The 71700-nt window shown below is 38.9% G+C and overlaps 4 protein-coding genes and 2 long non-coding RNA genes across 7 annotated transcripts in view; 3 read left to right on the top strand and 3 right to left on the bottom strand.

Moving 5' to 3' along the window:
* LOC133720346 (ammonium transporter 1 member 2-like) overlaps nucleotides 1–7087 on the top strand; it is an 8811-nt gene extending 1724 nt beyond the window's left edge. The window contains exons 6-10 of the mRNA XM_062146608.1: nucleotides 57–155; nucleotides 289–359; nucleotides 457–547; nucleotides 625–719; nucleotides 5336–7087. Coding sequence (XP_062002592.1) covers nucleotides 57–155; nucleotides 289–359; nucleotides 457–547; nucleotides 625–719; nucleotides 5336–6851 — 1872 coding nt within the window. The 3' untranslated portion in view covers nucleotides 6852–7087. The remainder of the gene's footprint in view (nucleotides 1–56; nucleotides 156–288; nucleotides 360–456; nucleotides 548–624; nucleotides 720–5335) is intronic.
* A 4846-nt stretch (nucleotides 7088–11933) lies between these two features.
* Nucleotides 11934–16152, bottom strand: LOC133722082 (protein neprosin). Its single transcript, XM_062148901.1, has 7 exons — nucleotides 15415–16152; nucleotides 15233–15319; nucleotides 14719–15015; nucleotides 13815–13985; nucleotides 13386–13439; nucleotides 12753–12899; nucleotides 11934–12554 (listed from the first exon to the last, which is right to left on the bottom strand). Exons 1-7 carry the CDS (start codon nucleotides 15610–15612, stop codon nucleotides 12177–12179), a joined length of 1332 nt encoding a protein of 443 aa, XP_062004885.1. The 5' UTR covers nucleotides 15613–16152; the 3' UTR covers nucleotides 11934–12176.
* Nucleotides 16153–21411: 5259 nt separating this feature from the next.
* On the bottom strand, nucleotides 21412–43062 carry LOC133723464 (protein ILITYHIA). Its single transcript, XM_062150287.1, has 59 exons — nucleotides 42831–43062; nucleotides 41442–41818; nucleotides 41195–41335; nucleotides 40687–41068; nucleotides 39993–40139; nucleotides 39718–39902; nucleotides 39479–39605; nucleotides 39278–39351; nucleotides 39088–39164; nucleotides 38935–38971; nucleotides 38682–38848; nucleotides 38079–38262; nucleotides 37436–37513; nucleotides 36631–36750; nucleotides 36473–36532; nucleotides 36238–36363; nucleotides 36072–36144; nucleotides 35801–35970; nucleotides 35360–35662; nucleotides 35159–35275; nucleotides 34948–35049; nucleotides 34721–34870; nucleotides 34191–34355; nucleotides 33923–34099; nucleotides 33664–33786; nucleotides 33450–33530; nucleotides 33239–33355; nucleotides 32593–32765; nucleotides 31642–31719; nucleotides 31401–31548; nucleotides 30822–30944; nucleotides 30664–30720; nucleotides 30459–30569; nucleotides 30170–30361; nucleotides 29919–30092; nucleotides 29061–29171; nucleotides 28901–28970; nucleotides 28709–28787; nucleotides 28162–28264; nucleotides 27904–28074; nucleotides 27574–27810; nucleotides 27307–27413; nucleotides 27138–27189; nucleotides 26944–27050; nucleotides 26790–26849; nucleotides 26595–26709; nucleotides 26310–26420; nucleotides 25980–26117; nucleotides 25785–25907; nucleotides 25618–25689; nucleotides 24394–24506; nucleotides 23903–24061; nucleotides 23727–23823; nucleotides 23466–23648; nucleotides 22557–22751; nucleotides 22298–22477; nucleotides 22082–22214; nucleotides 21885–21963; nucleotides 21412–21742 (listed from the first exon to the last, which is right to left on the bottom strand). The coding sequence occupies exons 1-59, from the start codon at nucleotides 42943–42945 to the stop codon at nucleotides 21703–21705; spliced, it is 7866 nt and encodes a 2621-aa protein (XP_062006271.1). The 5' UTR covers nucleotides 42946–43062; the 3' UTR covers nucleotides 21412–21702.
* A 1714-nt stretch (nucleotides 43063–44776) lies between these two features.
* Nucleotides 44777–47760, bottom strand: LOC133721252 (uncharacterized). Of its 2 annotated transcripts, XR_009852123.1 has the most exons (3): nucleotides 47511–47760; nucleotides 46961–47417; nucleotides 44777–44967 (listed from the first exon to the last, which is right to left on the bottom strand). It is a non-coding gene; the product is annotated as an uncharacterized LOC133721252 (long non-coding RNA). The 2 variants fall into 2 exon arrangements; XR_009852122.1 differs by lacking the exon at nucleotides 47511–47760 and having other exon boundaries at nucleotides 46961–47504.
* Nucleotides 47761–48064: 304 nt separating this feature from the next.
* Nucleotides 48065–48713, top strand: LOC133720854 (dehydration-responsive element-binding protein 2D). Its single transcript, XM_062147331.1, has one exon. The coding sequence runs from the start codon at nucleotides 48135–48137 to the stop codon at nucleotides 48711–48713; it is 579 nt and encodes a 192-aa protein (XP_062003315.1). The 5' UTR covers nucleotides 48065–48134.
* An 8205-nt stretch (nucleotides 48714–56918) lies between these two features.
* LOC133719994 (uncharacterized) lies at nucleotides 56919–58154 on the top strand. The gene is made up of 2 exons (XR_009851618.1): nucleotides 56919–57486; nucleotides 57693–58154. It is a non-coding gene; the product is annotated as an uncharacterized LOC133719994 (long non-coding RNA).
* The last annotated feature ends 13546 nt before the right edge of the window (nucleotides 58155–71700 follow it).

The following is a 71700-nucleotide window of genomic DNA, read 5'->3' as shown; positions in this document are numbered from 1 at the left end:
AAAGTCTCACGAATCTTTAAAATAGCAGTACTTTTGACTCTGTTTAACCATTGTAGATTGCAAAAACACTGACTAGGGCCGGAAAGCTTCTATCTGCAAGTTCAACATCCACTGTGACTGATGCAGAACCAAAGAATGAAAGCAGGATGCTGAAGGTAGACAACAGCACTTCACTTATTGAAAACAAAGGATTTTTTTTATAGAAAAAAAAGTGCATCCCATGGCAATGGTACAGTTACACCACAGATGCAGTTGACATGAAGTAATATTGTCGTTTTCCAATTGCAGTTTGGAGAACTTCAGCTCGAGCTTACATCAGAAAAAGCTACCGTTGGGGCTATCATCAGCTTTGCCTTCGGGTATATTACCTATGATAAGTTTTGTGTTCTAGCTTTTATTGTAACAATGGGGTTCAAGTGTGACAGAAATTTCTGCTCTTTTTCTCTCTGAAATTAGGATTCTTTCATGGCAACTAGCTCAAGGCGTCCAAAACACCCCAGAGAGTTCATTGCAGTATGCAAACGACAATGCTTTGCTGCTGGCTAAGGTGCTTTAAAAGTACTTGTAGTCTTTTTTCCTATTTTAACATAGTACTGCATACTTAAGTTTGACATCTGAACGCAGTCTTTGAGGGGAGCTCTACTTGCAGCCTGCTATTCCTCAGCCATATTGTCTGCTTTTACTACCTTCGGACTTATCTTACTTGGAAGGCAACTAAAGTCACCAAAAGAAAAGTGAGCTTCTTGGTTTTGTTTGCCTTAGTTTTGCCTGTTTTCTATTTCCTGTATATGCAGAAGTCAGTCCATTAGTTGTACATCGAAAAATCAATGACAGAAAACATTGCTCAGTAGCGATCTCAAGGAGTGTATAAGGCTATAAGCTTGATGGCAGATTAACTCTGAATATTCATTCCTCTGAATACTGTTCCAACTTGGGACTTCTTCTGAATTAATACTGTACCAACTCGGGAAACTGTAATATATGAACCTAGTCAACCTACAGTATTGGTCTATACTCTGTACATGTAAAAGAACATCTTTTGTGCTAAAGCTAAGCAATTACATGCAAAACAATGTCATGTTCAATCCAAATTGGCAGTATTGTATTACCTGTTTCTTAGACTCGATAGGATACCAACTTGGATTCCACTTCCCTCTACCATTAACTAGGCACGAAGCTTTGACCTTGAGCTCATCTGTCCACAACTAGGGGTCATGCCTCTACTGGTGTGATGTTGCCTCAGGCCAGTTCCCTATATCAAGGGTTGTGACAAGGTTCTTCTGAGGTTTGTATTCAAAATTACTCTCAAATCAGGTTCAGTCAGTCCAGGGGCAACGCAGTAGACTCTGCTGCTTGTCTCCCCTGACTCCCACGTACAGATTTTACACAACAGAGAGGATACAAGCTTTCTTCAGAAGAGGTTTCATGGTGTTGGCTGAGAGTTTGTAAGAGCAGGACATAGCAAAGTTAGATACTTGGATATTCTACTCGAGTTCGAGGTACCTCTGTTTAAAGATGATTAACTCGGAGAAAAATACAGGCCAAACTAGAGGACGCAAAAGATGATTATGAACTGAACTTCTCTCTCTCATAAAAAAAAAAAAACTAAGCTTCTCTTTCTAATAGTTCAGGTTACGGTTGTCACTTCGCCATCGCAATGTAGATCAATATTTCTGGTAGGCAGCTCAATGTACATAAACGATGTAAGGTTTTAAAGTTAACTATTCTAATCCCACATCAGAAACATTATGAATGATACACTCGTTTATAAGGTTTAACATAAAACATTCTTATTGCCGAGCCATGTAGCGTGGGCTTGTAACTAAGCAGGGCATTAAAGTGATTGATTGTATGAGAGATGACGGGGCAAGAACGTAAGTTAAACCTATCCCAGGAGTCTCGATACATCCTTATTACCAACCTCAAGAAGAGAAAAGTTTTTCCTGTCCCTCAGAGTCAACTCCAGCTTCCCAGAAACCGCCCACCACCGAGCAACAGACCACTTTGTGGTCGACTCCAAGTCTTGGAACCTGAGTCGACAACGCCGTCCCCCACCGGCGTCGAGCCCCCACGCATCTGCACCGCAGCCCCGCTCCACCATTGAATCTGTCTAAGAGAAAGAGAAAACCAGATACTGCAACCATAAAACCCGACCACCATCTTCCGCCAACCAAACACCATCCCGTCCGGCCACACCCATCATACTCCGACGAGGCTGGAAACCGTCGTCAGTGAGAGGGCGCCGCCGGACAGGTACCGAAAACCCTTTTATTCCCAACCCTAATCTCCCCTGTTTTTGCGGAGCTCTTTGGATTAGAAGTTTTTTAGTAACGTAAGTTTATAACTGAATATAGCATTAAAGTGATTGATTGTAGGAGGCATGAGTTTTCCTTAATAAAGATATAGTTGTTTGATTTACATACACATTTGCAATATCTGTAGTTATTCTTCATTGCCCAAAGTAACACCTTACCAAGGTTGTTGAATGAGCTCACAAAAAAGATCAGCTTCATTGTTGCTAGATTGTGCCCTAAAAGTAAAAACTACCCTCAATTCTAAAAAGAGAGAGGACCAACACGCCAAGCTCGAAAAGTACCATCCTCCTATTTGCTAATAATAACTATAATCAGGGCGCTTCCAATAAGGGATCTCTTTTTTTGGTCTTTTATAGGGATAGACATTAGACAAACTTTTTGATTATATTTCAGCATCTCAACCGTTCATTTTTTAGGTCCCAATGTGTAGATCACTTATGCAAATTTTCATCCAAATCGGTGATCGTTAAGGCATCCAAAACTGCAATTTACACGAACGGACCGAATCTGTCAAACCGGAACCGTTCGTATTTATAATGGTAAATTGCAGTTTTGGATGACTTAACGATCATCAAATTGACTGAAAATTTGTAGAAGTGATCTATACATTAGGACCTAAAAACTGAACGGTTGAGATGTGAAAATATGATCGAAAAGTTGGTCTAATGCCCTATCCCTAGAAAAGACCAAAAAAATGGATCCCTCACTAGAAGGGCCCTGTAACTATAATTATGTGGAAGTGATCGATTTGATAAAATTATTTTAGTGCTAAAACAGTTGGGCAACGCTGATTATTTCTGAAAGTGATTCTCTATTAACTGGAATTAATCAGAAACTTTTGCGTAGAATAAGTCTACCCTGCAGCCTAGACAAAATATACAGAATAGAATCACATAAAGCATTAGGGTTTGACTTACAAACCATGTGCCATCAGCAAATGAAACTACAAGAAACCTCCATATATTGTTTTTGTCACCTGTACTAAATAATGACAAGACCAATTATTATAGCATAGAATACAGATAGGTAGGCAAGCTTATTGATTCTTGAATAGTTATAAAATGTTCAGAGGGCGATCAAAAGTATATAAAGCTTCCTATAAGGAAACAGCTTCTTTAGATTAATGTCAAATGAGAAGCAAAAACTGATTCTAATTGATTATGCAAAGCTTGTTGCTCTATAAGCTTAACTAAGGCTCACGATCTTTAGGACCACTCGTAGATTTACTATATATAGTTCAAGAATTTAAGCAAGAAACAAATTGAACTATTTCTACTGCATATATCAATTTGCCAGTTCATTTGATACAATTTAGGCTAGTGATTAGAATCTTCTTGTGATACTGGTGGTGATACATCAACTTGGTTGGTTTCAAATTGAATCCAGTTATAGATTCTTTGAGTTTAGACTGTTTAGCTTAACCTAGTTTGTTGCAATTTTATTTCAACTTGGCTTTTAAAAATAAATAAATAAATAAATATGTGAGTGATTGCTCTGACAAACTAATGACAGGTGATTTAGACTTTTTTTTAATAACTTAATTAACTATTACAAACTGCCGAGTGCCTGGTAAGAGTCAACTCTCATCGAGGATGTGAGGTGAGTGTTCTACCACTACAATTAGGGTACCCTTACAATTAATCTCTGAAAAATATCTTCTTCTTTTTTTTTTGATAAACTGAAAAATATCATTATCAATAAAAGGTTTTAAAAAGGAATAGGGACAGAACAAAAGTTTTGACAGATCTAGGCGCCACTTCTCATTTCTACATGCTTTAGGGTTCTTAATTAAGTCATTAGTTAATTAAAGTCATCCTTGTGGTTTGCCATTTATGTTATTTCTATGTTAAAAAACGAATCGAAAGGCTAGCTTTCCCAACCACATATATGACTCTGCAAGTTATGAATCCTAAAGTATGTAAGAGTTAAAGGCTCTGACAAAATTAATCATTTACGCGAGTCTTTTACATCAATTCGAAGAAAATGGTCTAACTCTCATTTTTTGTTAAACACATGATTAAGATTGTAAAATTCCAAATTAATATACCAAAATTATAATTTCTATTTTTGATTGAATCTTTCAACTATGTATTAGTGTTTATCATTACCAAATAATCACGTAAGGATTGAAGGACTTTTTATATAAAACAGGAAAACCAAAATGCGGAGACTTTTAAGACAACGGTAATAAATCATTCAAGTTGTCAATATCATGCATGATCGTCATGAAAATGACTACAATTTAGAAGTTAGATCTATTTGACAATAATCAATGAGTGACGCACCAAATTACCAAATTGAAACAACTGGGACCAGTAATATATTGATCGACGACGTACCAGATTACCAAACATTTCTCTCTATATCACATGCATGGGCAAAATTATCTCAAACATGCAAACATGCATGGTTGGCTAGCTTTCCTTCGATAGTTTGTTTAAAGTAGCGGACATCATCTCAATGAGGTCCAAAAAAAGTGCACACCCTTCTTTTGGCAATGTAAAGAGAAAGCAAATTGGAACATTCACAAATGATTCTCATGCACCTTGGATGATATAATCAGTAATGTGGTTCAATACATGTGCCGGCCTATTTTAAATTCTTCCTTTCACACTAATTATGAATCAGAAATCATGTTACAATATTAAGTTTATCTATTAAATCACATTAACATTTGAGTAGAACGATGACTGCAGTGTTGTATCAACCGTCTAAAAATGTTATCTTTACTAACACAACTCTATTATTATTCCAATAATGCATACTCCTATTTTCTGTTCTTTTTTATGTCCACTAGAATTTCTTTGATTTGTTTTCTCTCCTCAGTCATTTTCATTTCATCTGGACCACACTGTATTTTATGTTTTCTTCTCATAATTTCAGCTTGATTCCCCAATCATACACTTGCTTATATCACTGCATGTCCACTTACCACCACTCCCTTCCCCTCTATAAAAACAAACACAATCTGTATTTCCACTTCACACATAGCTAGCCACATTACACACAAATATGGCGAGCTCTCTCAGCTGCTCAGCCTCCGACCTAACCCCCCTCCTCGGCTCCGCCGCCACCAACCTCAACACCACCCTCCTCGCCGATTTTCTCTGCTCCCGCTTCACCACCATCTCCACCAGGTTCACCGAAACCACCTATGCCGTGGACAACACGTATCTCCTCTTCTCCGCCTACCTCGTCTTCGCCATGCAGCTCGGCTTCGCCATGCTCTGCGCCGGCTCCGTCCGCGCCAAGAACACCATGAACATCATGCTCACCAACGTCCTCGACGCCGCCGCCGGCGGCCTCTCCTACTACCTCTTCGGCTTTGCTTTCGCCTACGGCGCCCCCTCCAACGGCTTCATCGGCCGCCACTTCTTCGGCCTCAACGACTACCCCTCCCCAGCTTTCGCCGGAGACTACAGCTTCTTCCTCTACCAATGGGCCTTCGCCATCGCCGCCGCCGGAATCACCAGCGGCTCAATCGCCGAGAGAACCCAGTTTGTTGCGTACCTTATTTATTCTTCATTCTTAACCGGCTTTGTCTATCCGGTAGTTTCTCATTGGTTCTGGTCAGCCGACGGCTGGGCTAGTCCAACTCGGCCTGATGACTTACTCTTCGGCTCCGGCGCTATTGACTTTGCCGGATCCGGCGTCGTCCACATGGTCGGTGGGATCGCCGGTTTATGGGGTGCCCTAATTGAAGGACCGAGAATCGGCCGGTTCGACCGGGCCGGCCGGTCCGTGGCCTTACGTGGACACAACGCTTCTCTAGTTGTACTCGGCACATTCTTGCTTTGGTTCGGCTGGTACGGTTTCAACCCCGGCTCGTTTCTCACGATCGTTAAAGCTTACGGCGACGGTGGCAGTTACTACGGGCAGTGGAGCGCCATCGGGAGGACAGCTGTCACCACCACACTGGCCGGGTGCACGGCCGCTTTAACCACCTTGTTCGGGAAGCGGTTGTTAGTTGGACACTGGAATGTTCTAGACGTTTGCAACGGTTTGTTAGGGGGGTTTGCTGCGATCACCTCCGGGTGCTCGGTGGTGGAACCGTGGGCGGCAATGGTGTGTGGGTTTGTTGCGGCATGGGTATTGATTGGTTGCAACAAGCTCGCAGAGAAGGTGAAATACGACGACCCCTTAGAGGCGGCGCAGCTGCACGGTGGGTGTGGCGCGTGGGGGTTGATATTTACTGGTTTGTTTGCGACGGAGAGGTATGTGAACGAGGTGTACTCAGGCCGGCCGGGGAGGCCGTACGGGCTGTTCATGGGCGGTGGAGGGAAGCTGCTGGCGGCACAGGTGGTGCAGATACTGGTGGTGCTGGGGTGGGTGACGGTGACTATGGGACCGCTGTTTTATGGGCTTCATAAGCTGAAGCTGCTGAGGATCTCCGACGAGGATGAGACAGCGGGGATGGATTTGACCAGGCATGGAGGGTTTGCTTATGTGTACAACGATGAGGATGAGGCTTCTGGTAAGCCGGAGTTTATGATGAGGAGGGTGGGGCCCACAGATGATGCTAGTCCTTGCCCGTAGTACTGTTGGTATATATTTTTACTATTTTTGTGGTACGGTGCTTGTTATTTTCAGTTGGTTTTCTGGAATGGTAGGATCATCAATTAGGATATGTTTCTTGGAGTTTATGATCAGTTGATTTGGAAAGAAAAAAAAAAATGTGTCATCTACTTGGGTGCCTTGTATATTACTTGGAGCTGCCCAACATGTATTGCCAAATATGCCAGGTATAAAAGTCAAGTTTAGTCGATTAAAAATGCTTCTTTTTTTTTTGTTCCAATTTGAGAGGCTGGACATTTTGAGCTGCAGAACCCTTTGACTTTAAACTGATAATATATTAAAAAAAAAAAAAGGAAAAAAGAAAAACTCTAAGCAACGTTGGGGATTCCTAGCGAGGCCATAAAAAGTGGCTATTGCTACAATGAGTTCCATATTGGTTTAATGAAACGCCAGAGAATTTGGCTTTTCAAGGTCTTCTTGCAAGGAGACATGCAACATTTCACAACAAACTTCTGGATCGATTTGCTTGATTGATGAGAACTTATAGCATTCTTATTATGAACTAGCTTTTCTTTATTGGTAATTTCTTGTGTGTGGGAAAATTCAAGTGTAAAATATATGTATACTAGCTACGGTTATGGACGGTTCGTAGGATCAGATTCAATGTGACCAGTGACTATTCTACTGCTGCCCATGGTTGTTATTGAGCATGTATATGCATTATGTGCTTATCTCCTTAGAGGGATTGATTCCCATATTCTTGTTAGTGGGAGTTATGGTAAACAACTCTTTCCTGTAACGATTCCAACAATATGTCCAATTGGGAAATCTTATAGATCAATGTAACAATTTAAATTGGATCGAGCTTGATTACTATGACTTCACAGCAAGTTGGCATTGCTTTCTTGGAAGCCAAATTGGCATATTGGCAAGTTGGCATTGCCAATGGGTTGGAATGGGAAGCCCGTACCTTACTGGCTGTATAAGCTCCATGTCTTGGTCAAGAATTCAAGTGTGAGATATGTGGGAATCAGAGTTACTGGGGGCGTAGAGCTTTTGAGCGGCATTTACAGGAATGGCGCCATCAGCATGGAATGCGCGCGTTGCCTTGGCATACCAAACACCAAGAACCTCAATGAGATCACATCAATTGAGGAAGCACAAGAATTGTGGAAGAGGATACAAGCACAGTAAGGTATGAACAAGTGGCGCCCAGACCTTGAAGAAGAGTATGAAGACAGAGAGGGCAACATCTATACTAAGAAGACATATACTGATCTGCAGCGAGAGGGACTAATTTAAGTATATGGGACCCAAATCCTTAGTATATGGGACCTTGAAGAAGAGTATGAAGACAGAGAGGGCAACATCTATACTAAGAAGACATGCATATACTGATCTGCAGCGAGAGGGACAAAACATAAATTTCGGACCCAAATCCTTACAGTTTCCCATCCTCTTCTTTAATTTTGTCTAAAAAAATTAAAGGTCAAGTGTAAGAATTATATGGACTTATCCATGTTCACGTAATTAGACAATCTTTAATTATTCAAGTCTGTGACCTATTTATGTATAATCAGTACTAAATACGGTATATATTGTTTTTTTTTTTTTTTATCATCAAGCTTCTTTTTTTTTTTAATCAAATAAAGGATTAGGCGATATTAGTTCCTTGGAAGTAGACGATGTAGGGAGCAAGTCCCACCCTCAATCCCGAAGGAGAAGGGTCTGCCACACTCTGGGAACCCACCGCCCGTCTCCCTATTCTTATTTTATTAATAATAAAAAAAAAAAAAAATACAAAGATGAGGAGGGGGGGGGGGGACATAAACCTTACCCCGGAATACAAGAGAAACAAATAAAGTACAAATCCAATCAAGCATTACGCTGATAAGGAATGCCCATATCATCCCTAAGCAAGAAAGGAGATAGAGTAGATGGTGCGGTTGCGTACCAAACTAATGCAGTGGATGCCAAACCCATGTTTGTCAACCTATCAGCAACAGTATTCCCTTCGCGGACCACATGAGAGCAATGAAATGGGCCTAAACGGTATATATTGTTGATTACTTAATAATATAGTAATCCTAAATGTACATGAATTAGTTTGACAAAAGCCTACATCTTAGGACGAATGATCCTTTATGGGGTACCTAGTCCTTGATGCCTATAAAAATCTTAGATCCCTGCTTTGTCAATCACGACGCTATTCATAAACTTTGCCCCATAAAAATTTGCATACAGGATTGGATAGAGGAGAAGATCTATCATTACTAATTCAAGTTGGTATACGTACATGATTTATATATTGTTCATCTTAATGTTATGCTTATGTTAATCGTAATTATGTTTTGTGTTCTTAGATTGAGTCATGGAAAACCCTGCAGAAGTGTACAACATGATCGAACTCTTGCTGCAGCCTGCCCAAGTCAGATTGGTGATGCAGAAGCAGCTTTCTTTTTCCGACGTGACGACGAGTCTCAACCGTCTAGCAATAACAGAGAATCAAATGAAAGTTGAAAAGTTTCTTAATGAGCAAGAACTGGGGGTTATCAGTGCACAAGTAGGCGTCCCGGTGCACGTGATAGGACCATTATTTGAGTCGAATTTAGAGTTGAGGAAGTGGAATCTCATTACTGAAGACAATTCAGCCTTATTCTATGTGTTAGTAAACAGTTGGGCAGAATTTGTTCAAAGGAATCATCTATCCAATCCTGTATGCAAATTTGTTCAAGTTGGTATATGTACATGATTATATTTTTAAAAGTGTTGTCAGTATATAAAACAACTGCAGAGTGTGTTTTGATCCACAGCTTCTTCTAAAAGCAACATCTGGGCTGCTTCTAAAATCTGCTGTCAGTGACCTATAACTTTCAATTAAAGCTGCTTTTTATTTATTTACCAAACACAATAAAATCTAAAATTTTGAACAAAAGCTGATTTTTTTAAAAGCAAAGCAATCCCAAACGGGGCCTAAGGCGAAGTGATACAATTCAGCTGTGGTCGTTCCGTATTAACGGCGACCTATGCTTCGCAATTGTTAAACTTGATTGATTAAAGGGATCGTAGGCTCGTAGCCTTTGTTTTTTTTTTTTTTCCTCATGTACTTTCTTAGGATGCATGATGGATTGTTTGTGATTTATCAAGTTGGCTGTTAATTAAGGATTCACCCACATCTTCTATTGACAGAAGCATATGATAACATTTTGATTGCTCTGACTCGGTTGCTCATGCATGAACATAGAGTTTCAGGTTTTATGTGGTTTTAGTCGAAAAAAATTTAATGTCAAAATTCAACAATGAAACCCTTTAATGGATGAGCTATTTATTATGTAACATTTTCTATTTTTAATTGAGTGTCATTCTCTTAAAAAAAAAAAAAACAATAAAATTACTCAAATAATAATTTTTAAATACTTCTTGCTCAATTAACGGAAGTCAAAAATTATGAGTTTATGACTCAAACTAATCCATAAACGCACCTGGGAAACTAAAACCGTTCTTCTAAATTAAGGTAGAAGTGAACGACTACCTCTCCCTCAAAAAAAAAAAATTAATAAATAAATAAACAGAGTAAACCGGGAAATTGTGCACCCTCTTTTTCCTGTAAACAAGAGGGAAAAAAGGGAGAGAGATTCGTGTTTAATAGGAAATCCGTTTCCCATATGGTGTGGGTTTACCATTTACCTATGACTAAGAGGAATACTCCACCGCTTGGAAATTGGAAACACCCACCATCCTTTTTATGTTGGCTCCTATTAAATCCTCCATCAATCATATCATTCCTATTCTCTTGCTCGCTTAATTGCTATGGATCAAGAAGTCACTTCAGAGAACAATCGCTTCAAACATTCTGTTAATTTCGTCAAACCCACCAAACGTCGCCGGAGTCTACCTTCACCGGCTCAACTTCAGGTCCACTTCGTATGCCATACGCTCCACCAATACTTCAATAAATTGTCATGTAGTAGTGAAAATTCTACCCGCATCCACTATCTTGAGGAGACCTCGGAAGAAACTTGCCAATTTGATCTGCGCGCAGTATTGAACCTCGACGATTTGCTCTCGAATCTCTCTCCAATTCTGTCAGAATTTGGAATCACAGAAGATAGTGACGACCACAGACAGATAGTGAGTAACATTAGATTTTCGGGTCAGAGATTTGGCGGAGACGTAATTCACAAAGAGGAGAGTCGAGGGTTATTCACCTTGGAAGTTTCTATTTCAAGAGAACATAATATGTATCGTTGCGAGAGTTGTCTGCTCGACAGGGTTGCAAGGGAGTCGATAATAATGGCAGAGGAGTCAGAAAGAGTAACAGTGCCCGCAAGCCAGTCATCGATCAAGAAGCTACTGAAGAAGAGGGTTAGGGTTGAAGAGGGAGAATTTTGTAGTGTTTGCTTGGAGGAGTTTAGGGTTGGGACTTATGAGACGAGCATGGACTGTTCACATGTGTTTCATAGGGAGTGCATAGAGAGATGGCTGAGACAGAGTCACTATTGTCCTGTCTGCAGGTATGAGATGCCTACTGATGATGATAGAGGAGGATTTCACGAGGATGATGAATACTGATAATTTGTTCTACGTAGAAAGCACACTCTAAAGACTGTCTTTCAATCAAAGAGAAAAAAAATTTATAATGAAAACAAGCGACACACCGATCAATTACCTTTGCCATCAAGAAGTGAGTTTAATTATATCTAGCTAGGCTGACTACATGTCTTGAAAGTTTATTGTTGAAGTTCATTTCTTTGTCCTGAGAGCTTTTGCGCATTTTGATCATCTCAATTTATCACACATGTATATGCTCATCTGAGCATGTCATCTCTCCGTTATTCTTTGACGATGAACTCAATCAATAACACTACATATAATCTCACGATAAATTTAACTCTGAAAACTTAAGGAATTTGTTGGTCTCCTCTTACCTACTTCTGACTAGAAACTACATATCTCGGAGTCCCCTCACAAAAACTCATGCAGTATAAGTATTATTGATAGAGTTCAATTCTACTTAAGAAGTAGAAAATTGCTGGGGAATACATACATTACTGGAGTTTACGACATGCTAAAATAAAAAATACTCAAGCAACACAGCAATCATAGATGAAAACCCCATTAATCTAAAGGAACATTGCTATTTCCATGCCTGTTTGTGCAATTGTCTTGATTCATACACATTACTAGCTAGCTTGAGCTTGCTTGCAGAAACAAAAATTTGGAAACAGCAGAAACAAGAGTGGAAATAGCATATTTCTATAATTACATAATTAAAGAATTAGACATTAATATGTAGCAATAATTTTGAAGTGCACTTGGATATTGATCGATCAATAATGACGAATATCACGGGCATTTTGGATTTCTTCCTGGCCCTCCATAGTAGAAGTAAGTGCCCCAATCGTTGTTATAGAAACTCTTGATGTTGTAACAATTGGTGTTCTCGGCCAAGGTTGAGACTTCTCGCACAGAACTGAGGCTATTGTCTGAGTCTACAACCTCTAGGTTTCGGAAATAGCTTGCTTTCCCAAACCCGTCTTCTGCAAAATGACCCGAACCCATTTGGGTGGAGGTGTGCTCACCGGTGGACCTTGTATTCACCACCTCACCACCCCATTCCACCATTGTTGCTCTGTCTGCCAAGTGTGTGAATAGCTCTGCTGGCCAGTACCCTACTAGACTATTCTCTCCATATCCCATCCACCAATTTCCTAGCTTTGGATCCTACATATACAGAAGTTAACACTGAAATTAGTCACTCCAATACGTATGTATTTAGTTATCAATCAAGGAAAATGATCTCTTGCCAAATAGTCTGATCGAACAAGCATTTGGACCATGCATATATAAATATTATTCTTTATGTTATCAGACTGTTTAACAAGATGATCAAGTAATAAGTGATTGAAAATTTGTATGAACCTTCCATATGAGGATAGTAACGTCAAATTGGTCGCTTGCATACGATGAGACCGGGGAGATGGAAGCTCCAATGGCTATTCTACTGTTTGTTTGCACAAATCCAGAACACAGAAGGTTGTAGCACCCAGTTGCCTGATATGAATCAGTCTGTACATACATAAATGAATCAGTCTCTCATTGCCCATAATGCCCAATGAGAGCTATAATCTCTTTCATTGTTGACTAAAACCATGCCTATACATATAAAATCCGAAGCCCATGCTCTAAATGTAGCTTCTAGCCTCTAGAGTTATTGAAAGCAAGCAATTTCTTCATTTCCAAGGATGTCCTAAATAGAGACTTCTATTATCAGTACCATACTACCACTGCATGTACTCATCATGATATACATAGTTTTCTGTGTAGATCATCTACAATATATTGTGTAAGAAATCATTAAGCGTTGCAGACAAATAAACATAAACCAGGAACTGGGATTTAGTGAAAACCCTAAATATACTGTTTGATTTCAACTCATTAACTAATCCAATAAGCCTCAAGGAGAGAATCATGCATGGTACCTCAGTATATATGAATTCTACAAATATTTACACTAAAATAAGAAAAATTAAATGAGAGAATGAGAGATCTGACCGTCCAATAGGTGAACAATCTAGGCCTGCTGTCACCATAGAGCTCCGGACTGACCTGACTAGTGGAATAATCAAGGCTTCAGAACGAAAACAATATTTGAAGAAAATAACATCATTTTTCCAACTTAGTGCACAAACTTTAATTCATATTTTAATTTGTTAATATTTAATTGACTACTACTAATCACTTCCATTAATTTCCCACATGTTTCATCTCTCTCTACAACATATATTACTCAACCCATACTACGAAAGTAATTTAGATAATCGAGTCGACAAAATTGAGTTTGGGTACTAATTTGTAATACTACCAACATTCACTTGATAAAATTGAAGTAGAAAGTCTCAACCTCTCAATTGCTTAGTTTTTATTGCCCACGGGATAATTAGTTCACCCTAAATGCACGAGTTAATGATAAAGAAAATGTACCTGCCATCCAGCTTCTATGCTGTTGAGATCTGAACCATCGAATGATCCCGACAGAACCCAAATTTGCGAAAGACTAAACTCGTTCATTTGTTCGATTGCTGGGGTCCAAACATTGATCGTAGCTTTTGCACCGTATACTTCATTCGATGATCCGGTGTAAGCAATCGCATGCTACATATTTGCAAGAACAAAAATTCAAAGTTAAATGATCGTGCATTTGAAAAATTTGGAACCATTTCTTGCCATGATCTACTATTTGTTTAGGGTTAATAATTTAGCCACACGGTTGAAATATGTTTCTACCCTTTTTGTATCTTTAAGAGGTAACAGCCATAAAGTTGGTATAAATTACTGTAAATAATAACAATACAAGTACTCAAAAAAAAAAAAAAAAACTATTCAGTAAAATCTACTTGCATTGGCTTTTTCGGTACTTAAATTCTATGTCAGAGAAAAATTCTTTGGGCCGAAAAGCCGTAAAAGAGGGAAGTAAAGACTAATTACCATTAAACTACTTTCAGGTAATTTAGCTCAATATAGTTGAAACCAGCACTTCAATGTTTGGCACGTATACCAATCAATTTAACAACGAATTCATACATAAATTTTGTGAACCCAGTATTTTTCTTATATTATAGTAATTATACCTAATATATTTCTTGTTTAATTTGATTAATTCAGCAACTACATAAAATGTGAAAGGAACCTGTTTTGAAGGAAATCAAATCATTTAAATAATTCTCCTTCCACCTTCCAATGTCATAAAGTTGGGAGATTATGATGTACTAGGAAATAAGTGATGGTGATGAAGATATACATATATCTAGACTACACATACATACATAGCATGATGCATGCGTACATAAAGCGAAATATATGATGGTGATGATACATAATTACATACCTCATGGCCATTCCCACTGACCACATCGGGTGCATCAGCTTGCCTATTCGTATGAATACTGGTGCGTCGTTGACTTTTCTTGCCATAGTCAAACAAGGACTTGGCTCGGAGAACATCACTCATTGTGGTCCGCCGTATCGGAACAGTCCCTCTCGGACACCTCGTCCCATTTGTATGCCACATTTGGTGCCCCCATGCGATCCCACCGGTCTTCGCTTTCACTGTATCATTCTCACTTCGAGAAGATGATGATGGCTTCATCGTCTTCATCACTTTTGGCCTTTCTGGTGCCACTTTCTGTTTACGAAACGTACATAAATATTAACACAGACGCTCAAAGCCCTCATCACCCCCACCAAACTCACATTTAAGATGGAGTTCTAAATATACCAACTACTTGTTTCAGGAAAAGTTAGAAAAGATTGAAGCCAACAACATCTAATAAATGGTTTGAAAAAGAGAAGGAGAAGGAGAAAGAGAAAGGGTATCTTTTAAGTCAAGCGCTTTTAAGTACCTGGATCTTGTGGTTTTTTAACAGAGGGTGATCCAAAGCTGGCTGCTTTCTTTTATGAACACAATCAATCATATCTCCATCTGGGCTCTGCACAGATCAAACAGAAAATAGAACCCAAATTATGAATATTAATGAGGATTCAAATTTAATAAATATCAAACTCGATGGAAAGTAATGTATACCTGTATAGTCATGACAGGAGGCTTGTTGATCTTGTCCAAGTGCTTCTCAATTCTCTCAAGTCTCAAGGTGCTGACTTGCTTATTGTACCTTGTGGTGTTTTTCAGGTCCAAGGCCACCACTACTGGAAGCGAAAATCTTTGGAAAAAGAGGGTGAGAAGGAAGCCTAAAAGTAGAAGAAGAAGACTATCCATTTTCATTACATTCAGTGCCAGAGAGAAGCAAAATCAAGGAAAGAGAACTACCAGACCATGACTATTACAAAGAGCAGAAGCAAATCTGACTTTTTGCTTGGATATTACTTGCACCAAACAACCATACACAGACCCAGAAAAGAACAAGGAAAATGACTTATATTGCAAACAACAAAGAGAGGGGACCCTTGACCCAGTGACCTTAATTCTTCTGTCTCTCTCTCTCTACTCTCTCTCTATCTCTCTCCCTTTCTTAATGGTGAGGAAGATGAGGTGGGTGAAGGATAATTAAGCAGAAGAAGAGCAGAGGCCCTCTTAGTCTCTTAGACCCTTCAGCATCAAGATCATCATTGCTAGCTCTACATTGGTTTCATATATAAATCGGAAGCAATCACTGATATGCCTTTTTTTCTTTAAATATGTGTTTTAGGTTTTTGTAAATTGCACAAGTTGAGGCAAAGAAATTTAAGGAGGGGCGAGGAGGGCAGAGGCCAGGCTAGAAATGAATAAGGAAATAAAAAAATAAAAGGCCGGAAAATTAAAAAGCCAGACCTAATTATACCCCGGCCAACTGAAACAGCTTGCTCTTAGCTCTCCCTCTTTTATTGCTCCAATTCAATGTGTATCTGCCACCAGACACTTCGCCATTAATATTTTTCTTCTTGAAACCGCACACGACACCTTCTAACTTCTTCTACTTCTACTCTTTACCTTCCTATGCTTTGCTTTCCTTCCCAGTCTCGTCTCCATATCTATATTTTACTTTTTATGACCCTCCACTAGTATGCTAGCTTTCTCTTCCTTCTGACTGCCACATGGCATTGCATCTCTCATCCATTCATTTCCCACCTAAATTTTGGAGGTCTTTCAGAATGTGAATATGATATGTTACCGTCAACTTATATACGTTATAGTTCATCGGAAAAAGAAAAGTTTATACGTTATATACTTGCATTTTCCTCTTCATATATAAGATTGATTTTGTTTGGTTCCAGATTAGAGACTTGAGAATGAGTACGTCGAATTTTCTATGTTTTTTTTTTTTTTTTTTGAGGGGAATGGATTATATTCCAGTGATCGAAAAGATCATAACGATCGTACAAGGTCAAGCTAGGGGATCCGAAAATCACCCATTACATTCATTGCTCAAGTAGTGCACTGACTGCACATATAAAATGACTACTAGCTAGAGTCCCTAGACTACTACATCGTAATCAAATTGAAGCAACAAAATTCAACCAATAAACCAGTACATCCTCCTAAGATCATCTTGGTGTACATCAATACTGGCCACTGGGAATGAACACATTGTTACGATAAAAAGATCACGACATAAACAGGGCCAAGGCCCACTACAACCTCCAACAAAGAAGTGCTTTATTGACAAAACAAAATAAAACTAAACAAAAGACTAAAAAAAAGAGGCCCAACATTGACGTGGCCCAAGAATGACCCGGCCTCGGATACCATCAGCAGAAACTAGGGCGACACCTGCCGCCCAGGCCTGCCTCCAGCCACCAGATGCTAGCCACCAGTCAACGCCGTCCAAAGCCCGAGAGAACCGTCGAATGTTGTCACCAACGAAGGCCAGCACCCGATCCCCAAAACTGTACCGCAACCCAGACGCAAACCAGCAAGTGCCCCCATAACGGAGCACTTGATCGCTCCACCTACCCAAATCTGCAACGACGAACCCCTCCACCGAGAGCATAGCCTCGACCAATCCAATCAAGCCTCTCCAAACAGGAACAGAAGAGCTCCTGCAAAAGTCCCTCGTCCGGCGGCACACCAACACGCCCCACCCAAGCTAACCGGCCAGGCACAACACTGGGCTACCGGACGAGAGCGACAGAACGATGGAAGAAACCCTAGACGCCCGTGTGCAGCGCTGTTCTCCGTTAATATTTTTTCTTGTTGTTGAATTTTCTATGTTTTGTGGGTGTGACATTGAGAAAAATGAATACATTATAAGAAAGAGCTTAAGATCCTTCAACTAGCTATTTTAGAGTAATTTGTTTTTTCTTCTTAAACTTTTCGCATACTAATCAGGATCTAGGCTTGTGATATTTTGTTTATTCCCTGATTAAAGACTTTAGAATGAGTTTTGTGTGTTGACAATTGGATTCATGAAAAATCAATTTTGTAAAAGAAGGAAATTGATACTCTATCTTGTACCCTCTTTTGCAAACCAAATGGGATCTAAAATTGATTATTTTCCTCATTATGCATTCCTTACTATTATAAGACGGGAAGACTAGTAACTTTACAACGTGCGAGTTTGTGTTTCTTTCTCAAGGATATATATACTACAAGAAAACAAGCATCCTAGAGTAAGAAAATTGATACATTTCAAGTTTCAACAGGAATATAGGATGTAAAATTGATCACCTTCCTCATAGTAATGCTAATAAGGACATAGCTAGAATGTACTAATCACTTGACTTATATCTTTATCCAAGATATATATAATTGTTCAAATAGTGGTGAGTGCCTGGGGTTTGGACTTTGAGGGTGATGAAACCCAAGGAAGGAAGCAAATAGCTGTTGAAATTAATTTCAAACGTATGCTTTGCTTGGATTTTTCTTTATTTTTTCAACTGCAAAAGCATTGGGTCGCAAGCAAGTTCCTTGATCTGTGCTAGAACTGTACCCTTCTCCATGTGCTATACATTTTTGAAAAGAAAAAAAAAATGACACATTAATAAATGTTGAAGATAATAAAATAATGGGATGAAGAATATGAAATAATTAATGTGTTTGAACTAATAAATGGGTGTAAGCTTCTATTCTCGAATCTCGATCAAAATGCTTCTTTGCTAAGCTCAGAAAAATTTGGTTGTCAGCCTTCTCAGCTCAACCAGACTGGGATTTGACTCAACCTCTCAACTTATAATCACAGAAATACCCTCCACAACATCTCGTGGTATATTACCAAAATATCTCGTAAGTATATATATATATATATATATATATATATATACAGTCCGGCTACACTAAGAAAAACTAAGGACATCCTTACCTGGGAAAAATCCTATATCAGTCCGGCTACACTAAGGATGTCCTTAGTTTTTCTTAGGTACGAATTTCCAGTTTTCACCCACTTTCCGATCAAATTTTCACATCTTAACCGTTCAGTTTTTAGGTCCTAATGTATAGATCACCTCTGCAAAATTTCAGCCAAATTGGTGATCATTAAGGCATCCAAAACTGCAAATTACAACAATGTAAACGAACGGTTCCGGTTCGACAGATTCGGTTCGTTCGTGTAAATTGCAGTTTTGGACGCCTTAACGATCACCAAATTGGCTGAAATTTTGCAGAGGTGATCCATACATTAGGACCTAAAAATTGAACGGTTAAGATGTGAAAATGTGATCGGAAAGTGGGTGAAAACAGTAAATCCGTTCCATAAGAAAAACTAAGGACATCCTTACCTGAGAAAAATCCTATATATATATATATATATATATATATATATATATATATATATATATATATATATATATATATATATACAGATTTTATCCAGAGCGAGGTCTCGCTTTGAAATTTCAGAGCGAGGTTAGGGTTTAGGGTCACTTTTTGGTCACATATCCACATCTCGACCGTTCAGTTTTTAGGTACTAATGTATAGATCATCTATGCAAAATTTCAGCCAAATTGATGATCTTTAAGGTATTTAACTCACTTAAACCAGTGGACGAATTGAATCTGTCCAACCTAAACCGTACTAGCTTTAAGGCAGTTATCAATGCCTTAACGACCATCAATTTGGTTGAAATTTTGCAGAGATGATCTATACATTAGTAGCTAAAAACAGAACAGTCGAGATGTGGAAATGCGACCGAAAAGTGTCCCTAAACCCTAACCTCGCTCTGAAATTTCAGAGCGAGGCATCGCTCTGGATAGGATCTGTATATATATATATATATTTCTCATTTAATTTTGTTAATGATAGTACTACTGGCTCTGCCTTCTGGGGCTCAAAATGGGTGGTCCATTTCCGGTCCATTGAGTTTGAAATTCAATTGAATTTGCCTTGGGGCTTGGAGAAATCTGAGAAACGAATAGATCGAAGATAAGAGGACCCTAGTGGCCTAGTCTAGTATATATATGCTTGTAATAGAGTACGGAGTAGTAACTGATCGTGTCAATTTCAGTGTTAGGAATTAGGTTCGATACATACAAATATGCAAACCAGATATGAAATGATGAACAGCAGGTTAATTAATATGTACGTATAACACTGTTCTGAACCGTACCTAACATTTTCGGATCGATCTCACTATTATTATAATGTTATGCATGAAAGAAATCACTTTCCTAAGTGCTAATCGATATGTAGTGGCCGGTAAATATCTTTGAGTGATGGATTTTATAGGTAGCAAGTATGTCCTTAGCATAATTGTGAATCTCTGAATATTTGAAGCTATAATCCAGAACTTCCATTATAAAAATATGAACGCCTCGACGCCAATACGCCTCACGAAGACAATATATCGCAAAAGGTTTTGCCTCACGTCTTCACCTTTGAAAACATTGGCTTTGATTATCAATCATTTACCTATACAAGATCGTTGAAGGCCGATCTTATTTCATACACTGTTTTCATTTTAGAGCTTGATACCATACGAACATGTAAAACATGAATGCCCCATTGAAGACATGTTCCTGCTCAACTCTCAATCATGAGCACCGATAAATTCCCGAGTGTAAAACCATACTCATTTTTGTTAACACCAAAATGAATAAATAGGACAATGACCGCACAATGTTATGGAGGGTCCAATGTCCTAAATGATAAATACTGCTAGCTACCTCTAAATTAATAGCCTGTACATGCATTTGGTATCTGTCTACTCTACTGCGGTGGCTTGGCCACTCATATCAGAAACCAACTTACCCGATATATTCAGAACCCCGCCTCCGTCGAAGGGCATTATAGTCTTTGTTCATTGTTCTCGCTTCCAAGGCAAGAAGGCTTGAACGGATATAGTTTTCTATTGTTTGTGTCACCTAACTGTCCAACTGTCTGATGATTTTACCAAAATGACCCGTCTCTCTCTCACCGTCTGTTGTGGCTTGCAATCACTAGCTCATGAAATTTGACGGCTAAGGTAAGATAAAACATGAACCATGTAGGTGGCAATACCCTTTAGCTAAGCAACAGAACACCAATTATGGAATGAGAAGGACCTTTTGCTTCCTTTTTTCCTGAGTAGAAGTACCAACCCATACCAAAAAGATGAGAAGCCTAAAAAGAAGGAGACCCAAAAATAAAAGTTGGCAAGACAAACCGTTATCATCATAATCCTAACATGAAAACATAGGCCTTTTTGGGTTTCAGTATTCCGAATAAAGTGAGTGTTGGGCAATGTATGGAGCACTTTGGGCAAAACTGTCCTAAACGACCCGCGATAAACGACCAATATACTCCTGTCTCATGGTGTCCCATCGTCCTCTTCCTCCTCAACAATCTCACCCTGTACGTTCAGAGCAGCCAATGGCCACCACTGCAAAGCTCTGATCTATAAAATGTTGGGACCTCACATTGATCCCTCTCTGCCTTACCTCAAATAGCATCCTTATCCTTTGTAGACGTGTTCAGGCATCAGACGAAATGGGATGGGCTGATGGCGTAATGAAGCCGCCAAGCAAGAAGCTACAATTGGTATTTGTATCTTTGAATGTTAATAAAGATGTTCATAAAACAAATTAGCCTGGTGGTTCTAGACACAGTTTTAACTCCGAAGTTTAAAATAATATATTTCGGAAAAGATCACTCATGCAAAGATTTTTGCAAAATTCAAAAATGGAACCCTTAATGGAATTAAAATCAAAGCGATCATTACACTTTGAACATATATGAAAGGTAATGTAGATTACAAAAATAGGACTGGCGTCGCTGCGCCTTCATTCTATACATGATCCAAGATGTTATCCAACTGACAATTACATTGAATTTATAACACCCAGGTGAGAAAAACTGGGTATCCAGGACTATATTATCTCTGTATAACCGCATTTGTCTCCGTATTTTCTATACTTCCACTCTTGAGAAGGACAAAAATCATCGGTCACAAAGCAACTCACTTTTCAGCCAGTTGCCAAGTCATCCTCACCTTCACTATCATCACTGCATTTCAGATGCAACAAACAGGTGAAGCCAGTGAAAAACAAAAAAAAATCAAATGTCTAGTGGAATGCATAAAAGATATATATTAATTTGACTGTCAACAAAGGTAAGAGAAATATGTCCTCAGAGTACCAATATATACCTATGTTCTGAAAACTTTGATATTCGTCTAGCTTCCAAGCCTGTGATGAACTTTTGTGCAGCTTGAACATTTTCAGGACCTGCAAATCATGAAACAGAAGCACCGTCACATCTGCATCTCATTACTCCAAAAACTGGATCATTGGAAAAGTTTACAAGTCCTTTCAGTATACGATAAAAATCAAGCAGAAAAGGTACCCTTTGTCAATTGGAAGGCATGCAGAGCACATCTTTCTGCTGCAAGTCTCACGGGTGTACTTCCATCCTTCAAACATTCAGCCAGTGCAGGTCCAATAATATTGATATGGGCCGCAATAGGTGAAGAACTTTCCTGCAAGGCAAATTACCATCAATAAAATCCTAATAATATGGAGAATACAGAAGTCCATATTTTCCAAACTCAAAAGCAGGTACCTTCGAAACTGCCTTTAGAGCAGATAACGCCTTTCTTCTAACTTCGCTAGAATCATCATGCAATGCTGAGACTAAAGATGATATAATATCTAATTGTACTGAGATATTAGAAGGATCACTTCGGACTTTATAAACAAGAAGTCTCCCAAATGCCTTGGTTGAAGTTTCACGAAGAGGGAACTGTCTCAAGGAAAGTGTGTTACTAGTTTGCAAAGCATAATAAGAATAAATAAGAAAAAAAAATCCTTGATTAAACTACCTTCTCATCAGTCAAGGCAGCTTTAAGCTGGTCCAGGATAGACGGAAACACTGGAGAAGTACAGATGGTGGATGGGATGTGCCTGAGCATGGATGAAATTGTAAGTACAGAACCATGCCTAGCAGTCCAGCCGAGCGACGATGGAAGACTTGATAGTTCCTGAAGCAGCTCGGTCAGCTGGGTATCTTCAATGTACTGCAAATTATCAGTAGAAAGTTAATAAAAGGAAACAACACAGAACCACATTAGAATTGAGCAGATACTAATGAGGCAAAGCCAAAGAATCATTTGGATATTCATAGAATCAATTAACTGTAGGTGACAGATCTCATGATGGTTTTACTGGTCGACTGTATTTTATTTGAACCAAAGAATCTTTATCTCGTCAGCTTTCTATATTTACTAACCATTTTCATACTTGCCACAACTTCCTTTTCCTTTGCCAGATAAAAATAAGACACCACACTCATCTAAGGAGTATGTATGTATAGAAGCAGTAATACAGCGTAGGAAGAATACCCTTATTAACTTGTAATGAAAGCAAGTTCATGTGCCTATTATTCTGGTTAATTAGTATTCATGTAATTTCAGATACTCCACAAGTTACCACATGGCTACTGTTGAACTTGCACACTTATGGTGCCTCTAAAGATTTTATATGTATAAAACTTTCAAAATGTCCAAATTTTTATCTTTGTTAGCTACTATTTGAATATATCTCGAGTCAATATATACATTCTTTAGCTTCCAAGACAATCTACAGTTTAACAACATTGTTTAAAACCATGTGTTAACAATACACAATCACGAACATCATGTTTAAGCAAGAGTTAAATACATGTTGAAGGAGCAGAACTTAACAGAATAGGAAAGAAATATTGGACAGTTCCTCGGTTATCCACCGCATACCTGGGACATGATACCCAAAATGCTTGCAGCAGATGCTCGAACCTCATCATCATCATGATGAATCAAATCCTTAAGCTGCAAGTAGACACGAGTTCTAACAGCACTGCTCACGCTCTTTCCAGCATACTTTAGGACACCTTCTAAAGCAGACAAACTTGCCTCCCGAACCCCACTATCCAAAGCCTGAACAGTGAAATCATGATCAATACTACAGTCAGGTTCTGGAATTTAGGTCCATCAAAGATCCTAAGTAACAATCACCTGCAGACTGGACAGGAGGTCTCCAACTAGAGGGTCCACCCGGGTACTTAAAGCACTAAGCTTTCCGAGAGCAAGGGCAGCACTTGAGCGAACAATTCTGCAGTTGCAAAAGATCTAATAAGCCGGATGAGCCTAAAAGCATACATGCTAAAATGACTATATAACTCCAACCTAACCTGGTGTTATCCTGTAGACACTTGACAAATGTTGTTTGAAGCTGCGGAAGAAATGGTTTCAAGGCCATCCCACCTTTTCTGATTATGATTGTCAAGGTAGATAAAATAGCACTCTTCACCTGCCAAGGGAACCGGTCACCTATTATCCGGATAAGAGGCCTACAGTCATGTTTAAAAAATAGTCAGATAGTTGAATTTTATGCAGAAGCATGACTGCAGAAAAGAATATGAAAGACAAATAAAAGTTAAGTTATCTGGACAGTAATTGGATCTGCTAACTACTAGCTTGTAATGCAATAATCAAGAGTTTGGATCGCACATATTTCTCAGGTCTGACTCGAGTGTTATAATGATCTCACAAAAGCAGAAATACTATCATAACTCATAAGCAAATCACCTTCTTCACTTTACAATTTCTTTTATAAAGTCAAAATTAAATTCATCAAAATTTAGGGTACAAAAAATTCTATATGGTTAAAAATCAGACATACCCTGTAATTGGAATGACAAACTCTTTGAGTGCCTTTTCACTAGTCACTTCAATCAGTTCTCCAAGACCCAGTGCCGCTTGCTCTCTCAGTTCAGCAGATCCACTTATTAAACCCTAAAGGTAAAGATATAGACAAAAAATTAGTTCCCAAAAAACAAATAGGCAACGTAATAAATCATATCAACATGCTGAAAAAAGCAGGTACGAAATGCAATACAACTACTTAGGCCAACCTAGAAATCTAAAGTTACATCTTCAGCAATCCCAGGAAACATCCAAGTTATAAGACCGAAAAAACAAGTGATCATCTAAGCAAGAAAATCTTCCCCAGGTTTCCAGGATAAACAAATAAAGAGCACTACAAATGCCAGCCATTACAAGGTTGAACTTTGATATCTTTCACTAATTGCCAACAGTAACCAATAGGTTAATGGATTCTTTTCTATCCCAATATACGATTAAGGAACTGGTGAATTCGAAACAGACAGTAGTTAGCTATATGCTCTACTAAAGAAACCCCTGCCTAGGAACTCCTAAAGGTAATCGGAAAAACAGAGAAGGAAAGAAAAAAAGGAAAAAGTTATGTGAAATTATAACTGTGGTGTAAATGCTTTGAAGTCAGTCAGGTGCAAGAAGGGCTTTAGAGCATTTAACCCTACCTCCAAGGTCCCTAATTCGAATGTCACCTCCCCCAAACCATTTGATACGGTAAAAAAATGCTGTGAAGGTATAACCGCATGGCCTTTGTGTTCATGTAGAAAGCAAGCATGCAAATCGCCAAGGATTGATTGAGATAGGACAGATAGTTTAGGAAACTGGGATGTACTTGTAAGGCGAAGATGCCATGGCGCATAGAAGGATTTTTGATCTTATTCAAACTTTCAAAGAAAACAAACTGTTTGTGCATTATTTGAACTTAAATTTCATGTAGATTGGGTGGCTGCTGTTTCATTTCTTTTTTCTGAAGCAAGTGTTCCTTTTAGTTGAAAAAAAAAAATCAAATCTTTTAAGGCCTTTGCAAATTTCAAACCTTAACTTACAGCTTCACCTTTAAAACATTGAGCCTGACAACTCCTTTGTTTTTATCAAATACAAAAACATGTCACATCATGTATTCATGTAATATATAACTAGTAACTAGAGGAAACAATAAAAAGCAAAATAAAGACTGATATTGCTGCTTGTTTGAAATAACGTATCCGAGGAGAAAGTAAAGCTAGCATACCTGGAGAAATATTGGAAGCAACGGTTGAAGTGCTTTTGGTAAACAAAATCCAGGTATGACAATAGGTCCTCCCTGCAAAAACATACACCATCAGATGAACAGACTTTTCAATAAAAGCATCTAGAATACAACCCATATGTAAGATGAACTAAAAACTACTTGCCCACCTTCTTTTTCCTACGCTCCTTATCTCTGGAAGTCGACACAGCATCTCGTACTAATTTAATATATGAAGGAAGTACCTCCTTGGGGACTGAACTTACAACCCTTGACAATGCTTCCCAAGATACCTGTTCAACAGAATTTTATATATTATATTCTGTATATATAACAACAGAACCTGAAATATGAATAACACATACCGCCACAGTAGCCGAATCAGAATCACTGAGCAAGACAATCAAGGTAGATATCATGTTTGGAGCTTCATCAACCAAATATAATTTACTGTTTTTGAAGAAATAGCCTATAAGATACGTGGCACTTCTTCTAATTGAAGCCTGAAACCATGTAAAACAGCAACAAAGTGAGTAAGAGTGAGAGAGAGCAGCAAGCATAAGAAAGCTAGACATGAAGACACACAAAGAGATATATATATATATATATATATATATATATATATAGAGAGAGAGAGAGAGAGAGAGAGAGAGAGAGAGAGCCTACATTGAAATGACAATTTATCACATACATACCTGACTATCGCTGACAGCTCTAAGTAGCTCAGATGTAAGATATTCAACACCTTCCTCATCTATAACTAAGACCACAGTTTCAGCAGCCTCCTTTGCCAATGTTTGAACATCCTACCATTTCCAAACGGACAATTAGATCTTAGTAACATCTAGCCACTTATTGTGTATAGCCACTACGATGCATTTAATAACACACTAATCCAAACCTTCAAGAGATAAAATAAAATAAATTGTTTTCGTAAGTAAGCAAAGATTTTAGTTGAATTGGGCATCCAAATGGCATACCTTTGCATCAACACCCATTGAAGTAAGTAAAGCAGGAAGAACGGTACCAAGATGAGTGTTAAGACCAGGCCCAGCAACCTCAGCTACAGCTCCAAGAGCATGTGCATTAAATGCACTGAATATGTAATGTAGTCAGTAAACATAAGGGGATGAATAAGGCATTTAACACAGTAAGTTCGAGAAAAGAAAACATACGTTAGTGGAAGCTGGACAAGCTTGGGCAAAATGTGGGGTAAAACCGCAGTAATCCTGACACTACAACAGAAAATGGAGCAACTTAGAACTCAAGAGTACAGAAAGTACAAGGCTAAAACGAGCAAGAGACATGTAAATGTAATAGGGTTTTCACCTTAAGATTTGTTTGAGACCATCAAGTGCAGTATCAGAAGTTTGATCGTCCTCCAAAGCATGCAAAAGACTGGGAACAATTTCATCAATCGCTTGCATTCCAGCATTCTACATTGTGAAATAATAATATTAATAACTGTATCAATCAAGACATTTTAATATACTTCATATGAAACAACAAACAATAAGAAGCACCTTGTACAGAGTGCTGAATGCTATTCCAGCAGACTCACGAACTTCGGGCATGCTGTTAGCAAATAAAAATAATACTGTTAAGATTTACCAAAGGAACAAGATCAAGACAATTACAATTACTCGAAATTAAAAAAAAAAAAAAAAAACCAACAAACAAACAAACTGATACCTATCTGAAAGAGCAGTTCGAATGGTTGGAATCAGCTCATCCATGAAACTCAACAAATGACTTTTAGCTGCACATGCCATTACTTCACTCAGACCAATGCATACACCCTGTGACTCACAAGAATATTAGAAATCTGTTAACATAACTGTCAAACAGGTTAACTCTAACTTATCAAGGTGATAAAAATGTACTCTTAACTGTTTTTCCAAAACCAAGCGATGAAAGTATCTAAACTACAAAAAAGGAAAAACAGAATAGTTTTCTCACTTGTCGTCTACTGGTGTCAGCGTCCTTCAATCCTTGGGATAAAATTGGGATGATCAATGGCAGCACTCTTTCACCAAGCTTCCTGACAAGCTCACCCAGTGCACGTGCAGCGACCTGCCGCCTTTCAAAGGATGATGATGCAAGAGAGGTAATTAGAGTATTCATTAGAACTGGCATTATTTCCTTTAGAGTTTTTGGGGTATTTGCCACTATAGTTTTCCATACATGCAATGCAGCCTGAAATGAAACAGGAGAAAATGGATTTAGAAGTCCCATATGAACTCAAAATAAGACAAAAGAACGAATTATGAAACAAATTACTCTCACTACCTGACGCACTGATAGGCTGACATCAGTTCGAACCATATATAATGCAGCGAGAATTTCATCACGCTTATCCCTTCCAAGAACCTCAATGATAGCCCGCCCCTGTGCTTCAGTACTTGCACCTTCATCATCACTGCCACCCTCCAGTAAAGCTTTTCCAGAAGTACCCGCGACCTAGATAAATAACATGATGAATTACAGGCTATCACAGAGATCAAAACTCCAAGAAAGGGAAATTATAAGAGGCTGACATGAAATTACCTTAAATAAGAGATCCCCCAATAATTCCACAGAGCTTTGTCGAATTCGCCAACTATCATTAAAGATACCATCCTCAACAGCGGGTAGGAGCAAAGGTAACGACCTGAAAACAATACGCAACCTATCAGATGAAAACCGTTATGGTAACATTATTTAGGGCAGGCAACCATCCCAACTCATAAAAGGCTTCTCACTCAAATATGAGTAAGCCAAATCCCTACAACACTCATGACTCTAAGTATTCGCAAAATGCTTGGATTTTCAAAGCCTTCCAGATTCTGATACTGTAAACAACAATTACAAATCCACTTTTGATAGCCTTCAAAACAACGGATACAAAAATCTTTCTTTGGGTAGAGATTGAAATCCGCATTCACCCAGATTATGGGGCTTAGGGGATGGGAGAGGGCCAAGTCCTCTTGGATAGCTCATTAGCCAATGATCGACCAATATAGATAAGTTTCTGAACACTAGAATCACTGTCCACAACTCGTAGAAACAAACTCCAATAGAGTTCTCAACAGTGATCAACCAGAAGAGTGCTTACGTTATAGCATAATGCTCAACCAGAACATGTCCCGCACCTAATGCTGCTTCACGTACAGACTCATTTTCATCAGCAAGACCTATTGAGTATAACAGCACAATGAGTTTGAATGGAGCACCAAAATCATATTCTGATGCATACTACCATATATTTGACACCAGACCAGAAATCCACATTAGGAAGTGTACTAACCATCTATAATAGCAGGCAGCACCTGCTGTAAATAATTCTGGAATTGGACACCTAAGGACCTTGGTAAATACTACAAAGAGTTAAGGAAAATGTTAAACAGAGCCAGTGAATAAAACAGTGCAGAAAGTGATTAACATAGTTTACAACATATTGTCATCACCTTGAATAATGTCAAATGCCCATCACGCACAGATGCTTTTTGATGAGAACAATTTCGGATAACATCAGGAAGTACATGCTCAAAGTACTCAGTCCCAAGTGCAGCTAATACCTGGATTGGAATTGATTATATCTTAGCAAACCAAGACATTAAGAAAACCAGACTCCCAATGTATCTTTAATAGCACTGGATTGTGAAAAAAAAAAAACATAACAAAACAAAACCCTTTTCCTGAAATTTCAAGGGAAAAATTATAACAGGTATAATCAACATTTGAGTAAGTATATAGGATCAAAATACATGTGCAGGAGGAAGCAACATGGTTAAACATTCCATCAGTTTGACTAGTGGATTATTAAATCCATAATATAAAAGTATTATATCAATCTTTAAAAGGATATTTCCTCCAAAATAGTTATAAAGTTCCTATCAAAACTAAATGCCTACTAAAGCAAAAAGGTGAAAAATAATTACTTCTGAGCCATCAAAAAACGTCCTTATAATAAAAGGTGTCATCGAAGATAGTGGTTGCATTATACTTCATTGCCACCCATCAATTCACTTCTAGTTAAAACCAAAATTCCGCAATTCCATCACATCATTTACATGATGATAAGAAGGAATAAATTGACTATATCAACTATCACTGCAGACTATTCAATAAAGCTTTAGTTTACCATTGAATCCATCCCTTTTGCCCTCACCAAATAACAATTAATCTCAACACCCAACAAATGTGTGTTCATATTAGGACCAACTTAAACTTGTCTTATTCAGCAAGTTCCCAGTAAACGATACCAGTAGAAGTTTAAGCAAACAAAGAAAGGAGAACTTTTCCTTTTTAGAGGTAATACTTACCTCACTTAACCCTTGAGCAGCTCCAGATCGCTCAACATTACTATTATCTGATTTAAGTGTATCCAACAACCAGGGAACAAGATCTGGGAAATGATCTTCGCCCATTCCCCTTATGAGGGATCCAAGCGCCCTTGCAGCAACTGACCTAACTTCTGGAATTGGATCCACAAGAACCTGTTTTTGTTGGAAGAAATAATCAGCAAAATAGTTATATACCACAAGTCAAATCTAACATTCTTACAAAATGATACCTTTTTCACTTCAGGAAGAAGCAGCCCTATGTACGGAATCATATCATTTGGATCTGTAACTAACGAACACATATTGCCAACTATTTGGGCTGCTTTCTTTTTAGTCTCTGCACCCCTCTCCCTTAGCCCTCTATGTACTATCGGCACCAAGAGTGCAAGTGAAGGAGCATCAATTGAATTGATGAATGTTGTCTGAAAAATTCATTAGCATTCAAATCAAAAAAATATTTAACTAAATAAATAAAATACAAACTCCAGACCCAAAAAAGAAACAATTTGTAATCCTTACTCCCAAGAGAACATCCAGAGAATATTTTGTATAGTCATTTGGATCTGTAAGACCCAGAAGAAGAGTAGGGACCAATGAAGCTATCTCAGGATTCTTTATTACGCTCCCAACCTAGGAATTGCACACATACACAAAAAAAAAGGAATTGAGAACAATAATTATAAAAAAAAAACAGAGGTAACAAATCACGGCACAATCTAAACACCTGTTGAAGTGCTGTTTGTCCTGCTGACTGAACTTTAGGGTGGGTGTCTGTTAAAACCTGCAATTATAAAATGGTCAAGAAGGCAATAAGCATATACTATAGTCTCATTTCTTTCCAAGAGAAAGTAATACAGAGAGTCATGTTTAATAAAGACGAACCTCAGTCAGTTTTGGTACAATCTTAGGGAGACATTGAGACAGCTGCTTAGGAGCACAATAGGCCATAGCACCAAGCAGTTGAACACTACTTTGCTTTGTTCGCCAAGCTTTATCTTCAAGACCCTGTCCATATAAGGTATCCTTACAGAAAATTCATCACTAGAAACTGGGCAGGACTAAAGCATCAACATAAATTTTGTGAAAAACAAGAAATGCCTTCTTTGAAGAAGACTGAATAGATGCTAATAAAAAATTGAGAAGCTGATAGAGAACCAGCAGTCTACAGAAGATAAAACTCTCAAATTGTAGATAAAATATGTTTTGACTCTTTGAGGCATTGACAAAATACCAAAAGAAAAAAAGAATACAAATTATCATGATAATACATTTTACATTACAAAAGTTAGCAATCAGATGTTGTCCCATAGATCTACCTAGAGAGCGGTTTTATATATTAAGATGATCAAATTACATGAACTTTATAAAAAGGCGAGATTTAAATAGCAACATTTTTAAGAAGCATTAAAACCAAAAAGGGACAAAGAAAGGATAACTAGGGTTTGGACAGCAAATAAATACCTTCAAAAGAGATGGAAGGACCAGTTTCACTCCCTGAGCAGTAAGGTGAGACATCATTGCCCGAGCAGCACACTCAGCACCTTCACGAACTGCAACAACCTGATCAGAAAATGAAACCAACAGTAGTGGCAACATTTGTATTACATACCTGCACCAAAAAGAAATTGGAGAGAGAGGTCAGATGTATAATAAAAACCATCTGGAAAGATCACTTGTTGGTAACTAACAACTGTTCACTTACGGTTCAAATAATTTTCCAAGTGTTTCACATAGACACTCAAATCCAAGCAAACCCCCTTCACGACGTTTTGCAGAATTCCTGTAATAAAAAAAAAACGAAGAAGAATAGTGAAAAATAGATTCACCCAAAATGAATAAGACTATTAAACCAAATAGCTTCTTCCCAATTCATATTCCGAACAAAAAAGCAGAAGAATCCGAAGTCAAAGCAAGCCCAGAGACTAGCATTATCCTTAAGAATTTCACTACCTCCCAAAGTTTTGCTCTAAATTTTGTTATTTCTTTCAGACCAATCCACCCAAACATTTGCACCTTTGCACAACCTTAGGCTGATCCCCTCCACAAAGAGCACAAAACTCTCAACAAATAAAGAGTCATCAGCAAGGACCCAACTCAACCAAGCTAGTTACCATTGTCACAAAGATAATTGACAATGAAGAGTTATCCAATATATATATATATATATATATATATATATATATATATATATATATATATATATATATATATTTCCAGGAGGGTGAATAATGAATCCACAACCAAAGGACAAGAAGAGGAATCAAATATCCTTCAAAAAACTACATGACATAGGACCACAACTCAGGAGGCTAAAACCACTTTGTAGAAGTTAAAAACTACATGCATAGAAGGGGAGAGGGGGGGATCATTAAATTCTTTCTCAAACTTCAGCTGTCGAACTTCAAATGCAGAGAAAAGTATGGCTCCACATGATATCTCATGTTATGGAGAACTTTTAACATCATTTTGCATAATATCAGGGGAGATAGAACAATTTGTGGGTTTATGTCCTACCATCCACTATACACATACAGTAGTCAGAAGATTAGTTCTGCAGAGATACAGTTGCAACATATTTTCATTCAATGACCGGCAGTATATCTGACCCAACTTTTTTGGAATATAGCCTTCTAAAGCCAGTGATAAAACCAACCTATCAACAAGTCCTTCCTGTAGTATATTCACAATTCCATACTTCTTCAAGGAAGAAATACCAAATCCCTTGACTACTCCAGCAAGCCCAAAAGCAGCTCCACGGCGTTCCCCATACTTATCACTGTTCATCAATTGATCCAAAATCCTTGAAACAAGAGCTTGGCCATCATCCTTGTACAGGGAAAAGAATCAAATTAGCTTTCCTCTTGAATGATGAATATACTGCCTCTTGAATGTGACAAAAAACGAAAGGACTACATTAATCTAATAGGACAACTATCCTCCCATTTTAATGCTGTCAGTTTTACTCAAAATGGCCACTTGTTTACTAGTACTTTCACAAACTGCTTCAGAATACGAGACAGATAATAATATTACTACTGGGCATGGCAATTTCTGTACTGAATTTATACACTAATTACATAAATGTGTGTCCCATCCTAAACAAAAACTAAAATAAATGTAAACTAGTGTACAATTGTTAAGGCTACAATCCAAACAATAGCTGTATTTGAAATGTGTACACTTTGTACGATTTCATCTTCTTTTTAATGAAATTTGTTTCTTTTCACATAAAAAAATAAAAAATAAGAAATGGTAAGGCTAAAATCCAAACAATAGCTGTATTTGAGTTGTTGTCATACTTGCTTTGATTGCATTAATGGTGATAGGCATGTTGAAACCGCCCGCTGAACAGCTTCTGATGGAGTGTTCAACACATCCAACAACTTCTCTATAACAGCATGTACTTTTGGATCATCCTGCAACAGTACAAAATGAAGATGAATGTAAATTGTAAAATCCGGAGTTGCAAAAGGGAAAAGGGTGAAGAAAGAAAGATACAATAAACAGCACCTTTGCCAAATGCTTTGCCAACGCTCCAGTGAAAATAACAACACCCTCACGAACCAAATCATATGTCTCCTCATCCGATGCCTAGGAAAAGTACAAATATTCTATCAGTTAAACTGGCAGTAGCTTACAAGGGCTTTGCATGGAAACAAACATGAAAATAAAGCTCCATTAAGTGGTTTTTCACTGCCATCACAAGATAGAAAGGGAGAATAACCTTTTTGTTTAAGTAGTTCTCAAAGATGGGAAATAGCAAGGACACGTTATCTCTTCCGTGCTTATCAATAATCATAATGCCAGCATTAATCATTCTCCCCCGAACATCAGCATTAGGATCTGCCTGCAGATTAAGAAGCATTGACAAAAAAGTTAAGTACAATCAAATTTTCATGTCCCTTCTTAATACTGAGGACTCAAATATCTCATGTCACGGACAGTACAGTTCATGTTTAGAAGAATGGCATCGCAAATCTTACCAATGCTCTTGAAATCAAAAAGGTCATAACAACAGGAAGGTCTTTTGTTCTTAGTACATCAGCAGAAGAATGCAATGCCAAAGCTACACCCTGCCGGCCCAGCCAACCAGCATCGACATTGTTCTCAGTCAAACCAGCATCACGGATATACAGGGAGAATAAAGTAGAAAGGGATTCCTGGGTTATAAGAACACTATTTTCAGGCACCTATTTGAAATAAAAGAAATAATAATAAAAAATCAAACAGGTTAAGTTCAAATCTACAAACCTGTATAGAATCAGGATTTTCGTCCAAAGCAGCAGCTAATGCCTCTGCAGCAGCAAAACGGACAGTATAATGGATATGAGAAAGTGCTTTGAAAAGGCCTGAATAGTCAGTCCCAAAGTCATGTCCATAGCGATCCCACAAATCCTCTGCAGCTTCTGCAACTGACTGACAAAAGCATCAAGCAAACAAAGTGAATGAGCTATCTATGTAAGATAAATGGGGCCAAGCAGGAAAAGACTTCCTGGCAAGGCAATAAAATATAATGTCTTTTGCTGACAACTTGTATCACTTCCATTAGCTAAAAAAGTAAACCATGTTTAAGGATCATCCTTGCTAAAATCAGCAAAATCAGAAAATGACTAGCCATTTGATTACCATTATCTAATTGTTTGCACAATTTAGATTACCAAACTGTTCCAATTTAGCTAGCTGATCTTGCAGGAATGATCCTTGACCTATATGTGCAACGTAAAAGAAAAAATATATGTGCAAACACCACACACTTTAGAAAAGTAATTAGTCAACCAAACCTTTTCTGGGTCATGTAAAGCAATCCAAATACTTGTAGCAACCTCAACATTCTGAATAAGAGACCGACTAGCAACAGTAGGAATGCATTTGACAGCAGTTAGACAAGCCATTCTAACATGAACATCTTTTGCATAAACCCCGTATAAAGCCTGAAGAAACACATCTTCGGATAAGTACTCTGAAAGCACATCAAAGAAGCATTTCAAGTACAATGGAAAGAGCATACCGGTGCAACTTCATCTGGCTGCAGACCAAGACACAACTCATTCAACGCAGGTCCAATAGAGGATTGATAAGCTTGTACAATACCAAGAACATGATAAAGAACCTGTTAAAAAAAGTGAAATAAATGAGACAAAACAAATGACAATAACAATAAAAAAAACTAATGGAAATAGACTAATGTCAACGAGTGTCGTAAGGAAGAAATAAGTAACTGAAATCATTCGAAGCCTAGGGAGGGGTAATAGGGGGTCCATGTGCAAGTAAATAATCTGAAGCACATTATCATGAAGCCCGGTCTTCTTAGAGCTTAAAAGAATTCGCTCCATTATCTGACAGAAAAAATCATACAGATATTAGCAAAAGAGAAGTGCCATGGAGCTGAATCTGTCTTGTGGGAAAGTAGGAAAACTTACAGGGAAGACAAAAGTGAAGGAATCAACAGGAAGAGGTCCCGATTTACAAGATGCAGAAATGGCGTTAATAATTCGCTCAAATAGACTCAAAGATGGTCTATCATCGGCTTCCCCTTGCCCAACCGATGAAATCATATCCAACAGAAGACGATCTTCTTCAGTCACAACTAAGCGCAAAGCAGTAGCAATGTCAAGGCCCCAATTACAAAGAGGGGGAGCAGTACATCTAGAGAGTTTCACCATAGTTTCATATGCAATATCGCTGACTATTGGTGACCTTAGTAATGGATTGACATAGTTAACCTGATACAGATAAAAGGTTAACATTCAGTAAAAAAAAAAAACAATGCAGATAAAACGCACGATATTCAGAAAATATATTCTATATGCAGTAGTAAAATAACATATACTCCAAAAAGAGGCACGCTGCTAAACACATACCAGGGAAGGAAGTCGACTATGTGCAAAAACAGGATTTGCAATGGCCATTTCCCCAAGAGCTTTAAGCATTAAAGACAGGTTTTTCTGTATTTCTCGGACCTTCTCACGTATGGATGCCTCCTCCTTAAGTTGTAACTCACGTGCCTCCTCTTTTGCAGTCTTTGTTTTCTCTACAAAAGTTAAAAATGATTGTAATTACACTACTAAATGAATAAATAAAACTAAAAGAAATAAAATCTAGTAGGAAAAAAAAAAGCCAAAAATAAGTCACCAGGTTTCTTTGTCGACTTCCCAGTTTTACTGCTTGGCTCGACTTTTGCAGAATGATTAGAACCACCATTATCCTGGGTATAAATCCAAATGCACGAATGTTAACAGAATAAATACTTTCTATTTAGGTCCTCGTAATCCTCTCTACTGAAGAGATATTTGTATACCATGTCATTTAGGTCCTCATACATCCGAAAACGGCCCTTAGCTTGTTTCATGTTCTTGGCAGCAACAGACTCGGCTATGTAGACGCCTTGCTCACTGGAAAGCAAGCCTTCAGGAGTATGAAAAATCTGATACAGTATATGTGGAAGCAAATAGAAAATAAGTTGCAAGGTAAAACACAGTAGATATTTAGGAGACAAATCAATTGTTTTAATGCTCGTTAGCACTTCAACTAACCCGAATATCATTTTCGGAAAGCGTATCATGTGAATATCGGTAAGGAAGGTGTTTCAAGTGCTGCCACAGAGAAAAAGTTCCAGTAAGTATCAAGTAGGATCTCAGTGGTCCTAATAAATAAACATTCATTGAAACTGAGATATATAAAAGCATTTTACCTTTTCAAACTCCACATACGTTTCTCCAGGTGCAATGGACATCAGAGTGGCTAATGAGGATATTGCTGCTTGCTGCTCTGATTGAGTAGTACTGGACAACCACATTGTTTCCAGTAGGCCCTGAAATGATAGTCACCAAGAATTCAGTCACAATAAATATAACAAAATGATTACCTTAGCAGGAGGTTTAAATTGGATACCTATCTATTTTTACACACCAATCTAGACTCAATGATTTACTTACACAGGCCTATTAAAGACGAATCTTACAAAAGAAATTTCTAGAGTCGTACTTCGCCAAATTCAAGGAAGACAATATTACTTGAGAAAAGCCAACATAAATTAGCCTGTTTTCTGTTTGTCTAAAGGAAGAATTCTCTCCCTCTATCTACTGCATCTATCTATCTATGCAGAGACATATTATCCAGAACCATATCAAAACCCAAACTAATTCTACTTAACTGATAACTGTAATATAAAAAAACATATGACTTTTAAATTGGTTAGGAACTTGGCGACAATCCTTTTTAAGATATCAATACTTCGATAGCAGTCTACAGATCTCTCTTTGCATCCACAGAGAAGTTTTATAATTTAGCAATTTTTTTGACTTCAGTGCTTCTGAAGCATTACATCTTCGTAAAACATGTGACCAGACCACCAATTGAGAATGCCAAATGTAGGATGAATTTTTTTTCAAGATAAAGTGAGCAACAAGAAAATATGTACAAATAGTAGATCAGGTATCCACAACCAGAGCACTCCTTATGATTAATTATTTAACAACTATTAAATGAAACCATACCTTGCACAATTTCACCATGTCAGCCAAAATATTGCTGTTTATGTCAAAACCACATTTATGCAAACATTTATGTAGCCTCTGGGGAAAGAAAAAAAGAATGAATCGAGTCAGCTAAAAAATGAATTTCTGAAGTAATGTGACGAGTACTTAAAATTAGCACATAGAAAGGCATGCAACTCTATTTGAACAGAGATTTTCTTATCTGTGACAATTAAAAACAACAATTATCAGGCAACTTCTCATCAAATACAAAACTTGAATGCAGTAATCCCACTTTTTATTAGAAACATGAACGCAGTTTCCACAACATAAGGACTTCTAAGAGGCTTCCCTGAAACAATCTTCGAGCACTTTGATGCTAATAATACAATTTTAGAACCAATGCTCAAGACATATACATCACCAGCTAAGACCTATACAATGGCTTGAGACTTATAACTCACCCCTCTTTTTATCTGATATTCAAGCATGTTCGTAAGCAAAATAATACGTTTTAACTTTCTGATTTCAGTATAAACACACACACACTGTTTATAGATAAAAATAAGAGTACGGAAACAAATTTAAAGCTACAGAATCCTGCTAAACTAAGAAAGCAAATAGAATGCCAGTTGTTAATAACAAATAACACAGAAAAACTTACCCTCCAAACTGCATCTCTTTTTGCAGTTCCAACTAAGTATGGATGATGTCCGCATAATAAAACTCGCATTGATGCACTTGGAGCTGCCGGTAGAACTGCTGATGATATAACAAGTAAAGCCTTTATTGAAACCTCTACCGAGGGAAGGAACGGTACTTGGGAGTCCAATGAACTATCTGTATCACTACATACATGGAAAATTAAACACAACTAGGTCAGAGAGGAAATGATAATGATAGGCAAAGATCAAAACCTTATATGCACCAACCACAACATAAAATGGTATATAATATCATTAGATATGCAATAAATAACATAGGAACAGAAGTGAACTGATTTCTAACTTTTGCTCTACAATATATGGAAAAAAAAAAAAAAGTATGAACATATGATTGAAACAGGGAACTAATAACTAAAGTTAAGGAAACCTAACAAGAGCAAATAGTGCCTCCTCTTCAAAATGGAAGTGCATGTGCCTTTTACTTTAGAATAGATTTAAGCATTCAAAATAATAATACCCAAGGTTCAAGAAAGCTATTCTGGTCTTCTCATACAAAACGAGTGGAATGAAAAGGTAAAACAATGTACCAAAATAATATTTACCTTGACTTTGAAATACGATGTTTCTCTTCAACTACAGACATGAAAGTCGTGAATTCAATCAAAAGATGTTCAGCTAATTGTGGGGCAGCAGCAACTATCTTTTTGGTAGCATTATAAGCCACTCTTCGAATATCCCAACATGGGTGGCACATGAAAAATATTATCAACTGCAGCACAACAATAACTACTTAGAAACAATGATAAAAGTATTCACTGAGAAAGCAAATCAGAGTAATACTCTTGTTTATTTTACCTGTGACAGTGATCTGACAGAAAAGGAATCCAACGCCCTGCATGATGAAGAAAATAAAGTTATCAAAATGAATACCATTAAAACTACTCAGCACATGATGATAAACATCCATATTTCAAATATAACTTTATGTTTATGTGTATTAATAGTAACCTCTGCAAATGTTCCACCAGCATGACTTCAAGAAGATCGACACATGCCATGCAGTCCTCAGTAAACAATTTTGAAGCCTGTGGTGCAAGCCATACATGTTCTCTATCAGGGGCTATTAATAGAAAAAATTAAAAAATAAAACATAAACAATCCACACATTTTGACAACCACCAGAGCTTTGAATACCTACCAAGGATATTGGAAGAAGTGATGGCTCATTTTGAGATATCACAGACCAGATCTTTTCCTTCATCACGGTCTCCTCTGAGTATAACAAGAGAGAGAAATGAGGAAGAGATCAAGTTGAACATATGCACTAGATGATGAGAACAAAATTCCAAAACTTTCTTAAAATTAAATGATTACTAAGGAGTCTAAACAAGATTGAGACCTGCTTTGATGTCAACTGCTGCAATTTTGCCAACTAATAGCAAGGCATATATACCATCCAAACGCTGAACTCCTTTAGTAAAACCAGTTTTGACAAGTTGAATGAGAGGTTCTAGTAATGATGATAACTGCAGTGAAGAAAACAATAAAATTGAAATGTCACCAAAACATGAAAGAAATAGCCAGAACAAGAACAAGAGAACAAAGAACTGCCAAATAAAACTAAAACCACCAGCTGACCCGATAAACAGCATCTGTATTTCTGCATATGGCTCGTAGACAACGAAGATGCCCTCTTCTTAGAGCTTCTTTCTCCTTAAGCCCAGAAGACAAAAAAGAAACTAAATCTGACTGAACAACATCAGCAGATCTTGCTGCCCACGAACCTAGAGCTGACAAAATTGCAAGCTTGACCTCCTCATTGCCTAAAAATTAGAACATCGGACAGAAATAAACACCCAAAGCTTTTTGCAAAGAAAACAGAAAAGAAAGGAAGACACAAAGTCACACGTTACCATCCTCCTTGTAACAAGATTGAAGGTAATTGCATGAGGTCTGTGACAGTCTATTAAGGTGCTTCCCATCTGGAGCATTACACAATTCTTGCAGTGCATTGATCATGCCAATTCTCTGGTAAGGAAATGTAAGTCTTCCCTCTGAGCCTGTTAAAATTGAACCATTTAGTTAAAACTACTGCAACCAGATTTAAAAGACCAGTTTTAATTAAAATTTTGAAAATGCATCATCCTGCATGTTTGCAGAAAACCATAATAAACAAAATTTTCAAATTACTAGCTATGCGCCCTAAGATGGAGGAAATGGACAGTTAAAATTGGAGGCAGCTCTACGGCGTCCTTGTTTGGATGCTCAATCGAGTGATGGAATTGAAACAGGCAATACCTCCCAACCCATTTTTCTGTTCCGAATGAGTGAGATGGGAAAGGATGGAAAGGAAAGAGATATCTGTAGATTTCATAAATTTCCCACCTTACCCACTCATCGGCCTAAAGAAAAATCGAACACTAACAGGGATACAATGACAAAAGAGACTTTCATCCCTTCCATAGAAACTCTACACACCCAAACAAGGGAAAGATTGCATGTAACTCTTTCTTTCCCCATCCATTACCTTCAAAAAATACTTGCCTTTTCCATTCCATTATTTTTCAGACTCCCAAAAACATAAAATTATTAGGATAACAAGCCAACCTCCAAGGACAGATTTGACAGCATTGAACATTGCTTCTATAGCATCTGGATTACTAGAATTTTGGCTCAGACATCGTACGATTTCCAGTGCACCAACCCTCCGGCCTTCATCTGCATGCCGAGCCTGTGGCAAGACCAGTGAAAGGATTTCGACAGCATACTTGCTCAAATCAAGGTTGACTGACTTCAAGAGAATGCCAACTGATTCCAATACAATCTCAGGGTTGCGTTTCAGCATTTTAACAGAAGATGGAAGCACAACATTTTGAAAATCTTCATGCAACATATGCCGAAAAAGTGGACGAAAAGCTTCGCTAAGACCCTTTGCTGGCTTTTCTTTTGCGTTTAAAATTGCCTTGAGATATATATCAAGAAATATTGGCTGTAAAAAGGCAGAGGATCATGTAAAAGTTTGGCAGATAAATCCTACATAAATCAACTTGAAGGAAAAAAAATAGATAGACCCTCACTACAGTCATACATGATTATCAATCACATAATCACTCACCTTGCATTGTTCAAACAAAGAAGATGATTTTCTTGAGGTACTTGAGAATTCCATCAAGAACCATAATAATTCAGGACTATCTTTGTATGGGATGCGTGCTTCCTTCAACTCCTCTATATACAACTTGTAGATGTCCGGCGACTGGAAAGCATATAAGTAACATGTTATGTCATAACAAAATAAGAAAGGCATCTGAAGGAAACTTCTTAAAAATAAAAAATAAAAATTGGAATAAAATGGGCTAAACCTGAGAAAGTAAGTGATAAAATGTCTTCTTGCAAGCCCGTTGCTCACTGAGAGATGTTTGTACAACAATATGAAGTAATGATGCCTGCACTGTGGCAACTCTACAGAATGCATTCTTGGAAACTGTGGCGAATTTACTCTTGCTAAGAAGAAGACAAGACCACTGGAAAAGTCTGTGGCCACCAACATGTGATTGCACCCTTACATTTTTTTCCATCATCTGAACAAGGGCTGCTGCAAAATTCTTCATGAAGGCAACTTCTTGAAAACATTTCGTGATAATGTCATCGACAGCTTTCTTGGACCCACGATCCTCATAAATGTACAATGTTTTAAATATTATATCTACCAACAGTGTTGCAGACTCCACACATATTTCTGCAGAATTCAGAATGACAAGAAATTGAGAAGAAGAGCATATGTGGCTCAAAGAAAAATCGCAAACGATTATGTTAAGTGCATCGTAAGTTAATTATAATCACAGTATTTACAAATCAAACTACCCAGTATCATCAAATGTTTTGCCTACATATTCACACAGAAGATCAGTAAAAGAAACAATAGAAATTATGTCGTCTGTAAAAGCTTATTAAGATATAAAAAATTAAACAATAATAAAACACTATAAGAATTACTTCAGAATTAATACTATGAGTAGAATACACAGTTAATGCATGACTCCACCTGTATTTCTCTAGAAAGAAACACAATAGCATGCATTCCTAATTAGAACCTTCGATACCATTATCATACATAAACTTTCACGACTAAGGCTAGCACTGGCTCTGCTTGTTTTTTCTTTTAGGGAATATGATAGAAATCAATTTATTTAGGCCAAAGGGAGAATCCCTAAAGTGCTTAGACAAAGGCGTTTACAAGCCGACAATAAATCTTATAATATCCCATATAAAACTCAACTCCTCTCCTCCACTATCTTAAACTCCATGCCCCTCTCCAACAACACAATGCGAATAGGATTCACCATCTCCCAGCGCCAATGTGTAACACCATAGCCTCTAAGCTTTCATCTGCTTCCGCATAAGCAACAGCAAAACAGAATCGATCACCTGTATCAACGTCTCATTACTCCATCCTTCCTATACTAAACCTTACATCACTCGAAATCCTCATTTCAATAATCGTCGAAAGCCTCATTCTAAACTCTACAAAATTTACTTACTCTCTACACTCCTGAATTCAACTATCTAATCACCTCACCAGTTCTTCAAAATTCAACCTACTAAACTAAACTCACAACTTCACAGAGATCAAAATGAAATCAACATCCACATGCGCGTATGCATGAACAGAAACACATTCCATTCGCGAATTGAATCAACAGCGATCGAGTTACAGTGAATTGGAATTGAGAGGTGAGCTCAGAACTAACCGGAGCCGTCGATAATGGCCGGAATTTCATCCCGGAAGATCCGAACCCGCTTCTGAGTGGAGGCGGTGGAGACCGACCCGGCGACGGAGAGAAGAGATTCTGGCGGAGCCGCCATTGGGAGAAACGGGCGGGGCGGATCCGAATGGAGGATCCGATTGTGAAAAAGATGGAGGTTTGTTTTTTCAGCTGGTTTAGGGTTTTAGGAGCTGAAGAGAGTGTTACAGTCTTACAGAGGATATAGTATATGATGAAATGGAAAGGTCTGCGTTAACTTTTTGGGTAGTGGGCTTTCGTGTTTGGGCTTTTAGGGGTTTGTGGTCCTGGGGTGATGGTTGGGCTGGGGTGTGTGATTTCATGAGGAGGCTCTATACGCACCCCGGTAATTCATCTGTACACCCATTATAAGGACAATTCTGGATATTTTCTTGAGGTTCGGGTCGATTTAGGATGGATGAGTATGTGTGTTTTATTTTTGTTCAAAAACGGATTAGGCATTAAGACTCGCACACGGAACCAAAGGGGATGTGCCCTGCTCAAAGAAACACGGAATTGGGGACGTAGGGCCTTTCGTCTGGGAAGAAGCATAACAACAAAAGAAAGCAATACAAAGGAACTTTGTCTCGGACACCTAAGTTGACATTTTATTTTCTTTGTCCAGCGGGGGCTTGATTTACATTTCATATTTTTCTTGCATTTATGTTGATTTGTCTATGCACTTTCTCGTGTTATGGGTTATGTAAGCCCTCATTCACTTCAAATGAAGTGACTTAGGCTTAGTTTGGGATTGCTGTGCTGTGAGGAGAATCACTTTTGAACTTGCTGTGAGAGGAAGCACTTCCGAACTTGCTGTGAGAAGAAGTAGTTGAGTTGTTTGGTAAACTGTTTTGAAAAGTGCTGTGAGAATGAAAAGCAATTTCTAGGTGTTTGGTAAATTGCAAGGCAAAAGTGCTTTGACTGTGTATAATTACCAAAATGGGCATACATGCTAAGATATGTTGCTAAAATACATAATTTTGTTTTTTTTGATTATGTAACCATATCAAATAAAAAAAAAATTCTCATGTATTATTCTTCTACCCTTGGTTGGACCGAATAAAAGATTTACTTTAAATCATTCAATATGCATTTTATGTTTTACTATTACACAAAATAAGTCTAGAATATTTGGATTAATTTCCCTACCATAGATCAACGAGAACCATTACACTATAAATTAAAGTCGCTTGAAATTTGCAACTAAATGGAACTAGTAGATGCATTCATTAGACTTTGTGCAATTGCATTTCTTATCGCCTCCATTTATTATCTTCCCGGACCATCTTCATCATGTTCATTATCCTCCATCTATTCACTTGAGTAATTTCCACTTTCATCAAAATCAATATCTCGTTGAGCATATCTTCTTATGTAGTTATGAAGAGCCATAGTAGCAATAACTATCTTCACTTGTTTTTCATAAGAAAAGTGAGGCATATCACGTAAAATACTCCATTCACGTAAAGTAAAGTTCTATATTTTAGTTATGTGTAATCAAGTTATGATCATTGTTCTGTACCTTCATTATATGTTACTGCAAATGATCTAGCAAATGCACATCATTTTCTCTAAGATGACTTGAAAACAACAGTGATTTTAACTGCACTTAATAGCCATTTTCTATGTTTAAATCAGTCAACATAGCTTGTATGTAAGAACGGGTTGGAAATCTAGAAACTAATCAATTGGAGAACTCAAACACCAATTGGGCGAAACAAGCACCAACTACTAAAGATTAGTAATCAAAACAACATTTCTTTAATGTATGTAAAATTTTCCAATTCAGCAGCCCTTCTATCACATTTTAAGGTTTATTATTTTCCCATTACCATCTCTGCTGCTCTTTATTGGTCAAAGAGCAACTGAACAACCATGGATATGACAACCAAGCAATATAGGAAAAAAAAACATAGTACAAGGCACATGGATTAAGGTCTCAATTATGAAAAACTACAAACTTCATGATTTATCGTTTTACAAAAGTACTGTAAACATATCTTAAAGGAAACCAAATGAGAACTAAAAAGTACACACTACTACATCCTCTTCAAACTCTCAAATTGCTGCACTATCATATATCAAACTTGATCTTCAGCATGACCTGATATTATATAGGAAAACAACATCAGTCCCAATATACATATCAATCTGTGATGAAAGAACAAGTTGAAGAACATTCCAAACCAGTCCAATGACACAGAGATTTTGCTAAATTGCAAAGATGTTGACCACAATCTAAAGAGCTACTAGCCTTAATGGCTGTGTGAAGGTATGGCTGCCAAACTGATGCGAAAAACTGACTTCACAATGACATAAGTATCTCAAATGAACTCCGAAAATGGTGTCACATGTTTTGTTGAAAAGATAAGAATGTCTACGTTCAGTTTGTGGTTGACTACACAAGTTTGAATAAAGGAAACTATTGATATGAAATGGAACAAACAGCAACAGTGACAATTGGCAGAATTTCCTGATGCAGACCTTCAACTTCGAAAAATCATAATTTAATCTAGAGAAATCCTTTTTATGAGATTCCAATTCTGAAATGATCTTTAAGATGTCTACTGAAACTTTCATGAAGACACCAACTACAGATACCCAGCCGAAATGTACAGTTTTTAGTAAAAATGAAACTGGGTCAAAAACAACAGAATGCAGACCTCTGTTTTTGGCCTCAAAATTAATCGCTGCCTCTAAAATGAAATAGTACGAAACTAAACAGATATTAGCCTAATATATAAGATTTCAACACATGAAAATAGTTTCTAAAATGAAAATAGTTTCTAGGGACCAGAATATATCAATTTCACACTAGTATGCAAAGGTTGAAATATATACATATAAAAGAAGAGTACGAAGTACTTCTTTGTCATAATCCAAGTTTAGAAAAAAAAGCAGTTTGCAAGTTTAAAACCTTGTTCATAAAATCATGAAGGTCAAAGTACTCGAAGTTGCATTAATGTTTGTATACATTAATTTCAGTAATAGTAAGTTAGCTATCAATACAATAGTAGACTAACTCCATGCCTCTATGTCCACCTCCACCTCCAAGTCTAGTAAGTAATCTTTTCTGATACATGAGGAAGTTGTACTTATGCTGTAGCTATGATCTTTTTCATTCCAAAGGCCCTCTTTCTTAACTTTTCAGTGTATGATATAAGTGAGGAGTCACCTGAAAGAATATAGAGTAGGATCTAATGAGGGTTTCTACTATTGCAGTTCTCATTCAAATTGCTAAAGGAAATGGTTTCGACTTACTGACTTTTGAAACATTTTTCACGACGGCTTGGCATTGAATTAGCTCTTTACCTCCTCCTTATTAACGGTATACGGGGGCAAACAAATGATAGCCCTTTTTTTAAAAATACACCTAAACTTTTATAGACTCTATAAAAATCATTATTGAATACTCCTAAAATTTTATGAATTTGAAATCCGCTTTTAAAACTTTTAACTGAATGCACTCAAACTATTAGAGATTTTTTAACAATCATAATTGAATACCTCTAGTCCATAAACTTCTGAATTCCACAAGAAGTTTAGCACACCGGGTAGAGCGCAGTTATGATGTTCGACACACCTCCTAAAGAGATCCTACCAAGGACCTTTTGGAACTCATATATTTCAGGTTTCTGAAATCAAGATCAATTTTTACTAGTCATTGATAATTTGATATGCTAGCTTGATTGATAATACATGAACTTTCATAAAGGTTGCAAAATGTACATGTCTACCTACTGCAAGAAATTTTTTTTTCAACTCAAAGAACCAGCCAGCTAGCGTGAATATCAGTCACATTGATTCATATGCCAATCCTGGGCATATGCATCTTGGGCAAAGAATTTGTTTGCACCCGATTGAAACTGAAATACATTTTTTTACCAACTACATTCTCAATCAGCATTTGAAGTTTGTCTATAGACTATAATTAACCTCAATCCTATCAAACAACTAATTATTGATAATCATCACAAACATTCTCTTTCAAGAATTAACAATCAAATCTCTATCAAACAACTAATTACTGATAGTCATAATAAACATTCTCTTTCAAGAATCAAATCATACTAATTTATCATATGAAAAGTTCCTACCTCGATCTCTTGCACTCATGTCCCAAAAACCATCGATGAGGAGCTGGGTTTTGAAGAGACAGAGAGATCGATCCGGGAATGCTTTGGGTTTGGAGCGTGCCGCGGAGGAGTGACGGAGTTGGGTTTTGAATCCTCTTGAGAGATCGCTTTCTATAGAAACCGATGGTTTTTGAGATCGATGGTTTTGAGGAGGAGGCTGGGAAGAGAGATCTGGGAAGAGAGAAGGAAGAAACGAAACCCTATAGAAAAGATGAGGACATAATAGGAAAAAGGAGAAACTTTCATTTAATCAATACTGTTCACTCCGTGTTTTGACAGAAGCAGCTTCCCAAAGCTGGTACTTGGGTGCTTCTCAATTTCAGATTCTAGGAGAAGCAAACTGGACCAAAAGCACTTCCTAGACAATTTACCAAACAGCATAACATAACCTCAAAAGCAGAAGCAGGTCCAGAAGCACCTTCAAAATCAATCCCAAACTGGGCCTTAATCATAAGTCTCTACTGCTTTGAAAATTCAGGAATAAGGAGGTAGACATGAAATGGGATCTCACCTTCAGTACCTCCAATTTCGGTCATCCTAAATAATTTGTTTGCTCTTTTTCTTTTTCTTTTTCTTTTTCGTTCTTTTCTGCGACTCCATAACTTGATGTACGTTTGAAGCTTCTCATTTACATACAAGAATATCACATATTACAAACATAACTAAGTCAGATGTGACTTGGCCTAGCTACTACAAAGTAGCAAGTAACAATAACAAAACATCTAACTTAAATCTAATTGTTGAAGTTAAAAAAGACGATCAAGCAGCTGGTTTCCCAGCATGAAATGAAACTAATGAAGTGTGTGTATTTACATGCATGGCAGTGTAGCTTAAGCTTCTTTTCTCTACATACAAGAACGCGTGTCCCCAAATAAGGATATTCCATCAACTTTATCTTCAAGCTTAAGGAGCTTTTGAAACAATGTCAAATACTAGACAGGTGTCCCTTGACCGTTTGACATGTGTTGATCTAAGGTCGTCTGCTAGGGCAACAGCTGGCCAAGCTCTTGCTCTACACGTGTCCACTTCCCACTTCTCTCCCAACTATGTAAGTATTACTTTGCCTCATCCCATCCCTGCATGTCGTCCCAGATTTCCCAAAACCTACTTACTTAGGCCGTGTTTGGGTGAGACCATGGATAATGACCAAGAGAGAAAGGTGACGAAGAAAGCCAACATGGGAAGGTCGAGAAAGGGCTGCATGAAAGGGAAGGGAGGCCCTAAGAACGCTACGTGCACTTTCAGAGGAGTCAGGCAAAGAACTTGGGGCAAATGGGTGGCGGAAATACGCGAGCCCAAACGCGGTGCTAGGCTTTGGCTAGGCACTTTCAACACTTCCACGGAGGCAGCGCTGGCTTATGACGATGCGGCTCGAAAGCTGTACGGCTCCTCCGCCAAGCTCAACTTGCCGGACCACTCCTCCTCCTCCTCATCCTCCTCCTCCACATCACCGTCTTCGAAAACGAGTTCTGCTGATAAAGGTTGTGGTGAACACAAGCATGAAGCTTATTCAGGTGATATGCATGGAGGTTGGAGTAGTAATAATGGAGAGAATGATTGCTTGTGGGAGAGTAATCCTGTGTTGAGTGCTGATTGGTCTGGAGTTTGTGGGGAGAGGGAATTCTTAGAGCTGAATGATATAGGAATTATGATGGGTGGAAATGGCTTTGTAAGTTGGGAGGCTTCTTTGGAAGAAGCTCCATGGAGCATGTAAAGGTTTAAAATAAGGAGCTAGCTAGGGGATATTATATATAGTAGCGTGGGTTATGGTCCTTTACTCCTTTAGGATGGTTCTCTTGTTGGTATGTTTTAGTCTATTTGATCTTGATTTTTATTTTGCCAGAAAAAGTAACTATTTTTATCTTTTATTTTCCTTCCCTTTTGGGATTTTCATTCAAGTCTAATCAGCTCAATATATTTTTTACTCTCAAAACTTTGAAGAGTGAAAATATATCAAGTGTGTCATCAATCGCCATTTGACCCTTGACGGCTTGACCAAAGAGATATTTGTAGATGCAAAATATGTGTAATTATTGTAGAAAGTTATATCTTGCCCAAGACAAAAATATATAAAAAATAAAAATAAAAATAAATAAATAAAAATAAAAAAGACTGCAAGTCATCAACACTCAAGTCTATTAATTCCAAGGGTCGTGATCACTTACTCAATTTTAGTCTAAAAATTGCCCACTTGCTTCACTAAGAGTTTTTAACCCCATTTACTCAATCTAATATCTATTGCCAGTATTGCCCTCATACTCTCTCTCTCTCTCTCGACTCCCCTCAGCCTCTCTCTCATCCCAGACACTCTCTCTCAATTGACCGAGTGAATCACACTCAAGCCCTCACCGGAATCTGAATCAGACTCACCGGCCACCGCCGTCGGCCATCTGGTCCGCGCCGAGTTCTCGTTCCTCCGAGTCTGCGACCTCCGCTCGCTCCTCAAGTTCCTTCGATCCGTCGCGGAGTCCGACTCCATCATCAATCTCTCTATTCCAAACCCAATCGATTCTGGAGCTTCAAGGTCCGGCGATTTCGCACCTGCAATTTCACAGTTCTGGTAGATCCGAGAGCAATCGCCGGTGTCTTCGTCCCCAGTCGAGCCAATCGCAATCGTCGGCGTCGTCTGTCCCCCCAATAAAGAAAAAAGATTATTGCCCCCCAATAATATGTCTATTGGGGGGCAATAATCACTGCGATGTTTATTAAAGCACACTAATCTGTCAATGATAGAAACTGGTGATTTTTGGGATGGTCTATTGGGGGGCAATAGACAAATTATTGCCTCCCAATAATTTCTTAACTGTGGTTAATTAATCACTGAAATTAGAGTTTTGATAAGTCTTATGTTGTTTTGAGTTTATTAAAGTACAATAATCTGTCAATGATATAAACTAGTGATTTTTGGGGTGGTCTATTGGGAGGCAATAGACAGATTATTGCCCCCCCCCCCCATAATGTCTTAACTGTGGTTCATTTATTACAGGTCTTTTTAACAAATTGCTGCTAGATTCATTAACCAAAATAATTAGGTTTATTGGGGGGTCATAAAAAGTTTATTGCCCCCCAATAATTTTTTTATAGATGGTCAGAAGTAACTCAGTTTGGTTTTAAATTTGTTTACAAAAGTACAGGTATTCAAATTCAATACTTGGTGAATTTAAGTCCCAAAATAATCAGGTTATGAGCGCCCATTTTGCCACAACGACCACAACGAATTGGCTTTTTTTTCACACTCTGCACTTTACTTGAACCGCTTCACCCTAGGCCTCCCGGGTGACCTCTTCGCAAGAATAAATGCACCTAACAACCAAAGGATCACCCATATTTCTGCAAAAAATAACAAAATGTAGCAGCAAAACACATTAGAAGCAGTCTTTAAACCTAATTATTGCCCCCCAATAATGTAGTCAGAACAACCAAAACATTTCAGAAAATGTAACAAATTGCTCTGAACAAAAAGTAAAAGATCAGTAAACAACAATTATAGAGACTTTATAACAATTAAGACACATTATTGCCCCCCAATAGGCAAATTATTGCCTCCCAATAATATGGCCAGAACAAAAAAAAAACACTTCAGAAACAGTAACAAATTGCTCTGAACACAACTAATATTTCGTTAGAACTAGAAAATATGAAATCTAACTGTTTCAGAACAAACAGAATCAACAAATACGAAAATAAACGAAGATCAAAGTCAAAAAACCAGTTCAAACTTAACACGAAGCTCAAATTCACCAAAATAAGTTTGAAGTTAACAAAGCAATTCAAAACTAACACAATGTACACAAAAAGACCAAGAAATTCAAATCAAACAAATTAAACCGAGCTAAAATCAAAAATTTAGAGATCAATGAAGAAAAGAATCAAACCGTGATGAAGGAGGAACACAAACAAGAGCTCGATCTCGGTCTATGGTGATAATCACAGCACAGCTCCTCTCTCTATCTAGAAATCGCAGAGCTTCTCTCTTTAGAAATCGCAGAGCTCCTCTCTCTCGAATTTGCAGAGCTCCTCTCACTCCAATAATTGCACAGCTCCTCTCTCTCTCTAAAATGGCAGAGCTTCTCTCTCTATAATCGGGGAGTTTCTCTCTCTAAGTCTCTTTCTGTTTCAATTTTCAGCTTTGACAATTAAAAAGGGCAAAACAGTCCAAAAATATGAAGAAAACAGGTCCAACTCTTAGAGTTTTGGGTAAGTGAGGTTTAAAAATAAAAACTGTTGTGTAAGTGGGCAATCTCTTAGAGTGTTTGGATAAATGGGGTTAATTAACCTCAAAATTGAGTAAATGATCATTTTCTCTAATTCGAATAAAGAGCTTTCCTCAAGAAGGAGAAGTGTGGAAAGAGCTAACTCTCTTTTTAAGATCACAAAATTATGGGAGACCAATCTTGGGTTGGGTAATGTATGTATCATTGGGCTTAGAAATGTGTACAATTTGATAGGGAGGGCTTGATGGAGTGGCTCTTTACTGAATTGATTAGGATAATCATTGCCCAAAAAAATGATGGTCAAATATTCCCGTTAGAAGCAAAACCAGAAATCTGTTTACGTTTTCAATCTCCGTTCTTTTTTTTTTTGGTCATAATCAATCTCCGTTCTTCTGTTTGTTGATTTAAGTATTTTGAGGCACATGACCATGACTATTTAGTAGTTCTCTACATCACTAATTAATGTAACCATGTTGTAGAGAAACTGAAATTGAGAGGAATTTGCTGTGTATTCTCATTGATAATAGGGGCCTCTTTATATAGAGGATTACAATGCATAGAATCTCAATCGTACAAGGAAAGTAATCGTACATTGAATAGGAATCTAGATCCTTCTAATTTAACCATATTACCACTAGGTCAAGTAACCTAGAGTTTGAGCCAAACACAAATAGAGATATCCTTAAACACTCCCCCTTGTGTTGTCCAAACGCGGTGCTTCTCTCGTTGCCTCGTTAAAAACATTGCCGAGTAACAAAAACCCAGTGGGACAAAAATAACCTCGGTCGAAGGGGAAAAAGAGCACAACACACCCTTCACGTTTCGAGACCATACATGTAGACATCTCCCCCTGATGTCTGCATCTCCCCCTGATGACTACGGTCATGGGAGTTCGGGTAACTTCCGCAAACGATGCTACCAACATATCTCTCGAAAGTGGAATTTAGGCAATGACTTAGTGAGCAAGTCTGCCACACTGTCCTCAGATTGAACCTAGTTCACTTTGATCTTGAGGAGAGTCTGTTGTTGCTGATTAAGCTTGGTGTTGTCGCTTTGATGTAGCCTTGCTTCATTTGTTCAAAACAAGCTGCATTATCCTAAATGCTCGTAGGCTCATCTATGGTAGACTTCAAACCACAATTGTTCGAACATGCGTAATTATGGATCCAATCCATATACATTCACGAATCTCTTCGTGAAGAGCAATAGTCTCTGCATGGTCCAAACATATAGCAACTAGGGTCTATTATGTAGACCTCCAAGATATCGCAGTCTTTACCCATGGTGAACACTTAACCAGTTTGGGAATGACCTTTGTGTGGGTCAGAGAGATACCCAGCATCAGCAAAACCTTCCAAAACGCTGACTTCGTTTTGGGATGGGGAGAGGGGACGCAGGCCAGTGTTGGCGGCGTTCCTGGTGTGTGATGGGTCTGAATCCATCATCTCTCTGTAGGGATAGAACAAGCTCATATCAATCGTACATCTCAAGTACTGAAAGATATCTTTTACACCAATCCTAATGGCGTCGCGTTGGTGCAAAGTTATATCTTAGTTAACAAGCTAACTGCAAATGAGATGTCCGGTCTTGCATGTGCATTTAACTAAGTACAATAATGCGCCTATTGTACTCAAGTAAGGCACTTCTGCCTCTAGCACATCTTCGTCATCATCCTTTCGACGAAGATGATCCTTTTCAGGATCAAGACTACGAACGATCATGGGGGTGCTTGAAGGCTTGACCTTGTCAAAATGCCTAAGAATCTATCAACACGATGCTCAAGTTCCAAACCGAGACATAATCGTGTTCTCCCAAAATCCTTCATCTCAAACTCGGATTTCTAGTGTTCAGCGGTTTCCCTTAACTCTTTAAGGGCTTCTAATGAAGATCATGTCCAACATGAACCGCGATAGAATCCTAAACTTGTTATGGAAACGCGTGGGCATATCCCTTCCCAATCAAGTAGTCATTTTAGTGAGCGTTTCAACCTCTTTGTAAACGCGCTTCGTGGTCTAGAGCCACTTGACTTGGGTAAATGAAGTTCACCATGAACCTTCATGTATATTCCGTATCTAGATCCCCATAGAGATACGTAGTGACCACATTTGTAAGCTGCATGTGCAGTTATTCGAAAACTACCAAACTGACAAGGTAGTGGAGTGCAATGACATCCATTACGAGAGAATATGTCTCATCGTAGTCGATTCCAGGGCGTTTTGTGAGAAGCCTTGCGCCATAAGGCGAGATTGCCATCTCTTTTTCTCATCACGCTTTCTAACGAAGACCCATTAGTCAATAGGTTTTATGTCAGGAGGTGTTGGCATTACTGGCTCAGAAAACCTTCCTCTTCGTTAGAGAATCTATCTTAACCTGGATCGCATATTTCCATTAAGGCCAAATCTCTCTACGTTGGCATTCATTCATCAACGGAGCGTGGTTCGATATCATCTAACTCAACAAACTCATGCGCAACGAAATGTGCAACTACATCATCAATTATGATGGAGTTTCTATCCCACGTCTCATGTACACTAGTGTAAGTTTCATAGTGCTCTATATTCTCAGGAATAGGTTCTGACATTGAGGCGTCCCCCAACGATAACCATAACCCGGAAGATACTCATGAGACGGATTTTGAGTCTTGATGATCAAAGGATTGGAATGTGCAAAAGTATCATTCGAACCCACGGGCCTCCCACGTATCCTAGCTGGGGCCATGGCCTGTAACGCCAAAGTGCCACTCTCTATGGCGTTGGCGCCATGCCTACCTCCGTGTAGGGTGGCGCAACGTCCTCTCGTAGGGACGTCCATCCTTGCAGGAATGTTTGCAGCATGTTTGTGTGATCTCGTCACTTTAGTAGGGATCGAGATGAGACATAGTGAGGACAGACTACGACAATTCTTGTCGTTCCTTTTGAACATTCGTGTTCTTATCTCCCCCTAACGACGGGAAGACTGTCTCATCAAAGTGACATCCGCAAATCTAGCGGTAAGGAGATCGCCTAGCAAGGGCATTAAGTGGCGGACGATAGTTGGAGTCTCAAATCCAACGTAGTTGCCCATTCGTCTATGAGGACCTATCATAGTGAGATGTGGCAGCGCAATTGGCACATAAATGGCTCACTCAAATGTGTGTAAGTACAAAATACTTGTACCCAGTCACTAGCTGTAACGCAGAGAGACATTAAGTGGCGGTAGGTCGTAGACGAATTAGCATGGCTGCATGCGATATTGCATCACCCCAGGCGGATATTGGTGCGCATTACCAATGTCCGGACTACCATCGTAGTCGTTTCCGCGAGACCATGTGGGTGTGTTCATGAGAATATAATGTCCAACATTAGTCCCAATGCAATAACCATCGAAAGTCTTCGATGTAAACTCTCTAGCATCGTCAAGTCCAATTGACGGAATAGGATGATCCGGGGAGTGAGCCCTTTGTTGTATGATATGTGCTAGGAGTGTAGCATAAGCAGCATTACAGGTGGACAATGGCACAACACGGGACCAGCGTGTTGGCATATCAACCAACATCATGAGATATTTAAACATCCGCAAGTTGGTGGAATCAGTCCACAGAATCCCTACGGATTCTATGTAAGAACATAATGAGTATTTTCATATCCTTTGCATAGGACGGTCTCAGTCCTAATTTTCCAAAGGAAGTGGCTTTGTAAAATGAGCGAGAGGCCTTAGAAGCAACCAAAGAGAGTTTTGGTTGGGCCTGAGTGTTTGAAACGCATATTGAAGCAAAGTTTGTGACTACATCACCCATTATGGTGTCATGACCATGGGAAGTGGCATCCATGGCGTTATAACTATGGGGATTGACATCCATGGCGTCATGGCCATGGGTAGCGCCATATATGGCGTTGTCACAAGGGACTTGGGCGGCCATATGGCGCCCCAAGACAGCTGCAGCGCCAGATGCTGCTATTGTTGCGGTCTTGCTAATTCCAGGAACCAATTTTTGATTCTTGCTTCATTTCGCTTGAGGGTGTCCATGTGAAGTCATTAGTAGACGGATCATCATATCATGACCAGGGTGACTTATCCTGTCGAGACAAAGCCAATATGTGTCTAAATCCAAGAGATCTTCTCTCATAACTTTATTGGATTTAATAGCTCGAATAGTGACATAGAGTCCACTAGAGAGACACATAAACTTCTCTAAGATGCGCCTTCGTTCGCAATCATTAGAGGCTGTGAGCCCCGGAAAAATTTATCGAGCTCAAGTGAAATAGTTCGATAATTTACTTATCGATTTCGATAAAAGTTAAGTACTCGAGAATATTTTCAAAAAATTTCGTGAAGTGAAATCCTCAATTTAGAAGTTGGATAATGAAGTACACGTCACGATGAGTTCGTGGAAATTTTCAGAGAATTTTTCGGTGAACCGAACTATTTATAGCGAATTTCCGAAGTTGTGGAATTTTAGAATTTAAAACAAGAAATAGAAAATAGGTGGAGAAATCCCAGCCATTGATTCACCCACCGCTTGATCCTAGCCGTCCATCCTTAATTGGATCAGTCTATATATATCCAAGTGTTGCTCTGTTGGGAGATCCAGAAGGATCGAGAGAGAGGAAGAGAACCAGAGTTCTCTCTGACCCGAAACGCGACCCGGAGACCTGCAAAGAGGATCCGACCGGGGATACTCCGTCCGGCCACCTCACAGCGGCGGACCACCGGCATTATCTTCGCATCGACGTCGCCGTCACGTCTGTGGCCTCGGATCGTGCATGCACCGGCTGTAGACGGAGGACCGACGACTGGAAGCCCCGAACTCTCTCTGCCAACCTCTGCAAATTCCGGCGTCTCCGACCACCTTCTGGGCCGTTTGTGGTATAAAACCTCCTCTCCTCATCGTAATCTTCACGCTTGTGTAATTATTTTTCGATTTAGCTTAAGTTTGATGATTTTTCGTTTCTGGGTTTCGGCCTCCGCCGCAGTTCCACTACGCCGGCAGCTTTCCGGCTCTTCTTGGCTTCGTCCGGGCTTTGTTAATCACAAATTGTTGGGTTGAATTGCGTCGAAGCCATCAGCTCCTCACTAGTCGAGTTTTGGCAGTGAGTGTGGCTCGGTTGTAGTTGATTACCGAAGGTATAATTCCAAACTTTGAATTGGAAGATTGCTCTGGTGATGAATTCGAAATTGTGGACTGAAGAGCTTTTGAATTATTTCTGCTTGGGTTTAATTGAGTTGGGAGATTATGTTGTGTTGGCAATGTGATGTAATTTGCATGTACAGAGTGTGCGTTCGTGTTTTGGTTGAATTGGTTGAGTTGTGATTGGAGAAATTGGTCGGGTTGTGTTGAGTGGGTTGTTTGCCTTGAGTTGAATGACTTTTGTTCAAGACTAATGTTGAATTGAAATTATGTGGTGGAAGTGGCCTAAAGTAATATATGGGTGTCTAGAGTAAATTAGGTACACCCGTATTGAGTCGAAATATGTTGGAAAAATATTGGGTGTCCATAGTAAATTCTGTCGAATTACTATGTGATAAAATACGAAATAGAAGTAAAAGACCGAGTGTAGGGGGATTGAGATAAACTGTTGATGTGATTGGAAGCATGTTCTAATGTTCTATGCTTGTGTATATGTTAAATAAATAGAAGGTGAAAGGAATTAATTTACAAGTATATATGTTTGGTCGATAACGTAACTTCAAGTCAATGTTCGATAATTGAGGTTAATATCGAGTCTACCTCGATTGGTCAAACATGGTCAAATGGTCAAGTGTGGTCAACCCTTGGTCAACTCCTGGTCAAACCAGGAAAAGTTGGGGTTGGACGATATATTAATCGTCGAGATTTCGTTTAACTGTTCAAAAGTTATTAACTATCGAAATGCCGGAATCTAGGACTCCAGTTACCCGAGGAACAGAAGGTTCGCAACTCTCGGAGTACGTGAGAGAACGCATCGGAATCCAGGTAGGGATTCAGGACTCTCCTCGGTTGGTGATTTTCTTTTATATTTTATTAATGTGATGCATGATAAGTGGTATGGGTTGGTTATGTAAAATGCAATGCATACTAACCAATCCGTGAGAAAATGTGTGATGGCTTGAGAGCGAAGGGTGGCTCTGACTTCCTTGGGTTCGATCCCCTTAACCTCCGGAGGGTTAGTTACGCCGGTCGTCCGGGTATTCCGATTGTAATGACGGGCCCGGTACGTGTGTGTAGCTAGGTAGTGGACGCTCTCGCTACGCTTACCTGGTGATAAATTAATTTGAGGTAAGGTCGTGTAGTGGGTCTATGGGACCGGCCATCAGGTAATACTTGGTTTTGGCGCCGTATTTATTTAAGCATCATGCATCGGTTTTCAAGTTGAAAATCATTAAAGTTTGTCGTTCTTTTAAATATTTGGTTTAAATATGTTTTCATACTGGGCAGCCCAAATATTTGTTTATTGGTTTTAAATCTAGTTGAGGTAGAGTTCCTGTAGAGCAGCGAGGACGAAAGCTCACCCCTACAACAGTATGGATGCAGGTACTGTGCACTGGTGACGGGACAATGGCGGACGGAGCTGGGTGTGCGGAACAAGTTTGGTAAACCGCCTTCTGGGCTTTATACTGCTTTCTATTTCTCGAACTTTGTGTCCCGGAATTCTTGGGTCAAACGTGGTTAAATTCCTAGTCCTTAAATCTTGTGCCTCCTGAGTGAGCATTCATTTCAAGTCTGGACGAACAAAATGATTTTTGGGCAACTCAAAGATTTTCACCTCAAAAATATTTGTAGCTTTCGCTGTGTTTTACGAAAAGTTTTCAAACAAAATGCCTAGCGGTTCTCTAGAATTTAAATCGAGCGTTTGGTTTATGTTTTAGAGGCTCGCGGCACTGTGACGTGCTTAAGCTGGTGAGGTGCAGCTTGGGGCGTTACAGAAAGTGGTATCAGAGCAATGCTTCTGAGTTTTCGATTTCAACGATTTAAAAACCTCTGAATACCCGGAAAAGTTTCTGTCAGCTCGTGAAAATTTCCAAGTTCTGGTAAGTTGACTTGGGAAATGGTTGGTTAAGAACGTGTTTCGGAAGTCGGAACCTTTGACTTAAAAAGTTGTTAGAATTTCTACCTAACGTTCGAAAAGGTTTGACTTCGGTTCTTAAGACCAAGTTTCAAAAACGTTCGACGAAGTTTTCGGAAAAAGGATTTTGTGAAAACGGTTCACAAGCGGGTTTTAAAGGTGTCTCCGAAAGGAGATTTCGAAAAAGGGGCCAAAAGCGAAAGTGCTTTGAAAGGCGATTTGGTAAAAAGGTTTGACTAAAAGTTTTAGGTTTTCGATGTTTACTATTTAAGTTCTTAAACCCGCACCGACTTTGAAATGTGTTTTGTCGGAAAGACGCTTTTAACCGAAAAAGGGAAGTTTTAGCGGAAAATCGTTTTAACGTGGGTTTTTACATTTGAGGTCTTTGGAACAAAACCTTGTACTAATTTAAACAGTTTTTTTTTTGAAGTTTGTCTAGAGTCTTGATTTCCGGTTACGTGGGAGATTTTAGGAATTTCTTTACCATGAAATTCCGGTTCACTCCTTCGTAGTGAGAAATGATTGTTGCTAGTGTGTGTTCATATAATTACAACTCTTCACGCGGTTTAGGGCCCGACTGGCCACCGGATCCGCCTAATGTATACCGAGGTTGAATGTTGTTAATTACTGAATACAACTTGCGACAAATAAATGACTCTGGAGTTATTCTCCGAAACTTCGACGTGTTGTCAGTCGGAACTATTGTTTGTTTTCTTTTTGGATTCCTTAATCCGAAAAATCGTTATCCCTTCTTCGAAAGGTTGACTTATGTTCCGACTTGTCTTTGTAATTGAAATTGTGGTTGCGTGATTTTCTATCCTTTTGAATGTTGTTATATTGTTGGATTCACTTACCGATTCGGTTGTTTGCCATCGCTCTGTTCAGTGAATCTGGTTTGTCAAATGTTGGACTTGGTAATTGCTTCTTCTTTGGATACCTTGTCGAGTCTAGTTCACTTGATTACTTCCACAGACTCGATTGTTGTGATTTGTCTTAAAGTCTTTTCAAGTCCAACTGTTATATGTTTTACATTATGTTGAATTGGTTTATGGATTCACTTCCAAATTGTGCATATTCACGTGAATCCTATTCATTGAAATATTGTTGGTGGGACTCGATGTTGCATCTGTCTTGTAATCTTTATCGAGTCCAGTTATTGTTCATCCTTTTATTTGGTTTTCTTGAATCTGAATGAGTATCGCCACCCAAAGCTCCTCCACAGTGCACAGACCGCGGCAAAGATGTGGGCCCAGTATGAGGTAAAAATAAATGGAGCAAGGTATGTGAACGACAAACTTGGGTTTATGTAAATGTGATTAATGTGGGAACTTGTAAAAGTGATACTGTGAATTTGGTTGGTTGTTTGAGTGGTGATGTTGATTGTTGCTCTCATGTTAGCCTTGAAATGTCATTTGACAACTCTCGAGGAATTCGAATCATTATTTCGGGAAGATGCTGTCGAGCGCAACTCGTTGACGCTTCTCGTGCCTCAGGGGTATGAGTCAGGGAAAAGTGGATCTTCAGCTACTTACTCTACTGAACAACAGAATGAAATTCCTCGCTTAGACCTGTCGACTTCGAAATTAAGTAAGAGAGATTTAATTGTGCTTTAGCACTCGCCATTTGACGTTGCTTGTGAAATTTTAGGATTGTAAAATCTGAAAGCATGGTTTCGGCGAGTGGTACCATATAAGGTGTTGCTTTGGGGTAGCCGAGGAAGCTACGCGATTAGAAGATTTATGGGTTTGACTAAGGTCACCCTATGTTATACTTTGTAGTGTGTAGACCTCCTCGGGAATGCTTAAACAAGATAATGCGGATTCAGCATGGACCCGAAGCGTGTCATAAGGGAAGAATGAGAAGGGGTGTGCGTCCACCTTGCGACCTCTATGGCGACTTCTCGAATTATGTTTCTTCAACTCACTCGTATATGCGGCAGAAACTCCATGTCACTTATGGCTATAGTTGACTCGAGTTTTGAACGTTGAGATTCGCGTACGTACGAGAAAATAAGGCTACTTTGTTTCGTGGATCAAACCGCTCGACTCTAGGTGAAAGGTCATCAAGTCAAACGTATTTCAAGGAAGGGCAGGCGACTCTCTGGGATTCTGGCCATTTACAACAACGCGTGTTACCGGTAAGGATCCTAGAGAGACTGCGAGTATTTCTTCCTTCTAATAGTTACGTTGACTTTGATCTCCTTGTTTTGGTTGATGTTGTTTTACGATTCTCCAACCTCATTAAAGTTCTGGTTGTAGTTGAAATCATGCTAGTTCAACGTTGAAACCTCTCCAATTGAGTTGTTTCCGAGGTTTAGAAAATCTTGTGTTTTGAAAAGGTTTTTCGGGTTGCAAAAGTATTTCGAGTAAAGTGATTTCAAAGTTATTTTTAAAATTGTTTTCAATTCCAACAAATTTCACCCAAAGGTGGGGAATTTTAACCCTTCGAATTAGTCTCAAGGCTGAGATTTTTAATCTCAAAGTTTTGCTGACTTTCTGTTGTAGCAAATTTGGAATCAATTTCTAGTGACCTCCAAAGCTCTGAAATTTTGAAATTTTAACACAACAATGTTTGGCATCTTTGCCAATGATTTGGAAAATTTCACTTCTTTTCTATTGGACATGAAGTCGTGGCAATTTTTCCAAATATGCTTTACGAGAAAGGAAAACTTGGAAACTCTTCTGCAAGTTGTTTTGGTAAAAATTTTCACTTCCTTTGCCTTCCCTTCTGGAAGTTTACGGATTTGGTATTGGAAATCATTTGGAATTTCCTAGAGCTCAAATTTCTTTTCTTAGGAAATTTGCAAAACGAAGTTTTGGCATTGTTTTCGGTTGCTTATCCATATAAATCAAGTTCAACGTAAACTGTAGTAAGGGAGGATATTCTCTACACTACTAGATGTTTGGCAACCGACGGTGGAAAAGAGATGTGCAAAGAACGAAAGGCGGAAAGCTTGCGTCGTCACCATCAGGAACGCAACTTGCGACTTCAGCGACATAACTTGACATGGTCTGAACGACGTGTGACCTGGAAAAGTGATTTGACATCAAGTACGTTACGACTGCTGTTCATGGTTGCTTAACCATCAGCTCCCCTACATTTTGACTGCCAAGTTTCCGAGATTGACGCTATGCTCGAAAGGGAAGCGTCTGAACTGGAGCCTTCAAGAGGTGAACCTTTAACGGTGATCCTCGAATTTCGTCGGATAGTGACGGAAGCACTTGCTGAAGCTCGTTTCAGGACTAATCATCAGTTCGACGAACTAATGTCCAAAGATCTGTTGGCACATGGCTGTTGCAGGTAGGGCAACATGATTCGATGTTGGTAACATGACGCATATCGTCCACGTGGTTGGACGAAGTACTTCGCTTTCAAGTTCATGAAGTGGATGCATTAGCCAAGACGGCGTCATAAACGAATATGTAACGAACTCGAGTGCACTATGAGAAAATTTGTAAAGTGTCGTCACGTGGAAATTTGTGGAATAACTTTTAGAAATCGGCTGTTAGGTTCCGTCGTGCTTTTCCCGTATAGCTTGATTAGAAAGACGGATGCTAAGCCAACTTCGCAAGTGTTTGTCCTTCTGAGGACAGTGACCTCTTCCATGGTGAATTGCGAATTTCTTGTTAGTGACGACGACGTCTACTTGTTGTTCCTAGTTGATGGGAGTTCCACAAGGGGAACCAAATTATACCCACGGGTAGTTGAGTATGTCTCTGGTTAAGTTCAAATTCCCGGATCAAGGTGTACTTGTAGTGAGCGGGAATTGGATGAAGACGTGAATCAGCTATGAGTTGCCAGCAGTGGCAATATTGAGTTAGGGTAACAGGGTTGGTAGTTACCCAGTTTTATTTGGTATAGACATAAATTGTCTATGGAAATGCCAAGTATGGCAGTGTTATGAGGAGAGTAATGAAATTGTTAATTACTCAGTCTGGTTGTCTTGTAGGTACAGAAGAATAAAATTAAACGGAGCGAAGTGTATCCTGTGGGTGATAAATGAGGAACACTTGGTAAAGAGAAATGTTAGCTCCGGTGTTGATATGTATGACTAGAAATAGTCGAGTTGTACCACAAGAAATCAGAAATTGGAAAGGTCATGGGTACTGGAGTCTGACATGAAAAGTAAAGTATTGTTGACCATTTGACCAATCAGGAAATTTCGAGGACGAAATTTATTTAAGGGGGGTGGAACTGTGAGCCCCGGAAAAATTTATCGAGCTCAAGTGAAATAGTTCGATAATTTACTTATCGATTTCGATAAAAGTTAAGTACTCGAGAATATTTTCAAAAAATTTCGTGAAGTGAAATCCTCAATTTAGAAGTTGGATAATGAAGTACACGTCACGATGAGTTCGTGGAAATTTTCAGAGAATTTTTCGGTGAACCGAACTATTTATAGCGAATTTCCGAAGTTGTGGAATTTTAGAATTTAAAACAAGAAATAGAAAATAGGTGGAGAAATCCCAGCCATTGATTCACCCACCGCTTGATCCTAGCCGTCCATCCTTAATTGGATCAGTCTATATATATCAAAGTGTTGCTCTGTTGGGAGATCCAGAAGGATCGAGAGAGAGGAAGAGAACCAGAGTTCTCTCTGACCCGAAACGCGACCCGGAGACCTGCAAAGAGGATCCGACCGGGGATACTCCGTCCGGCCACCTCACAGCGGCGGACCACCGGCATTATCTTCGCATCGACGTCGCCGTCACGTCTGTGGCCTCGGATTGTGCATGCACCGGCTGTAGACGGAGGACCGACGACTGGAAGCCCCGAACTCTCTCTGCCAACCTCTGCAAATTCCGGCGTCTCCGACCACCTTCTGGGCCGTTTGTGGTATAAAACCTCCTCTCCTCATCGTAATCTTCACGCTTGTGTAATTATTTTTCGATTTAGCTTAAGTTTGATGATTTTTCGTTTCTGGGTTTCGGCCTCCGCCGCAGTTCCACTACGCCGGCAGCTTTCCGGCTCTTCTTGGCTTCGTCCGGGCTTTGTTAATCACAAATTGTTGGGTTGAATTGCGTCGAAGCCATCAGCTCCTCACTAGTCGAGTTTTGGCAGTGAGTGTGGCTCGGTTGTAGTTGATTACCGAAGGTATAATTCCAAACTTTGAATTGGAAGATTGCTCTGGTGATGAATTCGAAATTGTGGACTGAAGAGCTTTTGAATTATTTCTGCTTGGGTTTAATTGAGTTGGGAGATTATGTTGTGTTGGCAATGTGATGTAATTTGCATGTACAGAGTGTGCGTTCGTGTTTTGGTTGAATTGGTTGAGTTGTGATTGGAGAAATTGGTCGGGTTGTGTTGAGTGGGTTGTTTGCCTTGAGTTGAATGACTTTTGTTCAAGACTAATGTTGAATTGAAATTATGTGGTGGAAGTGGCCTAAAGTAATATATGGGTGTCTAGAGTAAATTAGGTACACCCGTATTGAGTCGAAATATGTTGGAAAAATATTGGGTGTCCATAGTAAATTCTGTCGAATTACTATGTGATAAAATACGAAATAGAAGTAAAAGACCGAGTGTAGGGGGATTGAGATAAACTGTTGATGTGATTGGAAGCATGTTCTAATGTTCTATGCTTGTGTATATGTTAAATAAATAGAAGGTGAAAGGAATTAATTTACAAGTATATATGTTTGGTCGATAACGTAACTTCAAGTCAATGTTCGATAATTGAGGTTAATATCGAGTCTACCTCGATTGGTCAAACATGGTCAAATGGTCAAGTGTGGTCAACCCTTGGTCAACTCCTGGTCAAACCAGGAAAAGTTGGGGTTGGACGATATATTAATCGTCGAGATTTCGTTTAACTGTTCAAAAGTTATTAACTATCGAAATGCCGGAATCTAGGACTCCAGTTACCCGAGGAACAGAAGGTTCGCAACTCTCGGAGTACGTGAGAGAACGCATCGGAATCCAGGTAGGGATTCAGGACTCTCCTCGGTTGGTGATTTTCTTTTATATTTTATTAATGTGATGCATGATAAGTGGTATGGGTTGGTTATGTAAAATGCAATGCATACTAACCAATCCGTGAGAAAATGTGTGATGGCTTGAGAGCGAAGGGTGGCTCTGACTTCCTTGGGTTCGATCCCCTTAACCTCCGGAGGGTTAGTTACGCCGGTCGTCCGGGTATTCCGATTGTAATGACGGGCCCGGTACGTGTGTGTAGCTAGGTAGTGGACGCTCTCGCTACGCTTACCTGGTGATAAATTAATTTGAGGTAAGGTCGTGTAGTGGGTCTATGGGACCGGCCATCAGGTAATACTTGGTTTTGGCGCCGTATTTATTTAAGCATCATGCATCGGTTTTCAAGTTGAAAATCATTAAAGTTTGTCGTTCTTTTAAATATTTGGTTTAAATATGTTTTCATACTGGGCAGCCCAAATATTTGTTTATTGGTTTTAAATCTAGTTGAGGTAGAGTTCCTGTAGAGCAGCGAGGACGAAAGCTCACCCCTACAACAGTATGGATGCAGGTACTGTGCACTGGTGACGGGACAATGGCGGACGGAGCTGGGTGTGCGGAACAAGTTTGGTAAACCGCCTTCTGGGCTTTATACTGCTTTCTATTTCTCGAACTTTGTGTCCCGGAATTCTTGGGTCAAACGTGGTTAAATTCCTAGTCCTTAAATCTTGTGCCTCCTGAGTGAGCATTCATTTCAAGTCTGGACGAACAAAATGATTTTTGGGCAACTCAAAGATTTTCACCTCAAAAATATTTGTAGCTTTCGCTGTGTTTTACGAAAAGTTTTCAAACAAAATGCCTAGCGGTTCTCTAGAATTTAAATCGAGCGTTTGGTTTATGTTTTAGAGGCTCGCGGCACTGTGACGTGCTTAAGCTGGTGAGGTGCAGCTTGGGGCGTTACAGAGGCATTGCAAAGGAACTCATTTCTGTTCTCTACATGCGTTTTCGCATGGAATCCGTTGGCTATCCATAGGTGCGAGTTGCCCTAGGAGCGTAGAGAGTTTCTGTGACATTAATCAAGGTGCCATTTGGCAAAGAGAACTTGGGCTATTCCATGTCCTTGAATTAATACTGATGGCCCAGCCATCGTAGTCACAAAGTAACATGCTCATGAATCAAAATGGAGTCATAATGAAAAGAACTTAAAATTTTATTCATAAGCCAACGGAGTACATTATTGTCTCTTAACCATTAGGAGAATCTAATCCAAATGCTTAGCTAATGCAAAACAATGGTAGTCGTCTAACTTCTTTCGGTAATTCCAACGCAAATGTGACCAGGTGAGTAGGGAGATGTCGGTGGAGCAAAACTCGCTTAATTACCACTTATCTCAAAACCTTCCTAGACATCACATTTACATTGAGTACGCCTACTTTGAAGAAAGACTAAACCATAGGCATCTACTACAAAAATAATATGGCAATTGCCTACATCTCTTGGAAAATAAAGACTTAAACAGAATTGGCGATCTATTGATCCCAGCCAGATTCGTAGTCTTCAACCCTTCACTCTAGATCATCTTCTTGATCTTCTTGTTCTACATAGTGAGCTTCTTTTGCTTCACAAATATGCTTTGTAGGCGGTGACAAGTTCTTCACGAGCTCTACAAATGTGTGCCCAATGATCAGACACTCCACATTGAGAACATACATCTCTTTGGTCAAACTCCATTGATTGAGGCGCTTTGAAAGCGTCATTAAGATGGCTCTTAGTGTTGGTGGAGCCACCAACATGGCCAGAGGCGTTGCCTCCCTCTCTCATTCCATGTTGACCTCTTCGATTCCGTGTTCGCCTATTTTGGCGATTACCTTCCCAAGTAGAGCGATTATATGGACCAGAAAGTCTAGAAGTATCCCTAATGTTAGGGTTTTGCTCTTGGCGCCTTCTCTTAGGGGCACGACTATAATTGGATTCCGGAATATGCTCTATTTCCACGGATCTCGAATTATAGTTCTTCACAAGGATGTTGTCATACTTTTCAGTGACATTCATAGCTCCAATAAGCTCATGAAACCTTGTGATCCGTCCTGCAGTAACATCAATTCGATAGTTCTTAGCAACCATCAATGCAGAAATGGGGAAGGTAGAGAGAGTCTTCTCAATCAACATCGCATTTGTGATCTCTTTACCACCGAATTCCATTAAGGATTTAATGCTAAGTGCTTCCGAGTTGTAGTCAAGAACTGACTTGAAATCATAGGAGCGGAGGCTATGCCATCTCACTTATAGGTCAGGAAGCAAGGAAGGAGTCACGGACGTTGCCAAATCTTTCTTCGAGTGAGACCCACAGCCTTGTGGGGTCTTCTTCATTCATACACTCGTACTGGAGCGAATCATCCATATGACGAGTCATTAGGATGATGGCTTTCGCCTTATTTGCCTCTAAGGCTGCTCTATTTGCTTCCAAAGCTTGAGCTTGCTCAACAGTTAGCACGTCCTGGCTAGGCTCGAGAATCGTATCCAGGATTCCATCGGCCTTGAGATGCTGGCGGACATCACGAACCCACCTGTGATATTCAGAGCCAGTTGTTCCCAATGGAGCAAAGTCCAATTTGTTCAGGTTACTCATCCTGAAAGAGAACAAGAAATTAGGGTTAGTTTCGGAGCGTGAAAAGCTACCACGAAAACATATAAAATTTCTGAGCGTAGTCGCTTCCAAGAAATTAGGAATTTCAGAGCGTAGTCGCTTCCAAGAAATTTAATTCCAATGGGGGTTGGATTAGATCGAAACAATGATGTTTGCAGTCGATCGTTTTATCTCAACAAACTCTAAGTTTGAAGGACTCTACAAGCTCTAAGCTTGGAGTGAGCACGAACCCCCACAGTTCGGCTTAATTTGGTCTCCCCTATGATAAAGAAAGGGGGGTAGAAGAAGGGAGGTTGCAAGTCCCCGAGAAAAAGAAGAGAAAAACAATAAAAACGAGAACTTTTAGAAAAGTTTACCTTGAAAAATTGCCGGAAATCTTGACCGGAAAAAGTCGCCGGAAAATTGCCCCGAAAAGTAGCCGGAAAACTGACCGGCGTTGACCGTTGACTGGGTGTTGACGTGGCTGCTGACTGTGTTGCTCCGTTGCTGACGTGGGTGGATGACGTGGCAGAGGGCAGTGACGTCAGCGGCTTGGCTTCTGGGTTTGAGCTGCAGCTTGGGCTTCTTCCTTTTTCTTTTTCTTCTTCTGCATAGGCCCCGTGCCCTTATTCTTCTTTTTTTTTTTTTTCTTCTTCTCTCTTTTTTTTTTTTTTCTTCTTCTGCCCAGCACTTGCGTCTTCAAGCCTTTTTTTTTTTTTTTTTTTTTTACAGCAGTGCAGCTGCTCTAGTGTGGGGGAAGCGCAAGCGAGACCGGTAACTGGGCTCCTGAGATTGAAGGCTACGATATTATGGATATTTAGGGTTTCAGGGTTAGGGCTTCGTGCTGATAACGTGTTGTAGAGAAACTGAAATTGAGAGGAATTTGCTGTGTATTCTCATTGATAATAGCGGCCTCTTTATATAGAGGATTACAATGCATAGAATCTCAATCGTACATTGAATAGGATTCTAGATCCTTCTAATTTAACCCTATTACCACTAGGTCAAGTAACCTAGAGTTTGGGCCAAACACAAATAGAGATATCCTTAAACAAACCAATCTTTTTCTATTTTGGTTGTTATTATCTTAATCAAAGCAACATCTTTTGCACAGCATGACATGTTTTTCCTTTTATGATCCAAACCATGAGTCACTTCAGTCAGATTCATCTTTCAAAATTAAAATCATAAAGCTAATAGTGCAGCTAATTAGGAACATGATCGATTTTGACAAACAGATGTGCCCTAATTGCAAACTGCATGTATATCAGACAAAACCAAACTTCATAATTTGAAAGAATAACTCCACGCTTGTCATGCTAGAATATTAACCGTGGATAAAATATGATAACCCATCATAGATCTACTCAAAGGAAATGACTTCCTTCCAGAAATGACCAAAGGTTGACCCAGTAATTAATTTAACCCTCTTTACCGACATGCTGTACATGTAACATGACATGTTGTACGACACAGTAGAATTACTCGATCGAAATTCAAACCGGCTTGCAGCAGTGAAAATAGTACTAGCTAAAAACTAGTGAGATCAGAGGAGCAGTGGAAACGACTGTCAACTATCGATCTATATAGCTGGCTGGCTACCAAAAGTGGAAAAGATTATTAACTGTAGACTGGGAACTAGATAGGAAGACAATTACAAAGATATATATGAATCCAACTGACGCAGTCCGAAGTAACGAAGTTTACAAGCGATAAATCTTAAAAAGACATAGTTCTGGAGTCCATTAGAGAAATAGAGAAAAATCTCTAAATTTTATTAAATTTGATATCATAAACTGATCCTAATACAAAACATGATGGTGCTTATATAGGCTTCCAACACCTAAAATCATAATCTAACAAGAAATCCTAAAGAATCCAAATTTAAAAGGAAACTAAAAACCTAAAATGGGTTTTGTCCATTTACCCCATTTCTAGGGATTTTTTTCCCCCTTACCCCATTAAGTTTTTTTAATTCCCTCTTACCCAATACACTCTAAGGGAGTCTTCCCTAATACCCCATTAAGATTTTTTTTTTGTTTTTAATTTTTTTTTAATACCATTTTACCCCTCACCCCTTTGTTACTTAGAGAGAGAGAGAAAAAATGGAAGAGAGAGAAACTATAGGAAACTTCGCCGAAGCTCGTCACCGGCCGCCGGAATCCGGTCACCGGCCGCCGGAATCCGGCCAACTTTCGGATTCCGGTCACCGGCTGCCGCCCACCGGAAAGTTTTTTTGCCCCCTAATAGACGTCTATTGCCCCCTAATAGACGTCTATTGGGGGCCAATAGACGACTATCAGCCATGTATTGCCCCCCAATAGACGTTTATCAGCCATGTATTGCCCCCCAATAGACGTCTATTGCCCCCTAATAGACGTTTTGATTACCGAAATGAGAATTAATCTTCCTAAAATTACACAAATAAAACTTTGATTAAAGAAAAAAAATGAGAGATTACATCAATTTAAAGCGTCTATTGCCCCCCAATAGACATGTATTACCCCCCAATAGACTTTTATCAGACGTCTATTGAAGGGCAATACATGTCTATTGTCCACTAATAATTTTTTTTTTTCTTTTTTCTTTCCTTCTGGACCTTCTGCCCTCTTTCCTTCACATATCTCTCTGTTTAGCCTTCACCTTTTTTTTTTTTTTTTTTTTTTTTTTGTTGTTTGAGAATGAAGCCTTCACTTTCTGGAACCAGTTTCTCATGCCATTTTTGCTACCTCATCTTTCTTCCTCCAATCCCTAAAACTGGTCTTTACAACTCTACCGGTTTTTTTTTTTTTTGATACACATTAGCTCTACCGTTGATCAATCCAATTATGATGAAAAGGCCAGAGCTTTGGAGGCTGAGAAGCTCCGAGAAGACTCCGGCACCTCAGACTCCTCCGTGGTCAATGCAGACGAATCGAAACCAAACCATCAACGACACACAATTTCTGATTCAAAGAATCATAAAAAACATGGCAACGCCGACTCCCGACGCGCCAGTCGGCGAAGACAAAATCGCAGACCTGATGCAGCAGACCTATCGTTTGACTCATGGGCTGAAGACGACGAAGACGAGGAGGGGGTGATCGGCGACGACAAGGAGCACCAGATCCCTACGACGCAGCCGATCACGGACTACGACATCGTCATCGGACGCTCTGCTTTCCGGGACCATCAACGATCTTCACGAGATCGCGTAGCGGTGGTGACGATCTGCATTTGAGGGTCTTGTCGCCGTCGCTGTCGTTGTAGGCAACTTCTCCGGTGACAACGTCGTCGACAGTGGAGCGACGCTGAGAGAGACAGGAATCGTGCCGGAGAGAGAGAGAGGAGAGAGAGGGGTTGCTGGCAGTGTGGATAGAGAGGAGAGAGGACAATGGCATCATGTAGTTTTTTAATTAGGTGAAGGGCAAAGTTGTCATTTCTCTTTAAATTGGGTTAGTGGGAATAAAAATCTATTGTTGGGGTAAGTGAGATAACTTTGGCTCATTTTGGGGCTTTTGGTCAAGGACCCATAAAAGAATTCTAAAACAAATGTAAAACTAGCCTAAAAATATTAAATCCCGAATCGGATAATTAAAACGACATATTTTGGCCTAAATCCGTTAGGGCTCACTAAAGTGAGTCTTGAAGATTTCGTCGTTCCCATTCTAGAAATGTATCATGCGTCTCAAATTGGCATTCTGGCCAAATTTTATTCAAATCTGATTCACAATCCAGAATCTAACTTTTCGCACGAGAAACCTGAAAAGTCCAAAACCAAATTTTCTTGGATATTGCAGCGGCTAGTAATCTCATTATGCGTGAATTACCTATTTTCCAATCACTCTTCTTGATTCCACGCCGCTTTTTTATTTTTCTAGTTTTTCGACTAAATCAGGCTCATTCTCGTCCTACATCACCAACCCACCTTTTGTACTTTGTGAGAATTTATTTGCCTGAAAAGATTGGCTTCTAACTTTATGGTCATCATACCAATCAGGGGATCTGTGGGAGATCGAGATGTCTGTTTCTTGTACAGTTGGCTACTGGTCTAATTCAGCTATGCCATGTGAAGTATTTGTTGTAGAAGAAGCTGGCATCGTATTCAATCTTCTATATACCAACTCATAACCTTATTTCATCATATAGTATCACATAACTTATAAAACAAAAATTAACTCTGTGAGAACCTTTTTTCAGAATGATTTGATTATTATTTGCTCTTAAGTTTCTAAATATAATAATCCGAGTATATCTGTTATAAATTTTTTAGCACCAAACTTATTGCACACTAGCTGTGCATGGCTGCACATAAAAATCTCCAGGCTTTGATCTTCTTAAATATTATTTTCTTATCCAGCATCATTCTTGGTCTGTGGGAATGAGTAAGTGTGTAGGTGTGGTTTTGCAGGAGCTGCATGAGAGTTTAATGCTTTGGCAAATTGAAAATTTCACTCGAAAAAACAAAATGGGGGTTCTGCTTTTCTTTTCTTGCTGTTGTGATTTTGAGACAGTACGTCTTAATGACTAGCTACTACTGCATATTGACCAAGAACAATGTTCTAACATATAGAAGGGATTAAGACTTTAAGAGTATCACTACTTCTAGTGCAACGGGTTTGTATCTAGAGAAACACGTTTGTATCAAGAGTAAAACACTTTTCTATCTAGGGTGATAGCCATTTGTATCTAGAGTGAAAGGTGATTGTATCAAAAGATTAATACCAACAAATGAAAAATATATCACAGTCCATAAACCTTCATGAGGGGCCTTCTATTACTGTAATGTTGGTGACATGTGAATGATCTGGAATTGAAGGCTTTTATTACAAACAAAGCATTTTGGGGGTTTTGGTGAGATCTCCTCAGCTTGTCTAAATAAGTTGCATATAAAACTTTCCCATAAATAAAGTCAATTGAATGTACAGTGAGGTGGTAGACGAAGAACCT

This window comes from Rosa rugosa, chromosome 7 (assembly GCF_958449725.1).
Source record: "Rosa rugosa chromosome 7, drRosRugo1.1, whole genome shotgun sequence".
NCBI classification, from domain to species: Eukaryota; Viridiplantae; Streptophyta; class Magnoliopsida; order Rosales; family Rosaceae; genus Rosa; species Rosa rugosa.
Note: the sequence above shows the minus strand (reverse complement) of the source record. Positions and strands in the feature narration are given on the sequence as shown.

Excerpts from the sequence above, each read along its gene's own strand:
- LOC133722082 (XM_062148901.1), bottom strand. The coding sequence starts at position 15,612 with ATGAAAATGGATAGTCTTCTTCTTCTACTTTTAGGCTTCCTTCTCACC. Across the intron at positions 13,986-14,718 it reads TCAGTGGGAATGGCCATGAG|CATGCGATTGCTTACACCGG; the intron begins GTATGTAATTAT and ends GCAAATATGTAG. Across the intron at positions 13,440-13,814 it reads GCATAGAAGCTGGATGGCAG|GTCAGTCCGGAGCTCTATGG; the intron begins GTACATTTTCTT and ends TCCACTAGTCAG.
- LOC133723464 (XM_062150287.1), bottom strand. The coding sequence starts at position 42,945 with ATGGCGGCTCCGCCAGAATCTCTTCTCTCCGTCGCCGGGTCGGTCTCC. Across the intron at positions 41,069-41,194 it reads CTTTGTTTGAACAATGCAAG|CCAATATTTCTTGATATATA; the intron begins GTGAGTGATTAT and ends GCCTTTTTACAG. Across the intron at positions 24,062-24,393 it reads TTTGTCATTCCAATTACAGG|GCCTCTTATCCGGATAATAG; the intron begins GTATGTCTGATT and ends ACATGACTGTAG.
- LOC133720854 (XM_062147331.1), top strand. The coding sequence starts at position 48,135 with ATGGATAATGACCAAGAGAGAAAGGTGACGAAGAAAGCCAACATGGGA.